The sequence below is a fragment of the Adiantum capillus-veneris genome, chromosome 23 (assembly GCF_014529385.1).
Source record: "Adiantum capillus-veneris isolate H3 chromosome 23, ASM1452938v2, whole genome shotgun sequence".
Classification (NCBI taxonomy): Eukaryota; Viridiplantae; Streptophyta; class Polypodiopsida; order Polypodiales; family Pteridaceae; genus Adiantum; species Adiantum capillus-veneris.
In genome coordinates, this window is record NC_140953.1 from 3,654,529 (window position 1) to 3,726,617 (window position 72,089).

At 43.1% G+C, this 72,089-nt stretch overlaps 1 protein-coding gene across 2 annotated transcripts; it reads right to left on the reverse strand.

The window, feature by feature from the left end:
• Positions 1 to 8,034: 8,034 nt before the first annotated feature.
• Positions 8,035 to 41,903, reverse strand: U2A' (U2 small nuclear ribonucleoprotein A). 2 transcript variants are annotated; one of them, XM_086496327.1, is made up of 8 exons: positions 41,692 to 41,903; positions 23,417 to 23,472; positions 23,212 to 23,341; positions 22,907 to 23,112; positions 8,973 to 9,134; positions 8,836 to 8,886; positions 8,560 to 8,739; positions 8,035 to 8,477 (listed from the first exon to the last, which is right to left on the reverse strand). In XM_086496327.1, the coding sequence occupies exons 1-8, from the start codon at positions 41,771 to 41,773 to the stop codon at positions 8,472 to 8,474; spliced, it is 873 nt and encodes a 290-aa protein (XP_086352453.1). In that variant the 5' UTR covers positions 41,774 to 41,903; the 3' UTR covers positions 8,035 to 8,471. The 2 variants fall into 2 exon arrangements, with proteins under 2 accessions (XP_086352453.1, XP_086352455.1); XM_086496329.1 differs by having other exon boundaries at positions 23,417 to 23,457; positions 41,692 to 41,898.
• Positions 41,904 to 72,089: the final 30,186 nt, after the last annotated feature.

Here is a 72,089-nt window from a genome sequence, read left to right on the forward strand (position 1 = left end):
AACGTGCCAAATCTGCTTCTTCCACAATGGGAAATTGGTTCCATCCAGCTTCTTGATATTGTAAAGAGCTGTGTCCTGTGATCCAGCCATAGCTACACTTCACAGTAGTTTACTTTCCCTGGAAAAATTTGGCAGAGTTTCCCTTGTAAACTGACCTCTAAACCAATATCAACCTGTCAAATGAACCAAGAAAGCTTCACATTCTGCAGAAATTTTGGCAGAGTCTCCTTTGTAAAATGGCTCTGGTGTACTCAAAAAACAGACCAAAAACAACTCAAAAAACCACTGTCTCTCTAACACTATAAGCTGTGGGTAAACTTGTCCTGCACCTGTACTGTCTCTCACTGTCCTGTCACTATCCTGTAAGCATAGACTGCGACAATGCCTCAACGGCAGTAAAGCAAAGATGCAATCCCAACTGTCTAACTCACAGTCAATACATCCTAGCTACCTATCTAAGGTTGCTCGAGGGATCGCTCCAAGACCTGTATCACCGAAAGGATCTCAACATTCAAGAATCCCCCAGCTCAATAAAACCTCACTTGACCCTCAACAAAGGCTGCATTAAATCTGACAATACATAGACTTCCCACAAAGTCATGCATCCACAAATTTCCCACTATATGCTGTAACTGTTGCGGCGGTTGTTTGCTGCGTGACTCACAGCCAGCAAACCCTCAACAGACATACATCATCTCTAACAATACATCCCATGTGGAAGTACCTGCAATGTCAGGATGAAATCTGGAATATCAAGCAGCAAACACAAGCTACCTGATGAACTAGTGGATGTCGCCTACAGTCTGTGTGTAGATGCGCCCGTGTCGTATGTGACACGCCTCCAAGAATTGTGAGCCGTCCTTCGATGTGTAGACAGCCACAAATCAGCACTCTAGGAGTGCCGATATCCTCAGCACCTGCAGTCGTAGGCCGAAACCCCAAATTTGCAGAGTCACATGAGTTTCACATGGTTTAGAAGCTAGATGCAAAAAATGGAAAAAATCATGAATTTTTTTTTGGTAGAGTCAAGCTGCAACCAAAAGTGGAATTTGAAGTTGTACATATCGCATCTTAGCTTATCAAGATCCATTCCAAGGCTATCACACCTAGTGGGATAGTGCAGAGCCCTCTAGGCAAATTAAAAATTGAGCAAAGTGAATGAAATTGACCTAACCCATGGCCAGATGATCAAAATCATCATGCAGGTGAAGGGATAATCTCTAAGCAGTGTAAGAAGTAAACCCACCAAGTCTAATGGCACATTGAGGTCTAATGTGAAAAAAGAGGAAACATTCACATTTATTTCGGCAAAGTATTGTTAGCAAATGCAAAGGTAAAGCAATCTTAGGTACATGATTGAAGAAGCATATGGGACATCCCTATGAAGCCAAAATGAAAAAAATCACATTCACATCAACCATGTAGCCAAACACTAGAAACCTATGACTGAAACCTTGACTGCGACTAAACCTTATATCCAAATCACACCTAATCAGATTTGGAACCAATAGCAGTAGTGAACACATGTAGTTAGCACTACTCATCGGGGCATAAGTCTGAGAAAAAAACGTGATTTTTTCTTTGTCTTGCATGAACATTGAAATTTTTCAATTGTTGAGATTCTGCAGCATTTATACATGAGTTTTGTACAATTGGGACATTAATCAGCTAGTCAGCTACATAAAGAATGATAATACATCACTGTAGTCTCTAATATATCTTTGGGCTACAACAATTGTCCACAGGAGTTATGAAGCCTGAAGCTAAAAGCAGCAAGAAGGGACTGAGTCGCAAGAAGAAGCTTGAGCAAATTCCACCATTCACTTTGCTCAAAGAATCGCTCAAGGAGGTCTCTACTTACAGACACAAAAAATAATGTGGTCACCATCCCCATGATCCATCGTGAGCCCTACAACTTGGTGAGCAAACGACCCATTGAAGAAGCCTTGGAAAAGACAGATTTGCTCAACTATTTCTACTTGTCCCATGTGCAGTCGACATCCAAAGAGCCCACGAGCTCTACACTAGCATCACAGAGGAGGGGACAACTGAAATATCCACCCTTGACAATGACAAAGTCCAAGTTAAGATCACATTTGAATTGATTTCAGAACCCATGAAACTATCAGACAAAGGAGAAATTATGAAAGGAAAAAACAAAATGGGGATAGAAGTGCTTGCAAAAAAGGATATTGTTGCTACCTTTGCAGATATGGCATGTTGGGAAGCAGAGCTACCAACCCACATATTCATCGAATTCTTCCATATCAACCACAAATAGGTACACCACACCTAATCATACCGTAGCAAAACAACCTACACCTGGGCCTACCAAGAAAATGTGCAGTTGACCATCGACCACTCTCAGTACACCTGCTTGAGTTTTTGACAAAGAAAAAGAAACATAACAAGCTCACCTACCTGTGAACTCCAAAAGTTATGACAAGAATCACATATCAGGCTATTAGAGCACCTCCAGACCTCCCAGCATTAGAAAGAGAATGGGGTCTAGGAGGGCCTCTTTATTTGGCAGTTTAAGGAATTCAAACCTCTTGTATTAAGAAAGCAATCGAAGAATAGCCTTTGAATTTAAGCAGACAAAATAGCTAGTTTATTTGAATTCAAATTTTCCCCCCAAAATGAAATTTAATATCTAACTAGCAAAACCATATCATGTAACATATCTACGAAAAGAGCTTGGCGTGTAGATCACAGATCTATAATCTCCGCTTGAATCGGAGACGATATGTAGAAGTTATGGAATGCCAAAAATCATGAAGTTGTCCACCCCTTTTCTTGGGAGGAAAAGTGCATCCTTTGACCACTCTTACACCTCTCTTACACACCCACCATTCTTGCACACATGGCATGCACCTATTTGTCAAAATGTTAATTGCCTCTAATCTTATGGAAAAAAAAGAGCCCTCTTAGACCCCATTCTCAAATAATTAATGGATTCGGCTTCAAGAAGAAGACAGCGAGGAGGAACTAACAAACCTGGGTCAACTCAGACCACTGTCATAACACGCTCAAAAAGGAAAGCACACAAGTCAGATTCTTGTGAAGAAGAGCAAGAAGACAGGAAGGGCAAAAAACCCATGCCAATGCCAAAACAAGGGAAAGAGGAAAGCTCAAAAGCAAGCCCCAGAGAAAAGGCTAGTAGAAGAGTTTAAAAAGAGATGAGTAGATGAGGGTGACTTTGCAAAAAAGTGGGTGCCACGGAAGGTTTGCACCAAAAGCCCGTCAGCAACCCCTGTCACTACAGAGCAGTTAGAAGCAATGTGAGCATAAATGGAGCGAGAAAAGCTAGCCGATGAAGAAGCTCAAAAGGCCGCAAAGGAGGCAAAGAGAATAGAGGAGAGACTAGAGTCGGACAGCTCCACCGAAAGTTCCCACTCTAGCTCTAACAACAAATCTTAGGGAGATTTAGGGTTTGAAACAACACATACTGAAGATTCTCAACCCAAAACCTCACAAGGACGAGGCACACAAGGCAAAACCAAAGACCAGAACAGCTGCCCCAAGCCACAAGATCCGCTTGTAGTCACAAAAGAAATACGATAACCAATGCCAATACCTAGTGCCTCAATACGTCAATGGATCATGATCGACCGGGCCTTGCAACGGGTGGCTGAAGATTTGTACAAGAGCACATACAAGATCTATATATTGTCGCAACACTACAAGCGAGCTAGCCGAAGTCTATGTTGAGCTTCATATGCTGAGTAACAAGGAATTGATAATAGAGGCTCAGATAGCTCGGCAAGAAGCGCAGGCATCGTAACATCAGTTACTCCCACAAAAGCATAAGTTAGTTGAAGCTCACAAAGAAATTGCAGCCGCCAAAGGAGTTGCTGCACTCCACCAGGAAGTGATTAGTGATTTGCATCTAGTGTTTACAGATGTTAACAACCAAGCAGATGCACTAGAAATCCAGCTGGTCGTGGTAGAGATACAGCTAGTGAGTGCCGAGGAAGAGCTCATGGCTCAATGCTGCATTGTAGAAAAGATCAAGGCTAATACTTCATTGACAAGGCAGACAGAGACAAGTACAGCACCCTCGAATGCAAGCAGAGAGAGCAATTAAAGTGCAGGAAAGAATGCTTCAAGACACCACCACCGCAGCCCTAGCCAGAGAGAAAGTATTTCAAGCAAAAAATGATGCCCTTAGAAAGGAGAATGAAGAGCTGAAAGAACAAGATGTCAGACAGGGACCACTAACGACTCAATAGCAAGGGTCATCATCTCAAGCCACTCGCCCTACAGCTAGCAAGGATCAAGAGAAACGGAAGCGTAAGGCAGCACAAGATGTTCCAAAAAGCAACATAACACCTAATAGAAGAGAGGAGAGAATCCAGCCTCAGACAGTGAGCAAGAGAACATATTGGATGACCGAAGAGGCCATAACAGAGATGAAGGAGAGGATAGCGGGGACAGAAGAAGAGTGGTGGAAAAAAGGCATGGATTGGGAGATCTGTCTCCTCCATTGAATCAATCTGCAGCTGCTCCAACCCTCTACAATCAATGAAGACTGGGATACCCGCCCTCTTCCATTCCCATTAATAAAGTATGAGTGCATTCACAAGAAGGTTTCCATAGAGCGAGAGATGTTTGAAGCTCAACCGCAAGAAAAACAACCCAAATGGAGGCTGGCATGGCTTGAGAAACATCCTGAGTACAGAATTCATAAGGTGAGAGCGCCAATGGCCATTGAAAAAGATGTCACGTTCTATCCAGTGCCCAGAGTGCGGACATGGATCCGACATGAAGCCATCCAAAAAGAGCATCGCAACTGGTGAAAATCAATTTTTTAAATGTCAAACTTAAATTTGAATCCCTCAAAACTATTTCCAAATAGACGTATTTAAATTGAAAGAACCAATATGATGTATCCCATATAAGTACTTGTTAGGTTAGGAATTGAAGTGAGGTGGGCTATTGGAAATACTTGCTTCATGGTCCTAGTATTGTCCCTAAGGATGGTTTGCAAGTGTCATAATGCATGGGAATGAACACTCTTGATGTTACCATGGTAATAGGAATTTAAGCAAGGGTTGCTAAAACAATACGTCATGCCTTGCAGAGTCTTTGGTTCTAATCGAATGACAAGTTTGATTAGCTAAGTTAGGCAGTATTATGAACCTCTTACCTACTCTAATTAATTAGCGCCTCCAAGAAGTCTTTCAAAGTGGATTAAACTATGATTATACTCAAAACAATGATTTGAATAGACTAGGCATTGATTTTGAACAAGGTGCATGCAATTACATTAGTCATGGTTTCAAGTACAGGAGAATCCAAAATCACAAGCACTCGGGCAAGAACAATTGCAAGCTCATCGTTTTGTTGCTAACCAACTAAAAGAAAAAATGAATCAAAATGTCAAGGAACTTCTTAGATTCTAGTAGGTCTCTCCAAAAGAGGAGACATAAATCCTCTTGGGGGATTTCTAGAATTGACAAGGAGGAGAAATCATGTAGCTAATAAGAAAAGAAATCATCATCAAGAGACACATGTGTCTACAATAGCACATGACAAAATGTGTCTCCAATTGTTTGTTGTGCAAAGTGAAGCTCACAATTTTAATGAGAATTCCAATGGTGAGAACTTTGCGGACCATACGAAGACGTAAAATGATGAGGAATCTTCAAGAAGATGGCATCATTACCACTTCAACCATATAACCGATCTACAAGATCCCCCTTGTACCATGCATAGAACCTCAGCTATAACTCACATGAGAATGGGATGATGGATCAAGGGCACAAGTTCCACTAGAGTCCTAACATCAATCAAGCAATGTAGATTTTGTCGTCGGGTAGTCGAATTTACTTTCACCCCCGACATCTTGCACGCCATAACCCGACAAAGACACCTACATGTCATGAAGACATACACAAGTGGCATGGTTAGCGCCCATGCTTCTCAATGCCCAGGTTGTGGGTTCAACCCTCGGAGGTGGGAGCGGGGGCAAGGGAAGATTACCTTGCTCGAGATCTACAATGCTCATTCATCCCACCATAGATCCCATAAGCCCATGTCCATGGAAGATATAGTGAAGGTGCATAGGGGAAAATGCCCTGATTCTCTGTAGCCATCTCTCTCATCAATTGGCAACTAAGATGGGCATTCGACCGAAAGACATGGCCCATAGCTGAAGCATCCAAAGGCACAAAAGGCACCAATAATTCTTTCCTCTAGCTTTGGCTTAACGAAGTAAAGTCTCGTTTTCGGTTTAGCCTGAGCTGCCTTAAGAGACTATGGATGTTGCTCCGTATCCAACTGTGACTTTTTGAGCTCTTCACCCTCTAGAATAGCTTGTTGACGTGCCTTGGGCTGATGTAGAAGTTGCCCACCAATGGATTCTTCTCCCAAATCCTTTTCATTGGAGCCTTTGAGCTCTCAAATTTTTCTTTGGAGTTGCCGAAGCTTCAAGTCATGATTTTGCATAGCCATTGTGGCCCATGGTTGGTTATTGTGCCTTGCGTATGTTGTGACCTCAACTCTTCAAGTTGTGGCCTCACCTCTGCCAGCTTGATTCTCTAAATCAATGCCCTTTGATCTCTCCTCTTGACAGTCTGAAGTCTTCACCTCCTAGCTCACCTCCTAAATCACCAACAAAGAGGCAGATTTACCTCAATGGAATGGATTTTGTCTCTCCCCCCTTTGGTGGATTTGCCTGTTTAATTCCCAAAGCCTCATCCATTGTCCACCCTTCATCATAATCTTTTACTTCACCATTTGCTTAGGCCATTATTACTTCCTCTCTTTATTTCTTTCCTTGTGATTAAGGAGATGGTACATCATGGACAGGATCATCATATCGCATCATCCCTCTCTTTCTGTTGTAATGGTAGGGTGATGATATTCAATTCCTAGTGGTTTCACTATCCAACTTCCCAATGGTAAAGTGTTGGGAGCAAGGCTACGCTATCTCGTTCCTTGCAAGATTTGTGTATTAAATGCCCCTAGCAGCACAAAAAAGTAAGAAGCAAGCATCTTCATTGTCAATGTTTACAATTTCTGTAGTTAGACTATAGTAGCACATAAGTATGCAGAGAGAGAGAGAGAGAGAGAGAGAGAGAGAGAGCCCAAGGACTAACAACGTATTTTGGCCCGTGAAGCTAATATAAAGCCAAGTTCCTCGTCCCATAACAGATCAATTGATAATGCGAACTGTGTAGGGAAGTTCAGGCAACCGAATCTCAACAGTTTCACATGTGAGTATGTGTGCACGCACATATGTGCTCGTGCACGCGCGCACGTGTGTGTGTGTGTGTGTGTGTGTGTGTGTGTGTGTGTGTGTGTGTGTGTGTGTGTGTGTGTGTGTGTGTGAGAGAGAGAGAGAAAGAGAGAGAGCTAATACACATGTGCCAGACCACCATGGCAGCAAAAAGAGCACAATTAACTTTTTGGAGTCTTACGAGCTATTCATCAGCCAATTCCTTACAAACATATGTATACAAGCAGAAATTTGAAACAGCTTTACAACAGTATAATTCAGCAGATCTATAACACCTAACAGCCGAGTTAAGTAATCTACTAGTCAAAAGACTCCGCTAAGAGGCCTACATAAACAACTAAAAGTACAGATATAGGCCTTCATAAACAAACTGTTCAGTCGCTTACTTTTGCTTATACAAAATATCCTTTACAAGTCCGTCCTAGGAAAGCATTGCTTAGGTATTTGGGGACTCCCTTTGTCAATATTGAGACAAATCAATCAACTAGTAAAACAACACAAAGCACCGTAGATCATACATGTAAACATGGATTGCAAGCAAGCTCAGATCCAATCTTCATGGAACCATAATGATAAATCAAGCAGACTTTCTGATGCCAAATTGACGAGTACCCAAAACGAAATATAGCAAACCTGCAAACTGAACTTACTTGCTAGAAGTTAGCACCATGAATACCAAACCTTGGCATTGGCCAGCAGTAATGCAGACACGCACAAGAGAATTCATTCTTGAGTTGAAAAGCTTCAAAGGAGAAACCAGATGAAACAGAAAACTTATCGATGAACAAATGAGACCAGAACAAGGTATAATTTGATAATGCTCTGTCTCTCCTGAAAGACCCTGAAGCTGTAGGCTGCAACTAGCAAGTAGTACGAAATTACAAATAGTCCTCCCAACCCAGCTCCACAAATCCATGAAAAGAACAACACTCTCATTATCACTTCCACTAAATGTCTTCATTTCATCAATCACGAGTGCAACACTGGGCCCCAACCCAGTATAGTACAAGGCAACCTGCACAATACAAACCCCCTGCATCCCCTGAATACAGCATTGATTTGCAGTTATAACCCGTACCATCAACCACGTTCTAAAAGGCTCTCACTTCCCTGAAGCCCAAGGCTACCATTACAAAACTCGTGTTTTAAAACCTACACAGAGTCTGTTTTTATGCCAACAAGCACTGATGTACCACTCCGAGAAGGCTGGTGCAATAGAACAAATGCTTCAGCCCTGTACACATAGAGTTGCCAATATCAGTAAGCATCATTCATAGCGAGACAATTCTTGATAGGAAAGCAAATGAAGTATGTACCTGGTCCATAGATGCAGGTCCATTCTGAGTGCTCTGCACCACGTTCGTCAGCTCATCTGTCATTGTAACGTCGTTTTGATCGCTGTTTGCAGACGCCGTACTTGGATTGGAAGGTGCCTTAGCCACATTCACTTCGTCACTCATCTTGAGATCGGCTGGAAGTTGTCCCGACTTCAACGCCTACAAAATAATATGGTGCAAAAAAATGTGTCGATAAATGAAAGGGACATTACTAAGCCCACCCGAAGAATTGACCATGCATGCTGTTTATCATACCTTTTCCAACCTGGCAACCTCTTCCAAGGTTTGTGAGCTTGCAATAGCAGCCTGCAAACAGACGTTTCAATAAATGATATGGAGTCAAATTGAAGAGCTGAGAGAATTGCCACAATCAGAAAACCAATGGTAGATACCTTGATCGCTAAGATCTGCTCTTGCGTTGGACCAACCGGTTGCACTTCCATAGGCTCCGGTTCAGGGGTCACTTCAGGTAATTCACCTGGAACAAAAGTATTTGCCTCCTTTAATGCTTCAGCCTCCGTAGACCCAAAACGTGCAGTTGCTTCTTGCCTCTCCTGTGCTCAACAAAGCCATTTGAGTTTTAACATCTCAAGCAAAAATAAAGACATTTATACAAGTCATTCATGGGTATCCAAGTGATTCAGGTAGCCAGTCTTGAATATCAATCTCCAAAGAGCATAGGTCCCACCCCAAACTTTGCATGGTAACATTTTGCCTGCGCACGACCCCATGTGCAGCTGTAATCAATTTCTCTCTTACACATGAGCCGCAATCTTCTCATTCTTTCAAAGCTTTCCCATCTCTCCAAACAAACAAGCCATTCCACATGTTAAACTGGAAATATGCATACACAACATTATATGCCCTTCAAAAGGACCAAAAGGTCTAAGCTTTCAAACTATAAGAGGGTAAAACACTTGCACAAAAGAACACAGACATATACAAAAGAGAGGAGAAATTATTACGTGAATGGACAATTCAAAGACTGTTCACTAGCAAGATAAAATCATAAACCTTTAACCTACACTGAATAAAATCTCTCGTGTGAATTCTATTCCATATTTTGAATCAAGCATCCCCAACTATAAGCACTAAATACCAAAATGGTACCATACGTAATGTACGGTACGTATCTGTACATACTGTACGTCGTTCCATATGGATAAATTTTTTATGTACGTAAAAATACGTACCTTTGTAAAAAACCAGTAAATGAGAGAACGTTTTTAAAATTTCTATTATTCATTAGAGATTAAGAAAATGTATATCATGCAAACTACTTGGGAACACATTACTACACATTATCAACTGGAGATTCACTAGCCGAGTACCAAGTAACGATCGTGTAAAACATACATTAAACATTTTAATCTGTTGACAAACGAACAATAAAAAACCTTCAAGCATTCATTAATGAAAGTACCTACTAGCAATTGAACAATGAAAGTGTACATACTACATAATAAAGAGTCAGAAGTGTGAACATAACATTGCTTCAAGTAGCCCACAACTGCTAATAAGGAGAGTTCAAAATCGTGCCAAATGTCAAGTCAAAATGCCTCCCAATAGAGCATACCTAAATAAAAACACCATGCTGAAATACGTGAAAATGCTTGGACCTTGGTCACTGCCATGAGGCCGCAAAATTAATTATATTTATAAAATAAAAATTTAAAAAAAAAACAGTACGATCAGTCCGAGTACAGTACGGATTAGTACAGACGTGCCGTACAGTACGGATCAGCACGTACGGACTGATCCAACCTTGCTAAATAATGTGATAGATCAGGCACAATCTGTCCATCTTCAATATATTCCTGAGCCCCTATATAGGGAGGGGGGGCGCCCCCCAATTCTGGCATTGCAGTGTACCCTTCTACTTTCTTGGTTTGCAGTGTTGTGCCCCCAAGACTTGTACTCTCTCCCCCTCCCGCGTGTTCCCTTGTCATCAGACCAGCCTAGGCCTGACAGCATGGTATCAAAGCCTAGGCCTGACGACGCCTAGTGGCTCCGGAGCGAGGGAGAGGCTGATTGCCGCTGCGTTTTCCAGCTGGCAGGAGGGTGACTTGTGGCTTCCTTTACGTCACAGAAAAGCTTCCTTGAACCAGCGTTGTTGCTTTGACAGGGGACTGATCAATGTCTACTAACTAGTAGAAACCTTGTGTACCTGAGTGTTGCTTATTTTCAGTGTGCAGTTGGACAAGATCTGGGCTGTGCTTTGATGATCAGAATGTGATTCAAGTGTGACGGTTCACACCCAGTACCTTCACAGATTTTTAGCCAGCCCATTGGAGATTTTTGTGCGCACTGAAAGGCTGATTTTGGACCAATCTCAGCCGGTGTACCTGCCTTTGCTAAGGAAATTGGAGATTCTTTTCGACGGGAGGTTGCTTGCAGCCTTGAAGCCCAGTTTGTACTTGTCCACAGAGGATTGCTTTGCGAACTTGGAGTGCCTTGATGATGGCACGGAGGAAGAAGAATGTTGTTGAGAGTTCTCATAATGGGGGGACACAAGAAGTCTGCATAAGCACAATGGATATGCTTTGGAGCATTTGCGAGACTCATAGTGAGGAGTTACTTGAGAGGAAAGTTCCAACTTTGCCGATATTTCCACAAGATGAATGTAATGTGCAGCAGAAGTGATTTATGGTGATACCTCAAAATGTATTGCAAGTGAAGGTTTTGTGAGTGATAGAGAGAGAAGAAGACTAACACCGGAAGGGGTCCCAAAACCCTCCTCCAAGGGCCCCTATCACGTGCACATGGCTCTATGTGCCATGTAGACATGCTTCATCGACTTCCGGAGCCAATTCTGTACATATCGAGTGTCTGAGGATTAGTATCGGTAATTTTGTGAGCCTGCTTGCAGGACCTGCATGTCTGGACGAGTCCATTAGATTAGGTTTTCCACTTTTGGAGCACTCTTGCATAAATGGTTTGTACACGCGTTTTGACAGATGTTATTACACTCCATTGGACATCTACTGACATGACGTGCATGTAGGCCTAGGGTAGAGGAACATGTCGGTCCAATTCTTTTGTCAAATGGTTCACAAAACAATGAGTTACCACTTGAAAACTCCCATGTGCGCAAATTTGCACATTTTCCCGACCTGGCACTGAAATCCAACATAAAAGAACCATCAGCCCTAGCGTTTTTTCATCAGATCAGCCAGCGTCCGATCAACCCCAACGTTTTTGCACTACAGTCATTGGCGTTGATGGTGAGCACCATACGAGCCGGATCAGCCTAGCAGCCAGGGTTTTCAGTTTTCAGCCCCTTCCCTTGCCGATAAATGTCTTGGATCTAGGACGCTAATCTCCCTATAGGAGCCCGGACCTTCGACAGCCCATTGAGCCTATTCTCGGTCGTTCCCTCACCACATTGAGTGGCCCCATCTGAAACGAACACACGAAGTAGATCTGTCGGCTACATGGACCACCTACAGACACGTCAGACGAACGACCCGACCATAGCCACCATCCGACAGCTCCCCGTGTTGGGGCCAACGTCCGAGGACGTAGGCACCTGAGCGTCCCATACCACCCAGCCTCACCTCCTCGAGGTGATCTTGCGCACTCCTAGCCTCACAGGCTAACCACTGGCACTCTACCAATGGGGGTCGATAACTGCAAATGAGGCCTTGGCCTCCCTTTTATAATAATGGCCGGCCACACTAGCCGGGTTCACACTACGTTCGCCCGGACACTGGACGCCCATCCCGACGGCGTCTAGGCTAGATCCCCTCTCCTGCGAGCGGGACATAACATACTTCCCCCCTTAACAACCATTGATGTCACATACACATCTACCCCTATGTGCATGTGGACAAGCTAACTCCCAATTCTAGGGTTTAGAACAGCCTAGGAAGTGCTCTGGCACCCTTGTGAGCCTGTTCACGAGCCGTGCATGTCCAGGCACTCAGAGTAGTTGCATACCCTCTGATTGCACAACCCACATCATTGGCATCAGTACCCAGTACCCATCATGAGCATTAGCCACCAAATGAAGTCAGTTTCCCCATAGCATGTGAACCACCTCTAATAACATTTAAGTGACTTTATCACTTAAAAATAAATAAGCAAATCGTGGGCTGAAGGGGAGCATTGCTCGACCCAAGCTTTAGCAAGTATTAAAGAACACCAGGAGGTGCTACGATGAGAGAGAAGACAAGGGCGAGCACAGGCAACCAATGCACAAGCAACCCTTAGCGTTTTCTCAGAGTTTCAGCCAGCGTTTCCAACACCCAAGGCCTGGCGTTTTCAGCCATTGTTTTCAGCACCCAAGGCCTGGCGTTTTCAGCCCTTAACGTCAGCAGCAAGACCTGGCCGTACCCTCAGCCGCAGCAGAACCAACCAGCGTTTTTCATCCAGCGTTTCAGCCTCATTTTTGCATTGCAGAGCGGCAGCAGATTCAGCCAGCAGTTCGCCCTTTCAGTTTTCAGCCATAGCATCGTCGCCGACATTGTCGTCGACTTAGCCTTCATTTAGCATCATAGCATTCAAAAGCATTGTACTAGACTTTTGTGCAATCCAAGAAGGTACCACTCTAGCCAGGAGCCCTCAAAGAGGGGGTTTGGAAACCCATCTGGTGTGTATCTTCTCTCTCTCTCTCTCTCTCTCTCTCTCTCTCTCTCTCTCTCTCTCTCTCATTCACTTGCACTCTCAGTGTTCGTTCACTTTGTTTGGTGATTGCACGTCCACTCTCTCTCTAGCACGAAAGGCTCTCCCTTCCGCTAAGTAAAAAGGAACCTTGAGCACTTACTGTTCACTCATTCTGAGCCGTACACAATCACTCACTTCCGTTGCACATTACATGGTATCAGAGCTCAGCTCTTTGGAAGTGTTTGGTATCATCACTCGAGGAAACAACCACAAAGAACCACAAGAATTTTTTTGCTTGTTTTGATCGCACTTAACCCACGACCACTTGGGCATGTCGATCCCTAATTTGTGTTTTTGAAGAGTGGCAGGTAACCCAAGAAAGAAGGGCTTGTCTAACCTCCCCTCGTTCCTCTTTTGTCACAATTGTGACTATGTTAACAGCAATACATCTACTCCTCGTTGCAGATACGCGAAGTGCCATACCAAGGAGGACCGCTGCGCTTGGATGGTCACACCCCTTCGCCCAAGAGACGTGCCTCTTCGCCAAAAGCCACACTCCTTCAACGACTGGTCACACCCCTTCGCTCTACAGTTGCGACTCTTCGTCCAATGGTTGCAACTCTTCTCCGAAAGGATGTGTCGTTACGTCTAAAGTCATGTCTCTTCCCCAAGAGACATGTCTTTTCATTTGTCTTTTCGTCTCCTATATAAGGAGCCCTTGTATCACATATTCAATCAATCAACACAGAGTCTTCTAAGTCTTGTTTCTGAGTACAGTTCAAGTTTCTTAAGTCTTAATAAACTTAATTAAGGATTAATACCTAGAATCCTTACAGTGGTATCAGAGCGAATTTTTTTCCCGAGACCCGAAGGTTGTGAGCCTCTCACCCTCGCCACTACCCTCTCCCCCTCCCTTTTCCCGGAGTTGCATGGAAGCAGAAGAAAGGTTGTACATGCACACATATGCGAGCATGAGGTAACTTGATTTTCTTACTTCAGTTCAATAAGATAAGAGACGGAAGAACTATGTGTGTGTGTGCGGCGTACCCGAACAGCCCGCACCCCTCGTCGGGTTACACTGTCACAAAGTGATGACGTGGCGGACAGCAGAAACCCTAATTTCTGCCAGAAACCCTAAAATTCCTGCAAACCCTAATTTTTGCCAAAAACCCTAAATTCCGGAAATCGCGGAGGCGGATTATTAAAAAAAAAAAATTTTTTTTTTTTTTGGAAAATGATGAGCGACGCGAATTTTGCTTTTGCTTTTTTTTTATTAAAAAAAAAGAGAAAAGACTCTCTAAGAGAGAGAGAGAACTGATGCTTTTGATTTTAAAAGCTTTTGGGGCTCTGCTTTTGGGCATCCCTTGTAACCTTTAAATTAGTGGTGAGGGCCTCACTTCTCAGAGCATCTGGACGCAGAGTCTGAGAGTGAAACCCTAACTGCTCTCTTGTACTTTGATGATTGATTAATACAAAAAGAAATACCGAAAGGGGCGCCAGTCTTTGGGGCCAATATCTCTAGGCACGGAACTCCGCCGGGCCAGTGCAAATCTATTGTGATCTATGAATTGTTTTGAAGTGGTTATTTGGTGCTGTCGCGGTTGATTCTTGACTTGGAGTGTCCAAGTTTGTTACAGTGGTATCAGAGCACGGCCGATTTCTCTTCTACGGGAAATCCGATCCCCGAATTTTTTTCCGCGGCACCTATGGCTTCAGGCAATGATCAGTCGACTCCCTCTGCATCTGGAGATGCAGGCTGGGATCACAACGAAGATTCAGGCAGAGAGTATGGCCCGCCTCGGCCTACTCAGGCGGAGCAAACAGAGATGGAGTGTCGTCAATTGATCGGCGATGCAACAAAGATGATGCTCAATTTTGCCAAGGACCCGAAGATGGCAAAATATATGAACCAGACCTCTTTGAAAGAGGTACAGATGGAGTGGCAGAGAACCACAACACCACTCCCGAAACCCGCTCTCAAGAAACCTTCTGCCTCCAAGAAATATACGGAGAAGGAACTGGAGAACGTGGTTGATGCACGGATTGCTCAGCTTTTCGACATGCAAAAGAAAGGCAAAAAGCACGGCAAAAAGCAGAACAAAGGTACTGACTTCCCGGGATATTTGGGTCGTTAGTCGACATTCGACAAAGCAAAGAAACGGAAGAAGCGTGTTCGATTTGAAGGAGTACCCAGTTCTTCTTCTTCTTCTTCTGACAGTTCTTCTAGCTCCTCGGATTAGAGCGAAGAAGACAGAAAAAAAGCAAAACACAAAGCTTCGGAACGGGCAAGAAAAAGGCAAAGAAGGCTACATCTCGCCCAGAGACTGACAGTTCTACTGAGGACTCGTCTACAGACAGCTCAGATTCCGATGACGGAAAGTTTTATGCGAACAAGAAGAATTTTTACAAAGCCAACCAGTATGACTTTCTCGAAGATAACAGCAAGAAAGTCCGAGAGTTTAAGGAAGGTGGCCACTCGATCAAGTTTGATACTTTTCAGGATACTCAGATGCTTCGAAGGCTTTGTCTCTTATACAGCAGTTTGACATCGCTTTCGCGGGAGGACGCTATTCAGAGCACTCCAAGATTCGGAGAGCTGCCTCTTACTTTAAGGGGAATGCTCGTACTTGGTAGTCCACGCTTCTATTAAGCAAGACTGTGCCAGTTACATGGCTGAAATTCAAGAGGCTTTTTATTTCTTCTTGGTTGACTCAAGAGTTTGAGCGAGATATACGAGCTGCTTGGAACCATCTCCGGATGACCAAGAGCGATACAGTGAATTCTTATTGTGAAAGATTCTGGAGCTCTTTTCTACCCGCCTCTTCATTCAAGAAGATCTCGTTCAGAGAACAAATTGAGCGGTTTACCTTGGGTCTACCTACAGAGATCCGAGATCACTGCTTGGAACAGAAGTCAGCTTCTATTCAGGAGTTGATGAGTCATGCGAAGCGGGGCTTTGCCATTCACTCTGGCAGTCTGACCTACCCCACAGATGAGGCCATGACACAACGAGCCAAACAGACTTCTGGGAATGAAAGTAGAATGAAAAAGAGCAACCCAGAGAAAAAAAAAAAGGATGCACGACCCAAGCTTACTCCTGAGAGAGAGCTCGCTTCATCAGAGAGGGGAAGTGCTTTGGATGCGGGAAACATGGACATATTTCCGCAAAGTGCCCTGATAAGGCACAGAAAGAACAGAATGATAAAGACGACAACAGGTCTGAGAGTTCGAGAGCAGCTGAGGAATGTGGCAGAAAAGGCAAATAGAAAAGCAGAACTGGTACCACATGGCGTGGGACTTGCACCGAATCAAATGAATGAAAGTACAAACTTTGCCGTTTTTTTTTGGGGCAAAGTGAAGGATCAAGAAGCTCTTTTGAAGGAGCCAAGGCCAACTTCTTTTCACTTGGAATTGGCGGCTCGATTTGGAACTGCGCCCGACAGGCGGAGGTAGTTCGACTGGCACCCGGATGGGATGTTGCCATTACACCGAGCATTGGCAAACTTCGTTTGCAATGACAGGGGTGTTCAGGGCACGTGAGTGACGTTCTACTCGGGATCCCTTGGTACCACAAGAACTACGCCGTGGTTGACTACCGGGCCGAGAAAGCGACTTTGATAAATGAAGGGCTTAGAGATTGTACTTGATGAACTTCAGTTTTCTTACTCATTCTTTTGGGAGAACTAAACCATGGATAAAAGTTGAATATGTTTTGACCTGAAGAAAAGAACGCCAAGATTTTTTTCTCCACGCTCATGCCGATTGCTTTTGAGAGGGCCTGAAGATCATACCATTGATCTGATATCTGGAAGCACACCACCGAATCGGCCACCTTATTGTGTGAGCCGAGTACAGAATGAAAAGATTATGAACTCAGTGAAAGACCTCTTGGAAAAGGGTCTTGTCCAGCTTAGTACTTCACCGTATTGCTCTCCAGTGTTGTTGATTTTGAAGAAAGACAGATCTTGGAGAATGTGCATCGATTATAGCACTCTCAACGAAATCACCATCAAGAACAGATTTCCGATTCCTAGGATCGATGATATACTCGACAGGTTACAGGGATCCTCGTGCTTTAGCAGGATTGACTTGAAGAGTGGATATCATCAGATCAGGATAGCGCCAGGAGATGTCTACAAGACAGCTTTTCGGACGACTTTTGGGTTATTTGAGTTTTTGGTGATGCCTTTTGGCTTAACCAATGCTCCTGCGACATTTAACCGGATGATGGACAGGATTTTTCGAGAGTACAGGCTATTTGTTGGCACTTTCTTTGACGACATCATTGTTTTCTAGAAGAATGAGGCAGAACACAGAGATCATCTGCTTCAAGTCTTTTAGGCATTACGAGATCACACGCTAGTGATTAATGCAAAGAAAAGTGAATTTTTTCCTACCATGGATACACTTTTTGGGACACATTGTGTCAGCAACACAACAGGAGTGCAAATGGACCCGGCCAAGATAGAGACTATCCGTGATTGGCCCGATTTGAGGAATGTCCATGAAGTTAGAAGCTTCTTGGGACTATGTTCATACTACAGGCGGTTCATACGAAAGTTTGCAGAGGTTGCTTCCCCTTTGCATATCTTGACACAGAAAGGAGTACCTTTTTCGTGGGGACCCACAGAGGTGACTGCCTTTCAGACATTGAAAGAGAAATTGACTACGGGACCTATTTTGACTTTGCCGGACTTGCAGAAGTCATTCGAAGTATATTGTGATGCTTGTGGTCGTAGTCTGGGTGCGGTCTTGACGCAAGAAGGCCATGTCATAGCTTACGAGAGCCGTTTGTTCTCTAGGCCGGAGATGACAGCACAGATCTATGAGAAAGAGCTTTTGGCGGTTATCCATGCTCTTACTCAGTGGCGGCATTACCTACTCGGAGCGGATTTTATTGTCTTTACAAACCATCAGAGTTTGCGCTACTTCTTGTCACGGAAGCAGTTTTCGGAAAAGCAGATGCGGTGGGCGAACATCTTGTCATAGTTCCACTTCCAGATTATCCATGTGCATGGACAGAAGAATGTGGTGGCAGATGCTTTGTCTCGGAAACCGTTGGTTCTGGCTATTTCCGCGATCCATCATAGGAGCTTCGAGGATATGGTCGACTAGTATGCCACAGATACAGGTTTTGCAGATATTTTCACACGGATACGGGATGGGGAGACAGTAGCTGGATACTCCCTTCGGGAAGGCTACTTGATGGAAAAGACTATGTTGTGCGTTACACAGCCGTTGAGGGAAAAGGTTATGATTGATTGCCATTGTCCACCTTTTACGGGTCACCGCAGCATTGCTACCACCATGAAAGGGGTAGAGAGAGATTTCTTTTGGCGGAGACTGAAGAAGGATGTGGAAGAGTTTGTGCGCAGTTGCTTGGTATGCTAGAAGGTCAAGTTTGACAGGCATAAGGCACAGGGATTGTTACAGCCTTTACCCATACCCACCCACCCGCCCCTGGGAAAATATTGAAATGGATTTCTTTTTTTTTATCTCCCGAGAATACAGAATGATCACGATGATTTTCCGATTACATGGCACGCCTGAGACGATTGTCTCCGACAGAGACCCCAGATTTATGAGTTTGTTTTGGAAGGCAATTTGGGAGAACATTGGGACGCGGTTGCAGTTCTCGTCATCGTTCCACTTGCAGACTGACGGGCAATTTGAGATTGCCAATTCAGTGATTTTAGATTTATTGAAGTCTTGTATCTCGCATCAGAAGACTCAATGGGAAAAGAACTTACCTTTGGTGGAATTTGCCTACAATAACACGATACACTCTTCGACGGGGAAGACGCCATGAGAGATTGTTGAAACTGCTGCGAAGGTTCCATCCTTCCTGAGCACGAAAGATTAGAAATTTGAAGCGGATGAATATTCGCGAGATTTGGATACGGCTTTTGCCAAGGTTCACGAGACTTTACTGAAGTCTCAAGAACGACAGAAAAAGGCAGCGGATCGCCATCGTCGCGACTGGAAACTGAAGGAGGATGATTGGGTGCTCTTACTTTTGAGAAGGCACGCCTAAGAAAAAAAAAAGGGAAAGGAGAGGCTTTTTCCAAAGCTTAGTATGTGATACTACGGACCTTTCCAGATTACTGACAAGATAAATGATGTCTCCTTCCGATTGGACCTGCCAGATACTTGGAGGATTCATAATGCATTGCATGTGAGTCTCTTGAACCCTGTTAAGGGTGATGTGCCTGATGATGGGGAGCCTGATGAGCAACCCGAAGTGGAAGAAAACGAGGAGATCCTTGTTCCTGAACAGATTTTGGCACATAATGATACGAAGAAAGGTAAAGTCCGAAGGCGGTTCTTGGTTAAGTTCAAGAACTTTCCTGCATTTGATGCGAAGTGGATGGAGGAGGAGGACCTAGCAGATACTCCTCGGATTGTGAAACTTTACCTCGATGTTTTGGTTTAGCATAGTCTACTCCAAACGGAACCCAGAAACTCAGCTTGGCCGAAGATCTGGTGCAGTGGGATGCACAAGAGGGGAGTCGCTCCACTCCTTTGTCAACAGATGCCTCGATTTTGATACTAAAGTCACTGATGTCTCTTTGAGCTTCAGGGATACTGAGAGCTGACAGTATTCTGCTGGATGACTTTATGAAATGGAATTCCTGATTATGATACTGATTTGTTCTTCACTTCTTGTGAGTGCAGGAACTGATAGCCGAAATGACTGCAGCATTTTGGTCTGATTGATCTCGAATAGACATGGTTGCAATAGGGGTTAGTCAATCGGACATCGATGAGGTCCCGATTGGACCTAGATGTGATTGCTAGCTACATTGCCGATAAATCATGGTCTAAGATCCGAATGAATGTTGAATGTCATGTGATGTCCTGTGATGTCTGGTGATGTCCTGTGATGTCGTGTGATGTGACTGTCGATTTTGTACATGTGCTAGATGTGTGTTCCTAGTACGTAGGTACTAACAGTCAGTGTCTGCTAAGACGGTTTATGGCTTTTGTCGGTTTTGCAGGCGTAATCGCGGTCGATTACAATGCTTTCAAGAGGGGGGTATGTCACAAAGTGATGACGTGGCGGACAGCAGAAACCCTAATTTCTGCCAGAAACCCTAAAATTCCTGCAAACCCTAATTTTTGCCAAAAACCCTAAATTCCGGAAATCGCGGAGGCGGATTATTTTTTTTTTTAAAAAAAATTTTTTTTTTTTTTTGGAAAATGATGAGCGACGCGAATTTTGCTTTTGCTTTTTTTTTATAAAAAAAAAAGAGAAAAGACTCTCTAAGAGAGAGAGAGAACTGATGCTTTTGATTTTAAAAGCTTTTGGGGCTCTGCTTTTGGGCATCCCTTGTAACCTTTAAATTAGTGGTGAGGGCCTCACTTCTCAGAGCATCTGGACGCAGAGTCTGAGAGTGAAACCCTAACCGCTCTCTTGTACTTTGATGATTGATTAATACAAAAAGAAATACCGAAAGGGGCGCCAGTCTTTGGGGCCAATATCTCTAGGCACGGAACTCCGCCGGGCCAGTGCAAATCTATTGTGATCTATGAATTGTTTTGAAGTGGTTATTTGGTGCTGTCGCGGTTGATTCTTGACTTGGAGTGTCCAAGTTTGTTACATACACCCGTTCGCGCTTGCCTCTTTTCACTCATTCAGGCGGACCGTGCACTTAGCGGGCGGCCGGCCAATCGAAGTGAGGTGGGAAAAAGCAACCTTGGTGTGAGCGCAAGGCCGCCAAGGGGTGCGCCCACGGAAAAGAGCACAACTCGGGTGAAGAGAAGATCCTTCTCTAACACAGATTGCAAGCGAAAGAAGACCTTCAAGAACCTCAAGACCCTCAAGACTCAAGAACCTCAAGACCCCCAAGACCCGCAAGAACCCAAGTTCCTCGTGAACTTAAGAACCAAAGATCACAGTGTATAATCATCACCCTAAGCGGAATGGATACTTCGCATGGAGGTGATGGGCATGAGAGTAGTGAAGAAGAATTTCCTCATCATGGAGGTTTTCCTGACCCTCCCCCTTCGCCATCTACGCCAAGGATTGCACCAAATCCTATGGAGGCTTTGATCAAGACGATGATGGACAAGATGGCACGACAACAAGAAGCGAATCGCGTTGTGATGGCACAACAACAAGAAGCGAATCGCGTTGCAATGGCACGCATGACCCACGCATCAGAGTGGGCCGGCGAAGAGTCCTTTCCAGGATACCGGATGCTATTGGCGATCTCCCTCGATGCCATACAGTTCGGTACCAGTACCTCACTTTGAAAAGGAGGGGATGTCACATGACACATCCAACCCTACGTGTCCATGGACAAGCTACAACATGACCAAGGTTCAGTTCAGTCAAGTCAGTCTAGGATAGGAAGTGATCTGGTACTTTTGTGTGTCTGTTCGCAGACCGTGCATGTCCAGGCACTTAGATTAGATATATATCCTCCGATTGCACACAGCATGATCATCAGCATTACCATCAAAATCCATCAGGGGAATTTTCCAGTGCATTAAACCTATTTTCCCTATTTTTGACAATTTTCACTTATTTATTAAGTGACCTTTGTTGGGAACTAGGTAGGGCAATTTTGCTAATGAAATATATAAGCAACTTAGCACTAGCACTATCTGGCAGAGGAGGAGAAAGGGCATCAGGCAATTTATTGCAGCAGGCTTCTCTCTCCCACTCTCATCAAGAACAAGGACCCCCTCAACCTCGTGTTTTCAGCAAAGGACTCCAGTGATTTCAGCCTCTACCTTGGCGTTTCTCAGCAGCCACCTTTCCTCACCAGCAACCCCATTCATTAGCCTTGCAAGACTCAAGAATTTCAGTGTTTTCAAGATCTGCTGTCCCAGCGTTTTCTACACAAGCATTGCAAACAGCAGCATAGCGTTTTTCAGCAGTACTTCAGCACCATCAGGGCAGCGTTATTGCAGCAGTAATTCAGCGCTTAAGAGAGCAGCAGGTAGCGTTTTGAAGCAGCAGAAATTCAGTAAAGATTAGCGTTTTGCATCAACAGCAATCCAACGATCCCAAGCAAGAAAGAAAGCGTTTTTTAACATACAAAGTCACAGTAGCAGATAGCGTCGTCGTCGTCGTCGTCGTCGCCGTCGTCCTTGTAGCATACAGTTTTCGACATAGCACCACTTAAGACTCATTGCATCCGCATCTTGTACCAGATTGTGCAATCAATAGTAGACCACTCTCGCCATCGAGAGTGGGGCCCTTCAAATACAAGATGATGTGACAATTTAGAAAGCTGTCTGAAGATAGTCAAGTTTCTGAAAACATACATAGGTTCAACTAGCGTAGTCAAACCATGAAGGTGTAGCTTAACCGGTACCTCAAGTTGACAGCCTCCTACATCACATGCTTATTGGCATGCAAACCAAGACTAGATCAACAATGGTTACCTCCACTAAACCACAACTAGATTTGTATTTGGCAAAAGCTGAGCTTCTTGTTGTCATAGTGAAGCACAGCAGGCTAAGGCTCAACTAGAAACTATCCTAAATACTAGGCCCTTGCTGTTTCTGGCACCTTAAATCGAGCTGCTATTACCAAGTGCTTATTTGCCTCACAAAAATAAAAGGAAAATGTTCCTGACCCCTTAAATCGAGCTGTCATTACCAAGTCCTTCCCGATTTTTACGAAAGAAAAAGACGGTTCATCACATGAAGATTAATTACAATTATGATACAAGCAGCAACAATGTCTCAATGTCAAGACTTGACTTACCCGCTGTTTCACTTTTCTGAAATCCAGCAGATGCAGCTTTGGGAGCTTGTGAATAACATAGAGTCGATAGTGTGTTTTTTTTGTCACTATATTGTCTAGTAAGGATAAAGATTGTAGGTTTGCAAGTACTGCAAGAGGATCAAGATCCCCCAAGTTTACCAAGCGATTATTTGTAAGAACCAAGGTGTGAAGCTTGGGCAAAAAACCTGTAAAGGACGTACGAGGCTAAGTTCATAAGCGGCCCAAACAAAATCACGTGCTGCCCACAACAAATTGACTTACTAAAAATTGATTGAAAGCAATACCTCCAATATTTGGATTGATTCGTGCTATCCTGTTATTGCTGACAAGTAAGGTAGTGAGTCTTTTTAAATACGGAAATCCCTCCAACTTTACTAGCTCATTGTCAGAAAGGTCAATACTGTCAAATTGATCCTGTACAATCAGCAAGATCCACCCTAAAAATCCAATTATTTCATATATAAGCAAGAAATATACAAGAAAACAAACCTCAGTGGCACCAAGGTTTTCGATAACAGCAATCTTATTTCCTGAAACAGCCCAAACTATAAGTCAAATTTCAGGCTGCTTGCTTGTCTACAAAAAATCCATGAGACAATCACAATACCCCATATTTCAAAAATAAAAGCAGCTCTATGTATAAAGAGGTTATCATCTCAACCAAAGCAATGGAGCTGGCACTAAAAGAAATTTGCAGTAAGCACTCCCTTAACACTTGCAAAGGCTTTTCAGCTTACCCAGCTTCTCTATTTTGCATGGATCCTTAGACCTATGGTTCGATACAACGAACTGAAAAAAGGACTAATAGACAGAAATAAAATAAATATGCTCTTTTTTAGGGCTTGGCTAAAGCCAATGGCAAAGCTCCAAAAAAAGGTACCAAAAAGGTTATAACAATAGTTAAACCAAGTTCTTTTTCTTTTAATCCAAACTGCAACCCAGCTTATGACTATAAAAGTCATACCAATCTAGCCATCAATTTATACACCCTTAAGACTCTAAAGCAGTTGATAGCATCTGCTATTAACAACTTAACCCAAAAGTGTCTGTTATTTACAAAGTTAGCCAAAAGTATCTATTAAAAATTATCCACGCTTAAACTTTGCCAAAGCTTGCATACAAACTACTACCACATCAGCAATTGGTACAACCCATGATTTGCAACGTACATTACGGTGCAATTTCCGAGTGCCAAGTCATTTTCTTTGACACCTCTCTCTTTCGCTTGTACGTCTACCCCTCTACACTTGTTCGGTGGCCATGCCACACCAATAGATTGTCACATCGCCTAGCCTTGGGAGAGGTCACCTAGGTAGAGAGGACTCGCAAGGTCGTACCATACGTAATGTACGGTACGTATCTATACGTACTATACGTCGTTCCGTATGGATAAATTTTTTATGTACGTAAAATTACGTACCTTTGTAAAAAACTAGTAAATGAGAGAACATTTTTTTAAAAATTCTATTATTCATTAGAAATTAAGAAAATGTATATCATGCAAACTACTTGGAGACACATTACTACATTTTATCAACTGGAGATTCACTAGCCAAATACCAAGTAACGATCGTGTAAAACATACATTAAACATTTTGAATCTATTGACAAAAGAACATGTCACGTGACACATCCAACCTATGTGTTCGTGGACAAGCTACAGCATAGCAAGGGTTTCCGTCAAGTCCAATCAGTCTAGATTAGAAGTGATCTGGCACTTTTGTGAGTCTATTCGTAGACCGAGTCACTTAGTATAGATGCATATCCTCTGGTTGCACACAGCATGATCATAAGCATTCCCATCAGAATCCATTAGAATCAGTTAGGGGATTTTTCCAATGCATTTAGCCTATTTTTGACATTTTTCACTTATTAATTTAAGTGACTTTCCAACAAAAGTAGGTAGGGCAATTTGGGTAAGAAAATATATAAGCAAACCAAAGTTAGCACTAAATGGCAGATGAGCCAGGAGTACAGCAGGCCTTTGGCAACAGGTCCTCCCCTCTCTCAGCAAGAACCATCAAGCACCCACTAGCATTGGCGTTTTTCCCTCACCCTCAGACTAGCATTTTCTATTGCACCCTCGCCACCATTGCCTTGGCGTTTTCAGCACTTACCTCGCGGGTTCACACCCTAAAAGCCAGCGTTTTCCAGATCACCATCAAGCTGCGAAAGCTATCATTTTCCACATCGCTAGAGGGCTGAATATCCAGCGTTTTCAGCATCATAACAGGCTGCGTTTTCAGCCTTCGTTCGCATCAAATCAGGCAGCGTTTTTCAGCGCTATACACAGCAGGAACAGCAGCGTTTTTGGAAGGCAAAAATCTGTGTTTTCAGCAATACAAAACAGCCTCGAAATCGGCGTTTTCCATCGCAGCAGATTTCAGCAGTTAGCGTTTTTTGGACAGCAGTTAGAACCTTTCTATTTTCAGCCCTATTGTCGTCATTGCCATCCCGGTTTTCGTCGTCGACATAGCTTAGATCTGCATCAATTTTATGCACCATCATTGTACCCGTTTGTGCAGTCAATCGTAGACCACTCTCGCCAATGAGAGTAGGGCCTTCGAAGGAGGGTTTTACAACGTCTCTGGTGTCGTATCTCTCTTCTCTCTGTCTCTCAGTCTCATACACTTGCACGCACAGTGTCCACTCACTTTGTTCGTGATCATAGCACTCTCCATTAAGAATGGAAGGCTCTCCCTTCCATAAGAACTAAAAGAAACCTTGAGCAAATATGAATCACTCACCTTGAGAAAGTACAACATTCATTCCGTTGCACATAACATTGGTATCAGAGCTTTGGCAGTGTTCTGTATCACTCAAGGAAAGAATTACAAGTTTTTTTTTGCTTGTTGCAGTCGGACGAACCCAAGTTCGCTTGGGCGTGTCGATTCCTAATCATGTTTTTGAAGAGTGACAGGAATCCCAAGAAAGAAGGGCTTGTCCAGCCTCCCCTTGTGTCTCTTTTCACTTATTGAGAGCGGACCGTGCACTTGACGGCCGGCCAATCGACATGAGGTGAGAAAAAGCAACCTTGGTGTGAGCGCCAGGCCGCCAAGGGGTGCGCCCGCCGCAGAAAGGAGTAGAACTCGGGTGAAGAGAAGATCCTTCTCAAACACGGTTTGTAAGCGAAAGAAAACCTCAAGAACCTCAAGACCCTCAAGAACCTCAAGACCCTCAAGAACCCAAGTTCCTCGTGGACTTAAGAACCAAACATCATAGTGTCACGTGACACATCCAACCCTATGTGTCCGTGGACAAGCTACAACACGACAAGGGTTCAGTCTAGATTTAGAAGTGATCTGGCACTTTTGTGAATCTATTCGTAGACCGTGCATGCCCAGTCACTTAGTGTAGATGCATATCCTCTGGTTGCACACAGCATGATCATAAGCATTCCCATCAGAATCCTTCAGGGGAATTTTTCAGTGTATTTGACCTATTTTACCTATTTTTGGCATTTTTCACTCATTAATTTAAGTGACTTTCCAACAAAAGTAGGTAGGGCAATTTGGGTAAGAAAATATAATCAAACCAAAGTTAGCACTAAATGGCAGAAGAGGCAGCAAGAGCTCCACGCGCAACAGGCACCTTCTCAGAAAACCCCCCCCCTCCCAGGAGACCTAGCGTTTTTGGAGCAGAGCCATCACCTAGCGTTTCATCACCAGATCAGCCAACGATTTGCTTTTGCAGATTCCGGCGACAGCAAAACCTCGGAGCAGCCTAGCGTTTTGCATTTTGCAAAGCAACTGGCGAAAGCAGCAGAATTTCAGCCCTAGCGTTTTTGGTTTGCAGATCAGCCCCGGCGTTTTGCAGCTTTACCGCGACGGAACAGCAAGGAGCATTAGCGTTTTCAGTTTTCAGCAGTTAGCACCCGCAGATAAAGTCCCGAACCTCGCAGATCTCACCTTCCCGCAGCAGTTCCTCGCCGCACGGTCAGTTTCCGCAAGGTTTACATTTTCAGCCCGGAAAACACAGATTTCAGCATCTGCGTTTTCAGCGCATCGTCGTCATCGACATAGAGTCAGAATTCAGCGGATAGAAGATTTGCAGATTTCAGCCCATAGCGTTTTTGGACAGCAGTAGAAAGATTGCAGATTTCAGCCCATAGGTCGACTTCGTCATCCCCGTCTTCATCGCCGACATAGCCTAGACTTGCATCAGTCTCATGCATACGGTTTGTACCAGTTTGTGCAATCATAAGTAGACCACTCTCGCCGACGAGAGTGGGGCCTTCGGAGAAGGGTTTTACAACAGTTTCTGGTGTCGTATCTCTCTTCTCTCTCTATCTCTCAGTCTCACACACTTGCACGCACAGTGTCCATTCACTTTGTTTGTGATCATAGCATTCTCTCATGAAGAACGGAAGGCTCTACCTTCCATTAGACCAAAAAGGAACCTTGAGCACAGTTCGGAGCACTCATCTTGAGCAAAGCGCAAACAATCATTCCGCTGCACCTAACATTGGTATCAGAGCTTTGGCACTGTTCTGTATCACACAAGGAAAGAACCACAAGAATCACAAGAATTTTTTTTGCTTGTTGAGGTCGCACGAACCCAAGTTCGCTTGGGCGTGTCGATTCCTAATCGTGTTTTTGAAGAGTGACAGGAATCCCAAGAAAGAAGGACTTGTCCAGCCTCCCCTTGTGTCTCTTTTCACTCATTGAGAGCGGACCGTGCACTTAGCGGCCGGCCAATCGACGTGAGGTGGGAAAAAGCAACCTTGGTGTGAGCGCAAGGCTGCCAAAGCGTGCGCCCACGGAAAGGAGTAGAACTCGGGTGAAGAGAAGATCCTTCTCAAACACGGTTTGCAAGCGAAAGAAAACCTCAAGAACCTCAAGAACCCAAGAACCCAAGACCTCAAGACCCCCAAGAACCCAAGACCCACAAGAACCCACAAGAACCCACGACTTCAGAATGGTCATCACTCGAAGCGGAATGGATACTTCGCTTAGAGGTGATGAGCATGAGAGAGGCGAAGAAGAATTTTCCCCACCAGGAGGTTTTTCCGACCCTCCCCCTTCCCCATCTACGCCAAGGATTGCACTAACTCCTATGGAGGAGTTGGAGCAGATGCTTATGGACAAGAAGTTGTCACGCGAAGCAAGAAGAGCAAAAAGAAAAGCATAAATGGAGTGCGAACACCAAGAAAGAATGGCAGCCATAGCGCGTGAGCCAATGTAACAGGGAACGGGGGGAACACGGCCCAAACGTTCCACGACGGAGATGGGAACAAAACGCCGTTCCGGAACGGTGTTCTGGCGGTGTTCTGGAATGGGGGGAACGAGGCGGAACGGCAAAATGCGGGGCGGAACGGGCAAAAGTAGGCATTTGGGGGGGAAAAAGTGGCAGATTTGGGACTGTTCGAAGAACATATTTGGTGCAGTTTGAGGGCAGATTTGGGGGCAGTTTTGGGGTTGTTTAGGAGTTTATTTGAGACTAAGCTGAATGGAGGTAATTCAAGCCTTACTCTAGGTGGACCGTTCCGTCCCCTTCCCGTTCCGCCCCCCTCTTCTTCTCCCCGTTCCCGTCCCGTTCCCGTTCCCCGTTCCCGTTCCGAGTAACTATGGCGTGAGCGCGAGCAAGCACGCTTTGAAGCCAAAGAACGACAAGCTAAATTGGATCGTGAGCGCGCAGAAAGACAAGCAGAGACCAAAGCAATCCTCAAGAACAAAGCGACCGGCAAAACAAAGAGTTTTGGCGACTCTATTCTCAAGTTCAGGCACAAATGCAAGAGATTTGGGGAAAGGAGACTCTCTCAGTCTCTTCTTCTCCAAAGCAAGACACACGATTTGCATGATTATGAGAAGCATGATGAATTGAATGATAATGATAAGCATGATGATTTGAATGACAATGATTTGCATGATGATTTGAATGATGATGATAAGCATGATGATTTGCATGATCAAGATGTGATTTCTCACAAGCATGATGATTTGCGTGATCACGATGTGATTTCTCACAAGCATGATGAGTTGCATGAAGATGATGTGATTGTTCACAAGGATGACGTATTAGTGGATGCTTTTTCTAGCGAAGCTAACCTCGTTGTAGATTCGATCAATCACGAAGGATCGATCTTGGCTCTCGAGTCAAGGTCCAAAGAACCGCCAGAGGACGATTCGATCATTCAAGAAAAACCGATCTTGGCTCTCGAGCCTAGGTCCAAAGAACCCTCACAGGAAGTATTATGTGTTCGCATGATTGATACTCACGCATTGTTCGAGTGTTTCATTCGTGATCGTTTCCTGTATTTTAGTCAGCGTCTTTATGTGATCCCTTTTCCTAGGCATGACATATTGTACGTTGAGCACGTTTCACTCATGGATGAGCACGAATGTCTGCAGATTGTTCATGAAAAGCTGAAAAGTAGGTATGTAAGGAAGTCACATTCCATGTCTCTTCCTTGGCATGACACATTTGTAGAAAGAGCACATAAAAGTATGAGTACCAAGCATGGGCATTTCCGTTGTGAATTGCCACAGTTGATTGCTTTAGATCAAAAGAGAGAGATTCGATCTTATTGTTTGCGTGTGTGTGGTGAACGGTTTGGCACTCCGTCTATTTGTTCATCTACATTGCATGCACAGTCTTTGAAGAAGACAAGATTTTTTCCACTCACTTACATGGACTAGGTATATTCATGATTTTGTGTTGGAAGTGGTTTCAAGAATTTTCAACCATGGAGATTCTTGAAGAAGAAAGAAGCACGACTCTAGACGAAGTTGAAGCATTGAAGGAGCCACAGAAGACTTTGAGCCCAAAGAAGCAAGCGTTGCAGACCTTTATGAAGTTCAAGTACCGCACGACCCACACATCAGAGTGGGCCGGCGAAGAGTCCCTTCCAGGATTCCGGATGCTATTGGCGATCTCCCTCGACGCCATATAGTTCGGTACCAGTACCTCACTTTGAAAAGGAGGAGATGTCACGTGACACATCCAACCCTATGTGTCCGTGGACAAGCTACAGCACGACAAGGGTTCAGTCAGTCCAGTCAGTCTAGATTTAGAAGTGATCTGGCACTTTTGTGAGTCTATTTGTAGACCGTGCATGCCCAGTCACTTAGTGTAGATGCATATCCTCTCGTTGCACACAACATGATCATAAGCATTCCCATCAGAATCCTTCAGGGGAATTTTTCAGTGCATTTGACCTATTTTTGGCATTTTTTACTTATTAATTTAAGTGACTTTCCAACAAAAGTAGGTAGGGCAATTTGGGTACGAAAATATATAAGCAAACCAAAGTTAGCACTAAATGGCAGAAGAGGCAGCAAGAGCTCCACGCTCAGCAGGCACCTTCTCAGCAGAACCCCCCCACGAGACCTAGCGTTTTTGGAGCAGAGCCATCACCTAGCGTTTCATCACCAGATCAGCCAGCGATTTGCTTTTGCAGATTCCGACGACAGCAGCAGAACCTTAGAGCAGCCTAGCGTTTTGCATTTTGCAGAGCAACTGGCGACAGCTATCACAAAGTGATGACGTGGCGGACAGCAGAAACCCTAATTTTTGCCAAAAACCCTAATTTTCGAAAATCGCGGAGGCTTTTTTTTTTTTTTTAATGATGAGCGACGCGAATCTTGCTTTTCTCCATGACTTGCTTTTTTTTTTAAAAGACTCTCTAAGAGAGAGAGAGAACTGATGCTTTTTATTGTAAAAGTTTTTGGGGCTCTGCTTTTGGGCATCCCTTGTACCTTTAAATACGTGGTGAGGGCTTCACTTCTCAGAGCATCTAGACGCAGAGTCTGAGAGTGAATCCCGATCCACTCTCTTGTACTTTGAACTGATTAATATAAAAAGAAATACCGAAAGGGGCGCCAGTCTTTGGGGCCAATATCTCTAGGCACGGAACTCCGCCGGGCCAGTGCAAATCTATTGTGATCTGTGAATTGTTTTGAAGTGGTTATTTGGTGCGGACGCGGTTGATTCTTGACTTGGAGTGTCCAAGTCTGTTACAACAGCAGCAGAATTTCAGCCCTAGCGTTTTTGGTTTGCAGATCAGCCCCGGCGTTTTACAGCTTTACCACGACGGAACAGCAAGGAGCATTAGCGTTTTCAGTTTTCAGCAGTTAGCACCCGCAAATAAAGTCCCGAACCTCGCAGATCTCACCTTCCCGCAGCAGTTCCTCGCCGCACGGTCAGTTTCCGCAAGGTTTACATTTTCAGCCCGGAAAACGCAGATTTCAGCATCTGCGTCGTCGTCGTCATCGACATCGAATCAGAATTCAGCAGATAGAAGATTTGCAGATTTCAGCCCATAGCGTTTTTGGAAAGCAGTAGAAAGATTGCAGATTTCAGCCCGTAGGTCCACTTCATCATCCCCGTCTTCATCGCCGACATAGCCTAGACTTGCATCAGGCTCGTGCATACGGTTTGTACCAGTTTGTGCAATCATAAGTAGACCACTCTCGCCGACGAGAGTGGGGCCTTCGGAGAAGGGTTTTACAACAGTTTCTGGTGTCGTATCTCTCTTCTCTCTCTATCTCTCAGTCTCACACACTTGCACGCACAGTGTCCATTCACTTTGTTTGTGATCATAGCATTCTCTCATGAAGAACGGAAGGCTCTACCTTCCATTAGACCAAAAAGGAACCTTGAGCACAGTTCGGAGCACTCATCTTGAGCAAAGCGCAAACAATCATTCCGCTGCACCTAACATATAGTGCATGGTCATCACCAAAAGCGGAATGGATACTTCGCATACAAGTGATGAGCATGAGAGAGGCGACGAAGAATTTTCCCCACCAAGAGATTTTTCCGACCCTCCCCCTTCGCCATCTACGCCACAAAGTGTATCAAACCCTATGGAGGCAATGGTCAAGCAGATGATGGACATGATGGCCAAACAAGAAGAGACTCCCATTGCCTTGGAACGCGAACGCGACGAACGAAAAGAAAGAAAAGACCTAAGAAAAGAAGAAGCGGCAGCAAGACGCGCGGTCTGAGAGGCCGAGCGTGAGGCTCAAAGAGAACTACGCACTCAAGAGTTGGTTCAACAAGTACTTGCCTCGAAGTTCGAACCAGCCAAAGATCGTGGAGGTTCCTCAAGTGGCGCGAGCCACAACGCGGATTCCAACAACCCAGTCACAGAGAAGTTGACTTTCAGCAAGTATGATGGTAAGATGGATGCTACGGTTATTCATTCTTGGTTGCACCAATTTAATGCTTATTTTGCTACAACTAAGAAGACACGGAATAGCAAGGTATTGACGGCAACTATGTACCTTGTCGGTGATGCCATCAATTGGTACCACGCGTGGCAAGAAGCACAGCTAGCCGTGCACCTAGAGGAAGCCGACGAACTCACGTCCCTATCCTTCAGTTGGGCTGATTTCCAAAACAAGCTCAAGGCGCGGTTTATGCCACCTCAGTACCTCGCACAATTGAAGGACGATTGGCGCGCTCTCAAGCAAAATGGTATGCCGGTTATGTCTTTCTCTAATTGTGTTTTGCAGCTAGGTACCCAATTACGCAAGTCCGATGATGAACGCAAAGAGGCATTCCTTTATGGATTGGACGAGTATATCGAGTACGATGTCGAGGTGCTCGATCCAATCGATCTCAATAAGGCGGTAGCGATTGCTCTCGCACAGGAGATGAAGCACAACAAGGGAAAGCCTAAAGAGAACAAGACTTCTACAAGTACATCGCAGACTTCTCAGAATGGTAAGAACGGTAACTCTTCTAACCAATCTTCCAACAATCTCTCAGAAAAGAATTCTTTCAATGAACCTGGGGGTAAGGCTAACACAATTGCTAAACCTAAGCTCACTCCATATGAAAAGGTAGCACAAGGAATTTTAGGAGGATACATCACGTCGGAAGAACAAAGCACTTATTCTGAGGAAGGTCGTTGTTTTCATTGTCACATTAAGGGTCACATGAAAAGAACATGTCCTAAGCTTGACTCTAATGAATCTAAAGGATCCACAGAACCCACTTCGTCTGTCAATGGAATTAATGATAACACGAGTGTGCCCCAAGTTTCTCATGACCCTCCCATTGATGATTCTCTCATTAAATGTTATGGTCATATGACGGGGCAACGTTTTGTCATATTGTTTTGACCCAGGTAGTATGCATGATGTGATCAGTCCCTCTCATGTTGAGAGAGCCCGCCTAGAAGTTGGTCAAAGATCTCCTATCGAGGTCTCTGGCTTTGTTCCCGCTATGGACGCTCTCATCACGGAGGAGTGCCTTGATGTGTTGTTTGTAATTCAACAAGCTGCCTTCACTAGAAGATTTGTAGTCTCTCCTCTCTCAGGATGTGATATGATTTTGGGCATTCGATGGTTTCGTGATGCTAACCCTCTCATTGATTGGGAGGCTAACACTTTCACTCTCAATGCCAAAAGTGATTCTCCCATTGTCATTCATGGAGAGGACATTGTTCATTCTCCATCTCTCATTGCTAATATGCAAGACAAGATTGAACAGATTCATGAAAAAGAGACTCTCTCGGTCTCTTTTTCTCCAAAGCATGACACACAAGATTTGCATGATCATTTGAATGATAATGATAAGCAGGATGATTTGGATGACAATGACAAGCATGATGATTTGCATGATCAAGATGTGATTTCTCACAAGCATGATGATCAAGATGTGATTGTTCACAAGCATGATGAGTTGCATGAAGATGATGTGATCGTTCACAAGGATGATGTGTTAGTGGATGCTTTTTCTAGCGAAGCTAACCTCGTTGTAGATTCGATCAATCACGAAGAACCGATCTTGGCTTTCCAATCGAGGTCCAAAGAACCCCCACAGGACGATTCGATCATTCAGAAAGAATCGATCTTGGCTCTCGGGCCTCGGTCCAAAGAACCCTCACAGGAAGTATTATGTGTTCGCATGATTAGTCAGCACGCATTGATCAAGTGTTTTATTCGTGATCGTTTCCTCTATTTTAGTCAGCGTCTTTATGTGATCCCTTTACAAAGGCATGCCATATTGTTCGTTGAGCACGATTCACTCATGAATAAGCACGGATGTATGCGGATTTCTCATGAAAAGCTGAAAAGTATGCATTCAAGGAAGTCACATTCCATGTCTCTTCCTTGGCATGACACAGTTGTAGAAAGAGCACATGAAAGTATGAGCACCAAGCATGTGCATTTCCGTTGTGAATTGCCACAGTTGATTGCTCTAGATCATAAGAGAAAGATTCGATCTCATTGTTTGCATATGAACGGTTTGTCACTCTGTCTCTATGTTCAATCTACATTGCATACACAATCTTTAGAGAAGACAAGATTTTTTCCATTCACTTTACATGAATAGATATGTTCATGGTTTTGTGTTGGAAATGGTTTCAGGAATTTTCAACCATGGAGATTTTTGAAGAAGAAAGAAGCATGACTCTTGACGAAGTTGAAGCATTGAAGGAGCCACACGAGACTTTGTCGCTTTTGGCACAGCCCAAAGAAGCAAGCTTTGCAGACCTTTATGAAGTTCAAGTACCGCACGACCCACACATCCGAGTGGGCCGGCGAAGAGTCCCTTCTAGGATTCTGGATGCTATTGGCGATCTCCCTTGACGCCATACAGTTCGGTACCAGTACCTCACTTTGAAAAGGAGGGGATGTCACGTGACACATCCAACCTATGTGTCCGTGTCGACGCCATACAGTTCGGTACCAGTACCTCACTTTGAAAAGGAGGGGATGTCACGTGACACATCCAACCTATGTGTCCGTGGACAAGCTACAGCATAGCAAGGGTTTCCGTCAAGTCCAGTCAGTCTAGATTAGAAGTGATCTAGCACTTTTGTGAGTCTATTCGTAGACCGAGTCACTTAGTATAGATGCATATCCTCTGGTTGTGCACAGCATGATCATAAGCATTCCCATCAGAATCCATTAGAATCAGTTAGGGGATTTTTCCAATGCATTTAGCCTATTTTACCTATTTTTGACATTTTTCACTTATTAATTTAAGTGACTGTCCAACAAAAGTAGGTAGGGCAATTTGGGTAAGAAAATATATAAGCAAACCAAAGTTAGCACTAAATGGCAGATGAGCCAGGAGTACAGCAGGCCTTTGGCAACAGGTCCTCCCCTCTCTCAGCAAGAACCATCAAGCACCCACTAGCATTGGCGTTTTTCCCTCACCCTCAGCCTAGCATTTTCTGTTGCACCCTCGCCACCATTGCCTTGGCGTTTTCAGCACTTACCTCGCAGGTTCACACCCTAGAAGCCAGTGTTTTCCAGATCGCCATCAAGCTGTAAAAGCTAGCGTTTTTCACATCGCTAGAGGGCTGAATATCCAGCGTTTTCAGCATCATAACAGGCTGCGTTTTCAGCCTTCATTCGCATCAAATCAGGCAGCGTTTTTCAGTGCTATACACAACAGGAACAGCAGCGTTTTTGGAAGGCAAAAATCTGCATTTTCAGCAATACAAAACAGCCTCGAAATCAGCATTTTCCATCGCAGCAGATTTCAGCAGTTAGCATTTTTTGGACAGCAGTTAGAACCTTTCTATATTCAGCCCTATTGTCGTCATCGCCATCCCGGTTGTTGTCGTCGACATAGCCTAGATCTGCATCAGTTTTATGCACCATCATTGTACCCGTTTGTGCAATCAATCGTAGACCACTCTCGCCAACAAGAGTGGGGCCTTCGGAGGAGGGTTTACAACGTCTCTAGTGTCGTATCTCTCCTCTCTATCTCTCAGTCTCATACACTTGCACACACAGTGTCCACTCACTTTGTTCGTGATCATAGCACTCTCCATTAAGAACGGAAGGCTCTCCCTTCCATAAGAACTAAAAGGAACCTTGAGCAAATATGGATCACTCATCTTGAGAAAGTACCACATTCATTCCGCTGCACATAACAGAACAATGAAAAACCTTATATATACCTAGATGAATCCAGGATAAGCCCGGATTCGCCCTTGAAGGAAAGTGCATCTAGAAGAAGAAGAAGGTGCAGAAGAAATTCCAAACTTATGGGGTTTTGCTGAGGGGCCTAAATAAGTGAAGGGACACACACTATACTTGCGTAAGGATTGATGACGTGGGACAGCAGTACGGATCCCCGCGATTTGTGTTGAATATGACACGTGGCTAGCTATACGGATTTTTCTACAAATTGTGCTGACTAATGCCACGTGGCAACATATGGGTTTTTTCGTAATTTTCACTCGTAAACTTTGGCAATTTTGCGCAAGCTTTTGAGGTATAGATACTTTTGGAAATTGAGTACTTTTTTAACTTAGGCTTTTGGGGCTTTGCTTTTAGCATCCCTTGTACTCTTTATCAGTGCCCCTAAGGCCATTCTTTCAAGCATCTAGATGCAAAGCTAGAAGATCTGGACCCAGCAGGGATTGTACTCTTGCAAATCAATAATAAAGAAATACCGAAAGGGGCGCAAGTCTTTGGGGCCAACGTGTCTTGGCTCGGAACTCGGTTGTCTTCTCTCTCTGTTTTGTTTTCAAGTTGTTTTGCAGTACTAATAGTGTTGCCAAGTGTGTAGATTGCAGTTATTTTTTGTGTTTCCGTCCGACCTCTCGTCGGAAGTGATTACATCTACAACAACCCAGAAACAAACCTCAAGGGGGTCACCTAGCAACTCAAGAGGAGAGCAAAGGACAAGAAGTGTTGGTCGCCTACACCAAAAACTCCAAGAGAGGTAGAGGTATTACTATGGACTTGCAAAATGCACAAAATAAGCAGAGAACACAATGGAAGAGAGACACAGAGAAAGAAAGAAGAGCCAAAACTCCAACTATACCAATGCTCTCTGATACCCTCTACGATATGTATACATCTATATAGGGGACCCTAGACTAGGTTGGCTATCCAACTCCCCCATAAACACCCAGGAATCAATAACTAGGAACGTCTAGAATACGAAAGTCATAAGCCCCAAGGTGGAAAGGTACATAAGGTACGGTACATATTCGGAACGTCATGTACGTAGTACCGAATGGATTTTTTGTTAGGTAAGTAAAATTTGTATGTATTTTTTCTATGCCAAAAACATACAATACGATAAGTACTCTCCCTGTGCAAGGCTCTACAAGTGACTTCTTGCATCTGTTGCAAAGAAACCTCTCCAAAATAAGGCGCCAAATAACCAAGAACAAGGGCGAAAACAAGCGTTGGATAAGCCTAGCTGTTTTTTTTTTAATAGAAAATTTTTTAAGAAAGCGTACAGTACAAATCCGTACGGTACGAAACTGTATTGTACGTACGTGCAATGCCGTATGGATCCATACGTATGTCCGGATACAACCTTGGGATTAAACCCATATGTGAGGTGTGCTCCACAAAACCCGAAAAAGTATGTTCCTAAGTGGGACATCGAACTAAGCGGTAACACACCAAGCAAACACGACAAGCTAGGCCTACATGACACACATGACCTAACGTGAGACAAACCACCTCACATATAGCAAGCACAACCACATAAAAACCCTCACTCCCTAAGATCCGCCCCTAGGAGATATCTAAGCTTTAGCAACTTAGAGATAAAAACTCTAGCACCCCCTTTCAGCTCCTTGACAAAACACAACTACGGAGCTACTACATATGTGAGGTGTGCTCCACAAAACCCGAAAAAGTATGTTCCTAAGTGGGACATCGAACTAAGCGGTAACACACCAAGCAAACACGACAAGCTAGGCCTACATGACACACATGACCTAACGTGAGACAAACCACCTCACATATAGCAAGCACAACCACATAAAAACCCTCACTCCCTAAGATCCGCCCCTAGGAGATATCTAAGCTTTAGCAACTTAGAGATAAAAACTCTAGCACCCCCTTTCAGCTCCTTGACAAAACACAACTACGGAGCTACTACATAATAATTAAGGGAGAAACCCATTTCTCCCAAGTCATAGACAACACCAAGCATAACACGCCTTGAACTGCTATTCACCGGGTCCATTCATCTGAAACTTGCATCCACGTGTTGTGTCTAGAGTAACCCACAACCACTCAAGTGTTCGAGCATCTCCACCATCCGCAACGGCGGATCACCTAAAGCCAAATGCTATTCCCCGCGAATGGCACCTCTCTTGTCTGACACTCCATTTAAGATTACTCTCATTTCAAACGAAGGGAAAACCAATCCAATGGAACTTGTTCGAGACTAACGTCTATTGGATGTGAGTCCAAATCTGAACAAAGTGGTCTCTTGACTTCTTTGCCAAAAATTATATCGAATCAACACCATACGCTCAACAAATATAACCATTACGCCAAGATTGTGAAGTTGCACTGACACGATATAATGCCTGAGACCTCTCCAAAATAGCTTCACCTCTAAAGGGCCTCAAGTCATACACCAAATCATGAGAAGATATCATGTGCCTAGTAGCACCATTGTCAATGATCCAATCGTGGAAATTGAACAATATAGACTCCCACTTTTGGAGCCATATGATTTCTGCCTATGCAACAAAGGCAAGGGTCTTCTAGTTGTTTTAATGCCTCGGTTTACCATTTGTCATAGTGGATATTTTCTCCGCTAATGACTCTTCTCACCAAAACAATTGCAACACCTCTCCGACTTCAAGGTTTCATGATCTGCATTGTCTTCAAACAAGTGGTTTGATTCATTTTGGTAAACCCATTGGCAAGTGTACCAGTCACCATTGAATGGAAGACATCTGGGGTTGAAAATTGTTCTTGGTCTGCTCCAACACCATAGAAACTAACTCCTCCAGACAGATCACTGGAAAAAAAAACCCTAATACGAGAATGGTTATTGAGATAGAAGCAAGATGGCTCTCACAAACTACTGATGTGGCAAACCCTCAAGTTTTGACCAACTTACTGTAGACAGCCGAGGGGCCAAAAATCTAGAGCAAAAGAAGAAAGCCCTACTTGCAAATCTTGGTCGAGGGGCCTAAAGCCTTCAACTCAGTAGATCCCGACCAAGGGGAGCTTTTAGATGTCATGATTTTCGTGTGAGATACTTTTGGACAAGCCAAGGGCCTTTAAATATGTTGTGTGAGCTTTCTCTAGCATTCTAATGCGTGGAGAAGCAAAGCAGAGTTCCCAAGGCTTGTACCTTGTTAAAGCAATATAAAGAAATACCGAAAATGGCGCCAAGGTTTGGGGCTTCAGCTTTAGCCCATTCGGAGTCAGTTTGACTTCATATGTCAAATTTGACGCTTTGTAGCCTTTGAGCTGTATTCTGTTGTTAGAGAGCTTGCCTTGACTATTTCCATGAAACCGTCTAGGTACATTGTGTATAGACCTCATCTATAAGTTGCCCGTGGAGTCAGAATCCAATTCTGGCATATGGCAAAGACCTACATTATTTACTTGGGACCCCCTCAACCCCTGCCAAATGGTCATCTGGTGATACGAAAGTGTTCTATTATATAGGGGCATGCTACAGTTCAAGTCTTGTCCAATTCGATTGAGCTGACATGCCGCTATGGTCAATTTTGTGTTGTAGGACTTCGTGCACAGCTGGGCCTCTAGGGTTTTTCCTGAGCCTAGATTTGCTACCCGGCCATATAGAAATGTTCATTGATAAGTTTAGAACCTACCCCTCATGTGCCGTTCAAGAGTAGAACTCTGCCACTCCATGTCTCTTGCGTGGATTCTCTCTCTCTTTTTGTTCAGTTGTTTTGAAGTGCTAGAAGTCCGTTCCATTCGTTCTTTTGAGCTGGCACGTGGTGCCCTCCCGTTACAATGGGCACACTCTAGAACATTTTGCTACCCCACACAAAGCATCTCCTAGAGCAATGCTTGTATCTTATTGATATGATCCCTAGAATGAGATGCATCCATGTTAGTCAATTGCATTTTTGCAACGCAACTCTCACAAATTGCTAACGTGTCGAGCGACTAAAGGCCCGACGGGTGAAGGCTCTCCAAGCCTAATCCTAGCCGACATCCAGATCCTAGTGGAGGGGCCTAAACCCTAGAAACAGTAGAAGCAGCAGGAGTTCTCACCAATTTACAGATCCTCGCCGAGTGGGACCAGCAACCTATAATAAAGTGTTACCGACTTGCGAAAACCCCGTCCGATGAGGCCCATGTGATCCAAAGACAATAAAATAAAGCAAGACACACACTCACAAGCTCTATGGCATAAAATCTAATGACGTGGCAGTTGTACGGATACTCCACGTATTGCGCTGACTGCCACGTAGCATTGTACGGATTTTCGCGAACCGGTTGACTACTGATGACGTGGCAAATTGTACAGACAGCCCTTTTGCGCAAGCTTTTGAAGACCGGATGCTTTTAAAAACTTGATGTTTTTCCATGTCTTGTTGTTGGATAGGCTCGGGGCATTTAAATATGTGCCATAGGCTCATTCTCTAGCACGTTTTAACGTGGAAGTGCAGAGGACGGAGTAGCGGCGTTGTACTAAGCCGAAAGGGGCGCAAGGGTTTGGGGGCAGTGCTCTCTTGGGGCGGAACTCCGCCACTCCCCGTCTTGTGTGTCAATGCATCTCTTTCAATTCAAAGTTATTTGAAGTGCTAAAAGTTGTTCAATCTGTTATTTTCTATTGACACGTGATGCCCTTCCCATTACAGCAACATGCTTCATTGCGACCTAATGCTCATACTAATTGCAAATCTTCTTGGCGCATCACCTTCACATGTCTCAAAACTTGTGGAGTACACTTCAAAGTGTGAAGGACAGAATACACGCTCCTTCAGAGAACCCTCTTTAAATATACCCACTACACAATCATCTCGATTTTGGAGAACTAGATTATACAAATTAAATATTGTCATCATCAAAATCAGCCAAATGCAATAATTGGTACCATTAAGATATCACCCAAGGGGAAATGCTGGAAAAGTAGGTATCCCCAAGGGGAAATATTGGAAGAGTAGGTATCTCGAAATCACAAAGAAAACCCTGAATTGCAATGACTACAACCCAGTGGAGAACCCGAATGATACAAGATTAGAAAATAATATGGAGACAACCATATTACAGTCCATAGCATGAGAAGAAGTGCAGATATCAAGCTTTGAAGCTGCTAGAAAGCCAACCCGAACACTTTTCACCTCTCCATTCTCCTACATTTTCTCTCATCAGCTCCCTTTTGTTGCCCTCTAACAAATACATACTGATAATTTGTCTAGGTGGCATAGAAGGTTCTATATAGAGACCAAGGGTTCATGAGAGACCTGATTTTTTCCTTATTGAACTTCTCAGAGTGTCTTGTGATCATGATGAAAACACTTTATGAGAAATACTTACCTTCATAAAATAAGCCGAAAAAGGAAATAGGATCAAGGCATAACACAACAAATTTGAACACGATTAACCAAACTATCCAATGTGTGCATACTGAAAGAACTGGTTTGATCAATTTCTGTACAGCAAGCTTAAAAGAAACCTTTGAATTCACTTTTCCAGACATGCTGCACTACCGTATGTAACTAAGAGCTTGAAACTTCTATCTAAACCCCTAGCTCCACGACCTCTGTTTCTGAGAAGGCTGCTTCATCAGGTTTCCTATATGCTTGAAACAACCCCTTTACTCTTGAAACTGCTGTGTGTGTTCATCTCTCACAGCCATCAACTTTTGTTGCCCTTAAACTATACCCACTGAACCCATAAGACGAGCACCATGTCAATCTTTTTTGCTAAGCTCTTAGAAAATTAAATTTGCCTGCTTTACTGGAGACCTTCAGAAACTTGAAAACAAAAATTCCTAAAGAGCAAGACTCGCTTCTGCATGAGAGTTTCAAACGGAAAGTCTGCCACTCCTAGCAGCTAGACAAAAGAAGCGGAGATTACGTGACTGCAAAGGCCAACATGTACCTCGAAGGTCGATCTCTCTCTCCCGAACAGCGTTAAAATACTGAGGGGAGCGCAGAATGAGGTCGGCGGTCAAACGCACCATGTTCGTTCTCAGGTAGTAATTCAGAGAAGACTCGCTACTGCCATCACCAGCAACACAAACAACCAGGCCCTAACCGGGGTAAAGTATTAACCGGTTTTAAGGATTGGGAATCCGTTCAATTTAGATGCGCAATTTGGCATAGGTGGCCTTTTGAACACGCCATGTTTCTAGAGAACCTACCTAATCGGGAGCAACGTTTTGGGCTCTTCAGAATTTAAAAAAAAAGAACCCAACCCAACATATGGGTGCTTTATTCGAGAGCAACGTTTTCAAGTGGTGAATTATGAAAAACTGGTCATCACTACCCAGCTTGGGGCATTCCTAGAGAACCTACAAAATCCACCTTGTTCCATCCAACTAATCGGGAGCAACATTTTCAAGTGGTGAATTATGAAAAACTGGTCATTACTACCCAGCTTAGGGCATGGTTGTCTTGCTATTGATAGCGAAAACTAGAGCGTGGTTGTCTTGCTAGTGATGGCAACAGCAAGCTTTTTAAGATATGGAAATCAATTCATTTCACAAATTGAACTTCTTTTGTTGTACACACAAGAATCAAGCGCAATAACAAATGCAATAGTGCGTGCTTATGTAATTCTTTTTTTCTTTTACCCACCATCCTTGGAAGCTATACAAACTATACCTATGTCACATTTTCTATTCGTATACAATAATAAACGTAAACCACTAAAAGTACAAGGCATAATCAACCACTAGTTTCATACTTTGGTCGGATCTTTACGAAAATGGGGACTTGGACAACATTGGGTATGTTCTTAACCCTTAGAAAGCTTAAAGGTGAAATTATAGACCTACCAAGTCCGTATGCAATAGAGAGAGAGACAGAGAGAGAGAGAGAGAGAGAGAGAGAGAGCAGAGGAACGACAATTGTGATTTCTCTTTTTCAAATGGAAACCTCCATCTTGTTCCTCATTAAGTGTCAAATTTGACACATGTTCTCAAAAACTATTGTGTGTAGCGATGCACAAATGTAAGATCTACATAGAGTAGGACAGACACGTACAAAAAGTGGGCAAAGAAGATAGTGATACATTGGGTCCAATTTGGCCCCATACACGAGTGAGTACGCCCCTCATGCATGTATGCCAAAATGTTATTGCAGAACACAACTCTCTTTGATGTGCACACAATAGAAATTATAACAAGTGAAAGAATCACGATGGCTTTCTAAAACAATTAGAACGTGATAAAATCATTAGGTTGAGTTTATGTAGACTCGGTGTTCAAGAAAGGATTGCCTAATCTTAGCCTTGAGCAGGTTGAAAATGGAGACTAGTTGGTTACAAACCACGGTAAAGGAAAGACAAACTGATGAAATATGTGAGAAATTAGTTCAAAAATCCTACAAATTCTAAATTTATGCTAGTATTTCCGATTCGCTTCTTTGTGGGGAGGAAACTCAACCGATGGCCGCTTAATAAAAGAGACTTTCCTAAATATTGACTAGAATTAAGTTATAGAATGTAAGAAAAGTCAAGCCATGTGAGGCTGTGAAATGAAATGTGAAATTAAAAAAACTCATTAATATATGTGTGTGTGCGCGTGTGCGCACGCATATCCATAGGATTTACTAGAATTATGCAAGTAAAGTTCCAGTTTAACATATTAAAACATTATAATGCAAGAAAAGTCAAGACATGTCAGGATATGAAATGAAAGTGAAATAAAGAGACCCATTTACTATTTTAAAATTAAAATAACATTTAATGCAAATCTCAATCATCACTGAAAACATTGAAAGTATGCCTAACCCGACTCAACTCTAAGGCTTTAGAAAGCCAATAATTTCCACAAGAAATAATAGAAAAATGTCTTCTTAAAATGCATCAAATTTTTTATCTTAATAGATAATACATACATGTGTAGAGGAATAACAAATCTCCAAGCATGGATTGCAATAGGAATTGCATCTCCAAATATGGAAAAGCGAGACACTTGTGGGTATGCCCTTAAAGACAGAAAGTGCAAGGTACAAAAACTCAAATAAGGCACAAAACACCCTCAAAAAAATTATCCACCCTTATCACAACACTTTTTATCTTCTTAACAAGCATTCACACGGCTCCCCCTCAAAGTTGTAGTTGCTCTTTCATCATCTCTACTTTAAAATGACCCTTTTAACATATTGCTTCCCTCTCAAAATTATATTTATGCACCTTACTTTTAGTTGCACTACTTATCTTTCATGCTCCATTTTTTTTATTTTTTTTAAAGCATTGTGAACCTTACTATTGCGCCTACCACCACTATTGAGTTGTGTACATAGAGCTTGTTGCATGTGCAACTTATTCTTTGAGCTCATTGATTTTTCATGATGGTAGATTTACTTCTTTTTCTTGTAGATGTGTTGTTGTAAGCTTTCTTCAATCAATAAGCAAAAAAATACTCTCATTTTACCCAATCCTCCATTGAAGCACTTTCAAATGTAGCATGCTACTTGTTTGCACATACTTTTGCATTGTTTTTCTTCATCACATCCTCTTTCTTGTTAGAGATAAAGCCTCCTACAAAAATTTAGGTAAAGATGATTCGGCATTTGCATGCATGCAATAACCTTTGTGGTTATTACAATTGTAAGCTCTTTTAATCAATAATCATTCCCCTCTTGGTCGTGTAGCTATCTACCAAGTCTCTCTCCAGTCCATGCTCCAACTTCTCCATCTTTTCATCCTCCCTCTCTATCACCTACATTTCTTGCATAATAAGTACCTCCAGATTATCCTCTAGCACTCCCATACGTCCAAGAAAAGAAAAAATTTGATTTAAGTGCAGAAATTCTCATAGAGAAAACATACCAGGCCACTTTTTTCAATGATTTTGTTTTCTTGCTAGTGCATTCTACTTTGTGCTATTTTCACACCATAGAAAGTATTGACAATGCATGGGCTTGGCAAGGAAGACAAGGCAAAGGCAAAGGCTCCAAAAAAGACATATGCTCCATATTTGGAGGCTTTTTGATGCGAATTTTGCAGCATAAGAAGCAAAGGTACAATCTCAAAGGGACATCTTAGTGGTAGTTAAAGGGAAGGCTATACACAAAAATATATTTTTTTTCAAAGCTATAACAGAAGTAATTTATATGGCAAACAAGCACTTGTGGCATCAAGAAGGTAGGAAACAATTAGTTTTGTAGAATTTGTCAGGTTTGAAGGGACCAACTAAAAGCCTCAAAATAGGTAGAAGATTTAGAAAAGCTAAGTGAAATAAGACTTCAACCAATTCATGGAATGCATGTAAAGAAACACAAAAGAAAGGCTTGCATTCCCCTCTCTTTTTCCATGAAGAATTTGACTAGAGTTTCTTTGTATCTTTTCCATCATTTGCTCTATCTAAGGTAGCTCCAAACATACTTCGAACTATTGTTGGCTTTGTCCAAAGTGGAGAGAAGTCCCACAAGAGAATCTTATAAGATCTCTTTTACTCTCTTTCTGTAAGAGGCTAATTCTTCATTGGCCAATTTGGGAGCTACTTTCAACTTTTCATTATGTTGAGTGTCTCTAGACACCTCCATTGTTGCATTAGTAAGTTGCTTGTCCGTTTCCTTTGGAATGAGTTGGATCTCCTGACAGCTATTGTAGAGTTAGACTCAAAGTAACTGAATAAGTTTAGATGATCAGATGACCAGATGGGAACTTCATACTTCATATGACTATATGACAAATTCAGACTTTAGATGACAGATTCAAACTTCAAACTAACAAATGAATTGTAATGAAATAGACTTTAGATTACGAGAGAACTGGGAATGCATTCAGATTCAAATTACAAATGAGATTACAAGTGGTTCAGATCCACTCTCTAGAATGATTAATTGGAAGTACAAGTGATACAAAGATTATTATTGCATACTCCTACGCTCTTTTAGGCTCTATAAGATACAAGGATCATAAGCAAGGTTCAAGAAGTCTCAAAGATCTAAGTGTCTCAAAATAGGAAAAGTGGGTCCTATAAGTTATAGGTATCCTTATTGGAATCTGACTGATCAACACAGTCGTATAGTATAGCGTAACTGATGGTAACTCTTCTAGGTAACTTGAGCATCTTCTATGTAAACTCTAGAAAGAACCCATGCAAGGTATCTCTCTAAGGGTTGGTTCCCACCTTCTACATCCTCCTCCCCTTTCTTGAATTTTGTCAAACACAAATTTTAGACTTTTAAATTGGCTTCATCTCTTGTGCTTGGGCTTCCTCTTATTTGGAGCCTTCTTCACTTCAAGCCTCTGAACAAGTCAAACTGGTGGTTTTGCAAGTCTAACCACCATTTGGTGTTGGGGAGTGTTGGATACTGCATTTTCCTATATGATAATCCAATAGATTACCTCTTGCTCTAACTGCTTCCTTCTGGTTGTTATCATCTCAACTTTATAGGGTGTTAGTGTATGCAATGTCTTTGTATAATAGTCCTAAAGGCTTTTCTTTCCCTTCGTCAGTTTGGATCTCGCAAACTTATGGAAGATTGACGCAATTTGTATCCACCCAGCTGGATCTAGCTGATTATTCTTTATGCAAAGCCTCCATGAGTATTGGGCTCTGAGCTAGCTTTGTTGGCCAGTCTCCATTTGGATGGCTTTCCCCTTATTCCTACATGTGAACACCATTTGATGTTGAGTATGATCAATAAGTTGGTTAGTGGTTTAGTCTGGTTGGTTGTTAGGTGTTTGGTTTGGCCAATTCTCTAGCGTCTAGTCAATGGGATGCATCAAGGGTTTGGTCAACCTGACCATTGCCTTGGCTGGGATATGGAGCATCTGGATTCTCATCATCATCATCATCCTTCTTTGAAGAATCAGGATCGACCTCCGTAGTATCGTCCTCCTTGTCTTCAAATTAATCCTTATCTTCGTCTTCATCATCCTCTTCATCTTGACTAGCCTTAAGGTGCTCTAGAAGTGCCTAGTTAGCTAAAGCGATGGTGTATATGATGGCCTTGTCCTCCAGGTCACTTTTTATATTTACAATCAATGTCTTTAGCTCCTCCAGATTTATAGAGATGTTGTCTCTGAGTTGGAAATGTCAACTAGTGATTGTTATATGTGATTGTTCAGAATAGATTGCTTGGCTACACTATGTGCCGCCTTCAAACTATCAATGATAGCTTGTTTCCAATCCATAATGGACTTGTACTCTACTATGGTCTTTGTCAGCTCCTTAGCCAGATTCCACTTTGTGCATTTGAGTTGGATTTAATGAGTTTTAAATCCTTTGTTCCTTCATCATAGTATGTCTCAACTTAAGTACTTTGTATTTCCATTTGTTCACATTCTTATTTGTTCCGTAAATTGTTGCCTTAGCTAGTCAATTTCAGAACTATCCTTGGTAGCCTAAGCTTATGTCATCTAGGCCACACCATTCACAATGGGATTCCACCTTGTTTGGATTGTGGCTTTGCAGTCATCTATAATTGTGTCTAGATCGGTCCTCTTAGTTTAGTTAGGGACATTTGTCGATGTGATGTTGATGAGTAGATCACCCACCAATCATTGCTTCTATAAGGCTTAGAGCCTGCCTGAAAGGTGTTGAACTATTGCTGTAGTTACTGTGGTGGCATGTGGCTCACTGTGGTAGTAGTTGTCGTGTCCTTCATTTGGCTAGAGTCATCTGGTTCTCTATGTATCCTTCGTTTGGCTAGAGTCATCTAGTTCTCTATGTAGATCAATGGCCGTCGCACAAGTAGTTCCTAGCAATGGTAATATGGCCTTGTTGTATGATGTCCCACCTGCCAGTTTAGTGGTCTTTTCTGCCTTCCCTTTGTGAGTGTGCGCAAGAGTGTGTGTGTGTGTGTGTGCGAGTGTGAGTGCGAGGTGCAGGAGTATGCAAGTGTTTGGTGGAGCTCTTGATGGGAAGATTATCCTCATCGCTCCTTATTCTTCATAACAACCAAAGAATGAGTTAGTGGGTGAGTGATGGGTGGCTGACCACTTTCTTGACTAAGGTGATTCATTCAAAAATCGATCGATTTTATTAGCTATGTGGGCCCTAGGCTTCTTCCGATAAGGTACTTTGAAAATATATGAAAGTACTACATCAATTAAATGAATTTTCCTTTTATTTATAGTTATTGTAGCTGTGTCAAGATTGAAGGTATCCACCACCTACTCTATCACAGACACGTCGATGGGAAATGTTTGGTGCCTCTAGCAAGAGTGCCATTCAAAGCAACTCGTTCTCATCATCCTTGAATATGTGTTTGCATATGTCTTGGTAGGAGATAGATGTTTGCGGCTCCTCTTCTACTATACTCTTTTCTTTGGTTGCCAACTCTAGCTGCTTTGCTTCTAAGACTACCTTCATCGCTTTGGAAGCCTTTGCTTTTCCCCTTAGTTGAGGTCTGAAGAGGTGGCTTCGGTCGAGGTTAGATTGGTTGTTTAGATTGTTTGGTGTCTTACTCATATACCTGATTGACTTCAGATCATCTACTTCGTCAAAGTTGTGTTTGGTTTATACCATAGCATATGTAGTTTGAAAATCCTCAATGTCATGATGTAGATCAAATCCGACTAGAAATTGGACTAATGTGCTATCTTTAGAATCATATATGTTTGATAACGAATAGGTTGTGATGGTGGTTATGAAAGTGTTGAATAGTATAACTTTATCGTAGACCCATTATACACACCAAGTAGTAGCAATCCAAATAAATTGTTCCATTGGAGAATATCCAAATGATTTCATAGGGTCCAGACTATGTTTTTTTTCTTGCACAAATCGCACAACTCTCGTGCAAGGTGATAGTACGTTTGTGAGCGCCAATGGGTCACTTGGCCTGTAAGGTCTCCGACCCGAGCTAAAAGAACCATTGTACCATGAAACAATCATAATGAAAAAAGTTACTATTTTTAGCAGTTTTTGATGCCATGATGTTTAGAATGTCATAAAGCTTCCAAAAGTGAATTAAAATAATTTTTGTGGAAATCTTTGAAAAATAGTAAGTTTTTGGTCACCCGACCCGTCAGTTTTGATCATCTCGAAAAACTGCACCCGTACCCCAAATTTGAAAAAAATGCATTTTCGAACGTCGGGGGCTGCTAAATATGGTAGGTACCCAGGTTAATACACCTTAGTTAGAGCTTAGTATAGCAAGTTTCGGCATTAAATTCTGATTCGTATTGCCCGTCTTAGGTTAAAATTAAATTTTCCTAAAGTTGTGCGGGGAGGCACCGAGATTCGGGGACTGTGTGGGAACTGGCTCCAGGCCACTGCAGACTAAGTTTGGCAGTAAGAGGGCGCCCTCACACACTCATAGGGATCGTGGGCTACTTTCCATGCAAGACAGAGAGAGAGACTAAGTGAGCTCTTCTGCAGGTTGGGACACTTGGTAAGTATGCAACTAGAACTGCCATGCATGAAGTGAGTACTCCTCCAGATGCATATAGTAGGCGAATTCAAAATTTTCAGCTTGTGAGCCTATATAAGAGCATTCTCACACACACACACAAGCACACATATATGTTCACACACACACTCCTACACACACACACACCTTGAGGAGGTGCTGCCGGCGGCAGACATAGTCTTTGGAAGAGGAGCTAGGAGGGAAGGTGCTGCCTGTTTCTCGTCACAAGGAGGTCCTTGCATCAGAATTTCGAGAGGAATTCAGCTGTAACCTCGGTAATTTTTGATTTAATTCATGCTTGTTGTAATTCCCTCTCTAATATCCTCTTAATTCCGCATCTAGTATTCATAATCATAGTCAAAATACTCATTAGATACTCTCTAATTCTCCGTATCCATGATATATTGCATAAATATTAATCTAATTAGTAATCATGCAAGCAATTAGTCACTCTTAATTATAGTTTAATGCATGTATAAGGAATCATCCACTAGTCATCGTTGTGATTAAAAATCAAGTCAGCTTTGAGGTGGGAAGGGTCCATTGTATTCTATTACTCCATAATGTGTAAATAATAAATTAGAATCAATTGCTCATGGATCAAGATTTAATTAGGGAAAATTAATCCATCATTAATCATTAAGAAGGGAAAAATCCTCTCATCTATGCATACAGTAAATCTGCAATTCTCTACTTGCATTAAGAAGTGATTAAGCACGTCTATTTCATCTCTAGTAGAACTGATTAAGTAAAAATCTGAATTTCATAATTATCTAGGCCAAGTAATTAACCTTAGGATCTATTCCCATAGAGCAAGTATGGTGCTATCGGGATTCTCTATGTCTTGAAGTAAGTCTAACCTCTCGTACAAGGGGATTTGCTTATTGAAACTAATTCGTCATCATGGTTGTATGATACTCTCTAATGTTAGCTCTCTTTTTCCAAGTTGTCAATTAAGTAGTGAGTATAAAATGGCCCCGGTAAAGAGAACTCGTTTCGGTGGTTCCCACGACCGCCAGGCGGGGACAAGCAACACTAATGGAAAGGGAAAAGCTCCCATGGTCGACCAAGTACTGGCCATCTCACGGAGCAATGTCGCGAAAATTGTGGAGGTAGGTCATTTTAATCAAGTTTGTTAAAGCAACATTGCATTCGATAAGGTAGGATGAAAAACACATTTCCCAACATGTTGGAAATCAACGAAAACCACGGAATTTAAATTAATTGTAATTTATATTCAAGTAGGAAAGAATGCTTTCGGAATATACTGTCTGAAGTAGGAAAGATTGGTTGCTAGGGAAAATTTAGCTCAGCTAGTTCATTTTCAATTCCAATGTTGATCTAGTCCGAACCCCCTCTTGATCACAGGGGGCAGCTCGCGAAGTTATTCGCAGGAGCTAGAGTTCCTGGTTAAGGGCTCTTGACTCCACGACTACTGGTTAAGCGGTGGAAGTCCACGACTGCTGGTTAAGCGGTGGATAACCTAGTTCTATGGGCAACTAGGTGACAACGGGTGGAGTAAACACTCGCTGGGGGATTTCGTGCCTTCAGAGCATTGGAACTTTAAATGAATGAGTTTTTGAGCGAATTTTTACTAGAATTACTGTCTTGGTGCCGCTTTGCAATACTGGTTGAAGGGCTGTATTAAAGAACTTGTGAATCGAAAAAATAAACAAAGAACTTTTATGTTGAACAACCATTGTGGTAGTAATTAGGTAACAAAGGAAGTGTGAGTATGGGTGGAAAATGGGGGCTTGGCTCAGGTTGCCAATGCCTATGAGAAGGGTGATCCTGATTGGTCGGGAACTCTCCGTCCCCATAGTGTTATAAATCGACGCTAATAATACTCATTGCCCTAAGAGCGGCGAAGCCTCAAGTGTACGTGCCTCTGATACATGGGGAAAAAGGCACTCTGGACTTCTCTCCTCTTGGAAGGTGGGTCTTAGGATCGCTATATAAGTTAATCACGGTTCCCCTACGGGGTGGAACTAGATCTCAATGCTAGTAGGCTCGAACTCGACTCACTTTGTGATGAGACATCGTCCGCTAGATGAACCATAAACCACTTTGTATGCTTTCGCTGTAGATCTAGTGGCCACCAGGTTTACCATCAAATCCGTCGTTTGAGACGACGGGGTGGGGACCTCACACCTGGTATCAGAGCTAAGCTTAGGTTAGATTGGGAAATAAAGTCGTATTGTTTGAATATTTAAAAGGAACTAAGGGTATATAGGTAGCTGATCCGAATTCCTTGCATTGGTGTTGCAGGAAGACCCCGTGCTAGAATATCGAAAGTTCCAAGTGTTTAAGCTTATTTACGAACAAGTTCGACGATCCCCAGTTTACCAATTCAGGCGAGATGTCATGGAGATGCTGCTGAAGGTTCATACACCGCACTCCACTAGCATCGATAGAGGATGGGGGCTCGATTGGACACATGAAGGAGGGGTTTACTACATCAACGCTCGGAAGCTAGGATGCCTGGCTGCCGATTTGAACAAAATAAGTTGGCGAGAAGAATTGAGGGTGGTGCAGATATTCTACTTGTTGCCTGCACGTACGGACATGACTGTCTCTGACGGCACCAATCAAACCCTCAACGAGTGGCTTTTGGAGAAGGTCACTAATGTAATCCCAGCAAACAGAGTTAGAACTTTTGGAGTACCAAAAGAATTATCCCAACTCGACACCATAGTTTACTATCCACTCAAAGATGAGTATAGGAACTACTTCACGAATGAAGTAGAGTATCATGTGAACCTGACAACGCAACTTGCTAGGCGTATCTTATAAGCATTCCAAAAGCCATGTAATATATTGATCATGAGTTATCCTAAACCTTGAGGGATTTTGATTGTAATAAATTTTCATCAATAAATTGTTTTTGTCTCTGAGTCTGTGTCTCTTGATAAAGTGCGATCTTGAATTTTATTTAAGTTTCGTGTCTATTTGAACTCCAAGTAATCGTATCAAGAATCTCATGTAAGCCATGTAGGCACCGCCTGCTGCTCTCTACTCGACGGCGCAGGAAAAGAAGCTCCTTCTTAAGCAAGCCCAACCTCCACTCTTTAAGGGCGAGGGGGCAAATGTGGAAAGAGATGCGAAAGTATGGATGGAGGCTATGGACGACTATTTCGAAGCTGCGGGAACCCAACCCGTGATCAAACCATGCTTGCGATGTTCTGCTTGTCTGGCGATGCCAAGATATGGTGGAAGCAACATTGCAGGGACTTGGATATCAAGGGATCTTCCCAGTCATGGGAAGACATCAAGGCTGCTGTGATGGAGCCATACTTACCACCCGCTCACAAAGCCTTGAAGATGAATGAGTTTTTCTCACTTCGACAGCTGACTTCTTCCGTCAAAGAATACTACTCGAAGTTCGTCACACTTCGGAGATATGCTCCTATGATGACATTGGAGCAGCAAGTAGCACGGTTCTGCCAACGACTCATCGACCCCTTGAACAACCGACTAGAAGCTCTCAGGCCAGCAACTCTGCAAGATGCCTTGCTAAGGGCCAAAACGTTAGCTAAAGAGATTCAGAGGACTACGCAAGATAGTCAATACTATTTGTCAAAGACGGCTAGGCCAGACAACTGGAGTAACAGACCAATCAACCCTGCATACGACCATCGTCCGGTAGTAGCTACTACGGCAACTACCGAGTTTCCCAATATAAGATGCTTTGAGTGCCAGGAGTATGGACATTACAAAAGCCAATGTCCAAAAAGGATTTCCCAAACATCCGGTGCTAATAATGTACCTCTGAACGTCAACGGGAGAGGTCAACCAAATGGAAAAGGAGGCTGAGGAAGAGGAAACATAGGACAAGGAAGCGGAGCTTTTGCTAATGCCGCAGTGAGACAACCAACTGTGGGTGACGAAGCTGATGAGAGAGCAGCTCTGTATGCTGCAACTGCTAATCCTAGTGAGCAATAATTCAAGCACCCGGATCTGATCAAAGTTCAACAGAATAAGACGCATAAAGCTAAAGACTATTCTAATATCAAAGGATATCTTTACTTTAGACAAAGGATATATGTACCTAAGTAGTTAGCATAGAGTTTATCCAGATGTATTCTTGAGATGAGAACATCTCAAATTTTTCACATTGGGGAGAATGTAAGGTCTCCGACCCCGAGCTAAAAGAACACCATTGTACCATGAAACAATCATAATGGAAAAAGTTATCATTTTTAGCAGTTTTCCAAAATCTGTCAATGCCATGATGTTTAGAATGTCATAAAGCTTCCAAAAGTGAATTAAATAATTTTTGTGGAAAATTTCCAAAAATAGTAAGTTTTTGGTCACCCGAACCGTCAATTTTGACCGTCTCATAAAACTGCACCCGTACCCCAAATTTGAAAAAAATGCATTTTCGGACACTGAGGGCTGCTAAATATGGCAGGTACCCAGGTTAATATACCTTAGTTAGAGCTTAGTATAGCAAGTTCCGGCATTAAATTCTTATTCATATTGCCCGTCTTAGGTTAAAATTAAATTTTCCTAAAGTTGTGCGGGGAGGCACCGGGACTTGGGGGCCTGTGTGGGAACTGGCTCCAGGCCAGTGCAGACTGAGTTTGGCAGTAAGAGGGCGCCCTCACACACTCACAGGGCTCGTGGTCTACTTTCCATGGAAGAGAGAGAGAGAGAGAGAGAGAGAGAGAGAGAGAGAGAGAGAGAGAGAGAGAGAGAGAGAGAGAGAGAGAGAGAGAGAGAGAGAGAGAGAGAGAGAGAGTGACTAAGTGAGCTCTTGAGCAGGTTGGGACACTTGGTAAGTATGCAACTAGAGCTGCCATGCATGAAGTGACTATTCCTCAGATGCATATAGCAGGCAAATTCGAATTTTTCAGCTTGTGAGCCTATATAAGAGCATGCTCACACACACACACAAGCACACATATATGCTCACACACACACACACACTAAGTACACACACACACTCTTACACACACACACACCTTGAGGAGGTGCTACCGGCAGACATAGTCTTTGGAAGAGGAGCTAGGAGGGAACGTGCTGCCTGTTTCTTGTCTCAAGGAGAGCCTTGCATCAGAATGTTGAGAGGAATTCAGCCATAACCTCGGTAATTTTCGATTTAATTCATGCTTGTTGTAATTCCCTCTCTAATATCCTCTTAATTCCGCATCTAGTATGCATAATCATAGTCAAAATACTCATTAGATACTCTCTAATTCTTCGTATCTATGATCTATTGCATAAATCTTAATCTAATTTATAAACATGCAAACAATTAGTCACTCTTAATCATAGTTTAATGCATGTTTAAGGAATCATCCACTAGTCACCGTTGTGATTAAAAATCAAGTCAGCTTTGAGGTGGGAAGGGTCCATTGCATTCTATTACTCCATAATGTGTAAATAATTAAATTAGAATCAATTGCTCATGGATCATGATTTAATCAGGGAAAATTAATCCATCATTAATCATTAGGAAGGGAGAAATCCTCTCATCTATGCATACAGTAAATCTGCAATTCTCTACTTACATTAAGAAGTGATTAAGCACGTCTATTTCATCTCTAGTAGAATTGATTAAGTAAAAGTATGAATTTCATAATTATCTAAGCCAAGTAATTAACCTTAGGGTCTATTTCCATAGAGCAAGTATGGTGCTATCGGGATTCTCTATGTTTTGAAGTAAGTCTAACCTCTCGTACAAGGGGATTTGCTTATTGAAACTAATCTGTCATCATGGTTGTATGTTACTCTCGAATGTTAGCTCTCTTTTTCCAAGTTGTCAATTAAGTAGTGAGTATAAAATGGCCCCGGTAAAGAGAACTCGTTTCGATGGTTCCCACGACCGCGAGGCGAGGACAAGCAACACTAATGGAAAGGGAAAATCTCCCTTGGTCGACCAAGTACCGGCCATCTCACAGAGCAATGACGAGGAAATTGTGGAGGTAGGTAAAGTTTTAATTCAAGTTTGTTAAAGCAACATTGCATTCAATAAGGTAGGATGAAAAACACATTTCTCAACATGTTGGAAATCAACGAAAACCACGGCATTTAAATTAATTGTATTTTATATTCAAGTAGGAAAGAATGCTTTCGGAATATACTGTCTGAAGTAGGAAAGATTGGTTGCTAGGGAAAATTTAGCTCAGCTAGTTCATTTTCAATTCCAATGTTGATCTAGTCCGAACCCCCTCTTGATCACAGGGGACAACTCGCGAAGTTATTTCGCAGGAGCTAGAGTTCCTGGTTAAGGGCTCTTGAATCCACGACTGTTGGTTAAGCGGTGGATATCCACGACTGCTGGTTAAGCGATGGAAGTCCACGACTGCTGGTTAAGCAGTGGACAACCTAGTTGTATGGGCAACTAGGCGACAACGGGTGGAGTAAACACTCGCTGGGGGATTTGGTGCCTTCAGAGCATTGGAACTTTAAATGAATGAGTTTTTGAGTGAATTTTTACTAGAATTACTGTCTTGGTGCCGCTTTGCAATACTGGTTGAAGGGCTGTATTAAAGAACTTGTGAATCGAAAAAATAAACAAAGAACTTATATGTTGAACAACCATTGTGGTAGTAATTAGGTAATAAAGGAAGTGTGAGTATGGGGTGGAAAGTGGGGGCTTGACTTGGGTTGCCAATGCCTATGAGAAGGGTGGTCCCGATTGGTCGGGAACTCTTCGTCCCCATAGTGTTATAAATCGACACTCATTGCCCCAAGAGCGGCGAAGCCTCAAGTGTATGTGCCTCTGATACATGGGGAAAAAGGCACTCGGGACTTCTCTTCTCTTGGAAGCTGGATCTTAGGATCGCTAGATAAGTTAATCACGCTTCCCCTATGGGGTGGAGCTAGATCTCGATGCTAGTAGGCTCGAACTCGACTCACTTTGTGATGAGACATCGTCCGCTAGATGAACCATAAACCACTTTGTATGCTTCCGCTGTAGATCTAGTGGCCACCAGGTTTACCATCAGATCCGTCGTTTGAGACGACAAGGTGAGGACCTCACACCTGGTATCAGAGCTAAGCTTAGGTTAGATTGGGAAATAAAGTCGTATTGTTTGAATATTTAAAAGGAACTAAGGGTATATAGGTAGCTGATCCGAATTCCTTGCATTGGTGTTGCAGGAAGACCCCGTGCTAGAATATCGGAAGTTCCAAGTGTTTGAGCTTAGTTACGAACAAGCTCGACGATCCCCAGTTTACCAATTCAGGCGAGATGTCATGGAGATGCTGCTGAAGGTTCATACACCGCACTCCACTAGCATCGATAGAGGATGGGGGCTCGATTGGACACATGAAGGAGGGGTTTACTACATCAACGCTCGGAAGCTAGGATGCCTGGCTGCCGATTTGAACAAAATAAGTTGGCGAGAAGAATTGAGGGTGGTGCAGATATTCTACTTGTTGCCTGCACGTACGGACATGACTGTCTCTGACGGCACCAATCAAACCCTCAACGAGTGGCTTTTGGAGAAGGTCACTAATGTAATCCCAGCAAACAGAGTTAGAACTTTTGGAGTACCAAAAGAATTATCCCAACTCGACACCATAGTTTACTATCCACTCAAAGATGAGTATAGGAACTACTTCACGAATGAAGTAGAGTATCATGTGAACCTGACAACGCAACTTGCTAGGCGTTGTGAGCGGGATGAAAACACACACAGCGCCTCTATAACGACCCGACACACACTCTTGGGAAGATACACACACACACTATGGGGCACCACTCGGCTTACACAACACACCTGGCCGAGACAGGGAACACACCTCTGGAGTGAGAGGAGAGAGACTATCCACTTGCCCACTCCACACAAACACACACACACACACACACCCAAAAACTCAGCTCAAAAGAGGAGAATTTCTGATGTTTAGATACAAATGAGCTTGGGCCAACACCAATGGGGCAAACAGCTCACACAATATGGGTAAAATAAGCCAGATACAATCACAAACTGGAGCAGAAACTGCGCTCATAGGAGAAACTTACACAAAAAAACAGCAGGAAAAGAGTGAGGAATTTGGCAAAATGGACAGCGCCATCGCGTCCGGAACGGCCCAAAACCCCAGTCTACAATGTCAAAGTGCTCAAATCCGACCTCGGATGAGCAGTTTACGGCCAAAACAGGCTCCAAAATGAGCAAAAACACACCTGCGGCTGTTCCTCCTCTCTTCTCCACGTTTTTTCTGGTCTTCTCTCTCTTTTTTCAGTTCCCACACTTAGCTTTATTAGTTGGGCACCCTTGGCCTTTTAGATGACCTCAAACGGACCCCGAACAGGCCAAAAACTGACCTCGCAGTGCATAGTTGTCACCTTTTTGCATCATTCACACACCTGGCACTCAGCTTTTTTCCAATAATGCATCTCTCCACCACGTGAAGTGGCCCCAAAAAAAAGGTCCTCATGATGACCTTTCTGCATAATTCTCACAAGCAAACACCCACGTTGTGTCCGTCCTCATCTGCGTGCAAATATTGACCTCGTTCGCCCTCCTGACGCCACTAGATGCCATCTGACGCACCTGCTGACCTCACGTCGTCGGCCCGCGGATAGCTTCCTCGAGAAGTTTTACGCGCTACCAACTCCTCCTTATTGTAGAAAAACACAATGGTACTGGTAACGATGAAAATCGATGCACTATGTACATGCTGTCCTACCTGTACACATGTGGGCCCCACGTAACCACCTGGCTCTGGAAAATGGGCAATACTTTATTTGATGTACCATGCATGGGTATGTACATATGCGCAATCCCTTGCTCCAAAAAACTCCTGACATAATTTGCCCATCCCCTAGCCTGCTAGATCATTCATGATCAGCAGCAGCAAAGAGAGATATGAGACTCGCCGCATCACAAGTCTCCTCATCCTTCACCAACATTTCTTGCTCCACCGACAACTCATCTTGTTCCACCATCATCAATCTAGCATGATACAATTTAAGACGCAATCCATTTACCCTTGACTTATGTAGAACACCATCTAGGTTAGCCAGCTGATATGTGCCATTTGGAAAACACTCTACTACCTTGAAAGGGCCTTCCCACTTAATTTGAAACTTCTTTTGGAAGGTGTTGTCCAGCTTACTGTTGTAGCGCAAAACCAAGTCATGTTGCTTGATACCCTTACTTTTGACCTTTTCATTTAGCTTTGTCAAAGCCTTATCCTGCATCTGCCCATAATGTTCCAATGCGCTCATCCTATCCAACTGGACCTCTTGTAGCTGCAAGAGCCTTTCTTTGAATGCATCACTAGGCGGCCCAAGCAACTTCTCTAACATCTTGACCGCAGGCAACTCTACCTCCACAGGCAATAGTGCTTCCTTTCCATACACCAAATGAAATGGAGTAAACCCTGTACCTGTCTTCACCGAAGTACGGTAAGCCCATAATGCACTAGGCAATTCCAAATCCCAATTCTTTCCTTGGTGCTCTGTCACTTTAGAAAGAATTTGTACCAACTCACCATTGAACCTTTCATTTAAGCCATTACACTGCGGGTAATAAGGAGTGGTATGCTGGTGCCTAATCTTCATCTTTGTGCATAAGAAGTCTAGCAGTTTAGCTCTAAAGCCAGGCCCCTTATCTGAAAGTAACTCCAATGGCACCCCAAACTTGCAACATATTTCATCATACACAAATTTTGCCACATCCTTTGCAGTGATCTGTTTTACTGCTATAGCCTCTGCCCATCTAGAAAGATAGTCCACTGCCGTCAAGATATAGCTTTTGCCCCTGCTTGTGATAGGTAACGGGCCTATTGCATCAATCCCCCACTTTTCAAACACATCAAACGCCATAATGGTTTTTCGTAGCTCTGGCTTCAACACTCTCTTCCCAAATGCTTGACACCTATTGCAAGACCTACACCAATGGTGAACATCCTTGTGCAAACTAGGCCATACATACCCCTCTTGCAAAATCTTATGCAAGGTGATCTTTAGAGCAAAATGGCCACCACATGCGCCTTCGTGATTCTCTTCCAACACTCTGTAAAGCTCCTCCCGCCAAGGTACACGTCTCAACACGAGATCAGCCCCTTTCATGTATAAGACATCACCAATCAATTTGTACCTGTATGCTCTACGCACAAAGCCATACTTCTTAGACTTCTGAATCTCCTTTGGAATGATTCCTGTTAGCAAAAACTCCTCTTCTTGAGCCAAACTTTCCCGGCCATGATAAAGAGGTAAAGTGGTCCTCAACACAAATAGCTCCCCAATCATGCCTTGAGCTGCTTCATGTGCCTCTCCATTTAGAGCACGTTCAATGTGTCTGATACTCCATGCTTCAAACTTTTTTAACAGGCCTTTAATTCTGAAGCACATTTCCTTCAATGAGGTGTTCTTGCTCTTCCACACACCCAACACTTGCTTCACCACTAACAAGGCATCACCTTTTATGCTCAACCTTCGAACCCCATGCTTCAAACAAATGTGTAATCCGGCTTCCAATGTAGCATATTCAGCCTCATTGTTACTATGAGCATCCAATTTGAACCCTCTCTTGCATACTAGCTTCCCCTCTGGATCATAAAGTGCTATACCCCCTGAAGCTGCATCATGGCTCTTTCTGTATGAACCATCAAAGAACAACACATGTGCATTGCTGATCTGTGGCACTTCTTCAACTACCTTTCTCACCACCTCTTCCTTAACAATAAGGGGATTCTCCTTGTAGGTCAACAAATCAGCTAGGGTAGCCCTTGTACTATCTTCCACTAGAAAAGAGAACTCAAACTCTTGCAGCTCAATTACCCATTTCTTCACCACATTTGACATGTTAATACCATTAATTAACTGTGGCAAAAAGGCATAACTTGTCAAGAAAACAAAAGGCCGTGGTAGCAAGTAATGACGAAATCGTCGACAAGCAAATATTACACTAGCCATCACTAGCTCTACTTCCGATAACTTTCTCTCCGCTACCAACTTCACTCGGCTTGCACAATACACTGGCCTCATATAATGGCTGCCCTTCCCCTTTTGCAATAGCATGGCTCCAATGGCATCATCCCCTACTGATGGATTTACATAAAAAACTTTCTCCCAATCAGGAGCCTGCATGGCTGACAACCCCCCTAACACCTCTTTCACCTCTTGAAACACTTCTTCACACTTGTCATCCCATTGCAATGGATCATGCTTTGCCACTTGTTGTAATGGATAAAGAAGCTGCGAAGACAATGGAATAAACCGTGCCATGTACTTCACTTTGTGTATAAAGGTTGCCAATTGCTTTGTACTCATAGGTGATGGAAGAAGAATAATAGACTTCACCTTATCTGGATCAGCCTCAATGCCATTTTCTGACACCATATGGCCCAATAACTTCACCCTTGGCTGTGCTAGATGACATTTCTTTGGATTTAGTTGTCCTCCACATTCATCATATCTAGCGAATACCATCTGCAGCTTCTCATGGTGTTCAGCCCTACTGCTATAGACACAGAAGTCATCCATAAAAGCTTTAACACAACTACCAATGAATGGTTCCAACACCCAATTTGCTCTCTCTTGATAGAAGGAAGGTCCATTTGACAACCCAAATGGCAATACTGTGTAGCAATAGCAGCCCCATGGCGTAATAAAAGTTGTCTTTGTGCGGTCTTTAAGAGCAATCTTCAATTGAAAATAGCCTGAAAAACCATCACACACACTGTACCTCTCATAACCTGCCACTGAATCCAAGATCTGATCGATGAATGGAAGAGGATATGGGTTCTTCTTTGTGGCTGCGTTTAAGGGCTTAAAATCTACACAAATCCTCCACTTCCCATCCTTCTTTGGACTGACTACTACTGGACTCACCCATTCTGTGGTCTCCACTGGAACTATGAACCCTGCCTTCAATAACTTGTCCACCTCTACCCGCAAGGCTTCCATTTGCTCTTGACCCATCCTTCTTAGCCTTTGCCGCACTGGCTTAGCACCTTCTTTCAGCTCTATATGCATCTCTTCACCCTTGAACCCTCTGATCTCTTCATATGAAGTAATGAACAAATCAGGAAAACTAGCCAGCATATGCAAATATATATCCTTCTCCATAGCTGAGAGGTCTCCACTAATCATTTGCGTCATTAATTCCTGCTTCTTTGACAACTCAACTTTGGTTTGCATCAGCCCTTCAATCACTTCATAAGGCCCTTCACTTTCATCTTCAACTTCCTTCGCAAATGCGACTAAACCAATCTCCTGGATTTCTTTGTCCATCAAAAGAAATGCAACATCAACATCCTCATCACTGCTGGTAGTGCTATCACTATCCTCATCTGTCACCGTGGAAGAGTATGCATCACTAGACTCATCCTCATCTTCATAAAGCTCCTCTAATCGTTTCCTTGTGTCCATATTATAAAGCTTCTTGGTACCTGTCTTTCCATAGAGGCTAATCGTACCATGTCGCCAATCTTGAACAGCTCCCACTGCACGTAACCATGGTCTGCCCAGTATAATAGGATATGCTCCCAACCCTGCTGGCATCACATGAAAATCAACCACTGCCTTTGCATCATATGCCTCCACTTCTAAGCTCTTTACAACACCCAAGCATTTTACTTTTTGATGGTTTGCCAATCTGATCCGAAAACCTGACACCCCAGCCACTGTGAGACCCATCTTCTCAACGCATGAGTGTGTTATGACGCATATTTGGGCTCCGCCATCCACATAACCTTGTCCCAAATTTTTCCTTTTATGCCACACATCTACTATTGGACAAATGTCTGGTAGCTCATCCATTGCCAACACCTTTACTGAACCTCTCTCTGGCTCTTTCTCCATTGGGTTAACCATCCTCTTCCACTGTCGCTTTAGCTTAGGCACCATCTCTATAAGCTGCCCAAAAGTAACATCTGCCTTCCTGCTCGTCAGATCCTCCTTTAAGTCATAGCTTAATTGCCCATCCCCTAGTGGAAAATCTGAAACATGAAACTTTCGACGAGCTCTCCTTTTCCTCTTGGCCTTGACATCCTCGCCTTCATGGCTCTTTCCTTTCTTCTTACTAGGACCTGAGGCACTTCTTCCTTCCTTATCCTCTGTGGTCCTCTTCCCAATAGGCATCACTAATGTATCCTCTAGCTTTGATGCCTTCTCCAAGGTGACTACACTTAGCACTTTTGTCTTTCCTTTTTCCTCCTGGGTTAGACCACTGGTTCCTTCGTCTCCCTTAATTTCGATGCCATAATCATTTGATCTAGTTAGCACCTGTCTTGGCAATGGATACATGTCTCCCCCCATCCTTGGTGGCTTATCACATTGCGGGCTGATGTGACCCAACTCTCCACAATTATAACATGTGGGCGTCTGCCTCCAAAACCTACCATTGCTTTGTCCAGCACCATTCCTAGGTCTTTCTTCACCTCCTGGCTGATTTGCAAACCGCCCTCGACCTCGATTATTTCCCACTTGACCTAGCATGTTTAGGCTGAGATTCTTCATCAGATCAACCACTTGCCTCATGTCTTGCCTTAGGCCATCATCTTGCACTGCTGTAGTGACCACTGCTGGCATAACCTGAGTAGGAACAGGAACCACTGGTTCATGATGAACCCCTGACATACGACCTTGTAAAGAGTCCATAGGCTGAAATTCAGCTCTCATGGGCAAAGACTCCACCCCTAACTGGCTCATTTTTCTCAGCTTCCACTCTTTGTTCCTTGCTACCTCTAGTGCATCTTCATATGTCCTAGGCTTCTTTAGCTCTACTCTCCAACGTATATTCTCCCAAAGACCAGCCAAGAACCTGTCCTTCTTCATCATGTCAGGCGGGGGTACCTGTGGTGCTAAAGCCTTGCACATTCGCTCCCATGCCAATGAAAACTTACGTATGTATGCATCTACTGGCTCACCTTCCTTTTGCACCAAAGCCTGTACTTCTTGCCACACTTTGTCAGGGTCTTCTATCTTCACAAACTCCACTTCCAATCCATGCCTTAGATTGTCCCAACTCAATCTTATAGGTGGATCAGCCATACGCAACTCCTCTTCAAATGCTTTGGACCAAGCTCGTGCATCACTCTTCAAACAAATTTGGAGAAGGCGTAACATTTGCGTAGGGTCATGAATCTGGTTGCTAATGCAGGCAACCTCCATCTTTTCCAAAAATTCTTCCACATCTTCATCACTTCTTCCATGAAACTCGGGATAAGAGAAAGCCATGGCTACCCAAATTATGATGCTTTGAGAACCCCTTCGAACACACGTGCAAGAACCCAAAACTTTTCACTTCCCAATCCCCAGAAACTTCAATGGAGCTCAACTTTAGATAAGGACAAACACATGCACATCAAATGAGTTTTCATAGTTGATCATCGGAATGACAACAGGCAAAGGACATTCCAGGATCTCTCTCAATCTTCTTGGCCCAAACATAAAGACTATGCGCTGCTGGAAAAAGATCTTCCTGGACACATGAACATTAATCTGAATTCTTTGCGTTAAATGAAAAGGAGTGAACTGAGGGCCATTTTGATCATCCATTAAAGCCAACCATGAAGCTCCCAAGAAGGCACACCTGACTCAACCTCTGATTTTGCCAAAATTTCAGCAGCATAACAGCATAAATGGCTCAAAATACCAAAAAACCAGCCATCATAACTTGGGAAAATTTCGACAGAGTTTCCCCAGAAGTAGAGCAGTAGGAACCCAAAATATAGACTGTCTATGTATGCATAAACTGTCAACAATAGAACCCGAGCATCAAGTAGGACTCACTAGTACATAGCCTATGGCGAGGTCACGAAAAGGGTGCTCCAGCTACCTGTATCACCGAAAGGATCTCCACATTTGAGAATCCCCCAGCTCAATAAAAACCTCACGCTATCGACCCTCACACGAAAGCTAATGCAAATCGCGTATAGTCAAGTCTCAGAAATGACTATCTTCCAGACCAAGTCTCAGAAATGGCTGGGACTGCCAAATAAAACCATATATGGCTCCACAAAGGCGTACAATGGCAGTTTCCACAAGTAACGTACAATCCAACAGACAATGCGCTCAAATAGGCGCCAAGTGATGCATTCCCACAACAACTGCAAGTGACATCACTGCTAGTATATCACTGTACTCCAGCTACCTGTACCTGTGTGAATCACCTGTACTTGTACCTGTACCTGTACCTGTAACCGTAACCTGTAACCTGTAACCTGTAACCCCGAATCTCGAAGCTCGAAGCTCGAAGCAGAAGGTACTCGAAGAAGATCCTCCGTGGGGGCGCCAAACATAATGTGAGCGGGATGAAAACACACACAGCGCCTCTATAACGACCCGACACACACTCTTGGGAAGATACACACACACACTATGGGGCACCACTCGGCTTACACAACACACCTGGCCGAGACAGGGAACACACCTCTGGAGTGAGAGGAGAGAGACTATCCACTTGCCCACTCCACACAAACACACACACACACACACACCCAAAAACTCAGCTCAAAAGAGGAGAATTTCTGATGTTTAGATACAAATGAGCTTGGGCCAACACCAATGGGGCAAACAGCTCACACAATATGGGTAAAATAAGCCAGATACAATCACAAACTGGAGCAGAAACTGCGCTCATAGGAGAAACTTACACAAAAAAACAGCAGGAAAAGAGTGAGGAATTTGGCAAAATGGACAGCGCCATCGCGTCCGGAACGGCCCAAAACCCCAGTCTACAATGTCAAAGTGCTCAAATCCGACCTCGGATGAGCAGTTTACGGCCAAAACAGGCTCCAAAATGAGCAAAAACACACCTGCGGCTGTTCCTCCTCTCTTCTCCACGTTTTTTCTGGTCTTCTCTCTCTTTTTTCAGTTCCCACACTTAGCTTTATTAGTTGGGCACCCTTGGCCTTTTAGATGACCTCAAACGGACCCCGAACAGGCCAAAAACTGACCTCGCAGTGCATAGTTGTCACCTTTTTGCATCATTCACACACCTGGCACTCAGCTTTTTTCCAATAATGCATCTCTCCACCACGTGAAGTGGCCCCAAAAAAAGGTCCTCATGATGACCTTTCTGCATAATTCTCACAAGCAAACACCCACGTTGTGTCCGTCCTCATCTGCGTGCAAATATTGACCTCGTTCGCCCTCCTGACGCCACTAGATGCCATCTGACGCACCTGCTGACCTCACGTCGTCGGCCCGCGGATAGCTTCCTCGAGAAGTTTTACGCGCTACCAACTCCTCCTTATTGTAGAAAAACACAATGGTACTGGTAACGATGAAAATCGATGCACTATGTACATGCTGTCCTACCTGTACACATGTGGGCCCCACGTAACCACCTGGCTCTGGAAAATGGGCAATACTTTATTTGATGTACCATGCATGGGTATGTACATATGCGCAATCCCTTGCTCCAAAAAACTCCTGACAGCGTATCTTATAAGCATTCCAAAAGCCATGTAATAAATTGATAATGAGTTATCCTAAACCTTGAGGGATTTCGATTGTAATAAATTTTCATCAATAAAGTGTTTTTGCCTCTGAGTCTCTGTCTCTTGATAACGTGGGATCTTGAATTTTATTTAAGTCTCGTGTCTATTTGAAATCCACGTAATTGTATCAAGAATCTCGTGTAACCCATGTAGGCACCACCTGCTGCTCTCTACTCGACGGCGCAGGAAAAGAAGCTCCTTCTTAAGCAAGCCCAACCTCCACTCTTTAAGGGCGAGGGGGCAAATGTGGAAAGAGATGCGAAAGTATGGATGGAGGCTATGGACGACTATTTCGAAGCTGCGGGAACCCAACCCGTGATCAAACCATGCTTGCAATGTTCCGCTTGTCTGGCGATGCCAAGATATGGTGGAAGCAACATTGCAGGGACTTGGATATCAAGGGATCTTCCCAGTCATGGGAAGACATCAAGGCTGCTGTGATGGAGCGATACTTACCACCCGCTCACAAAGCCTTGAAGATGAATGAGTTTTTCTCACTTCGACAGCTGACTTCTTCCGTTGAAGAATACTACTCGAAGTTCGTCACACTTCGGAGATATGCTCCTAGGATGACATTGGAACAGCAAGTAGCATGGTTCTGCCAACGACTCATCGACCCCTTGAACAACCGACTAGAAGCTCTTAGGCCAGCAACTCTGCAAGATGCCGTGCTAAGGGCCAAAACGTTAGCTAAAGAGATTCAGAGGACTACCCAAGATAGTCAATACTATTTGTCATAGAGGGCCAGGCCAGACAACTGGAGTAACAGACCAATCAACCCTGCATACGACCATCGTCTGGTAGTAGCTACTACGGCACCTACCGAGTTTCCCAATATAAGATGCTTTGAGTGCCAGGAGTATAGACATTACAAAAGCCGATGTCCAAAAAGGATTATCCAAACATCCGGTGCTAATAATGTACAACGTCGGAGGCCGAGGAAGAGAAAACATAGGACAAGGAAGCGGAGCTTTCGCTAATGCCGCAGTGAGACAACCAACTGTGGGTGACGAAGTTGATGAGAGAGAATCTCTGTATGCTGCAACTGCTAATCCTAGTGAGCAATAATTCAAGCACCGGGATCTCATCAAAGTTCAGCAGAATAAGACGCATAAAGCTAAAGACTATTCTATTATCAAAGGATGTCTTTACTTTAGACAAAGGATATATGTACCTAAGTAGTTAGCATAGAGTTTATCCAGATGTATTCTTGAGATGAGAACATCTCAAATTTTTCACGTTGGGGAGGATGTAAGATCTCCGACCCCGAGCTAAAAGAACACCATTGTACCATGGAACAATCATAATGAAAAAAGTTACTATTTTTAGCAGTTTTCCAAAATCTGTCGATGCCATGATGTTTAGAATGTCATAAAGCTTCCAAAAGTGAATTAAAATATTTATGTGGAAATTTTCCAAAAATAGTAAAATTTTGGTCACCCGACCCGTCAGTTTTGACCGTCTCATAAAACTGCACCCGTACCCCAAATTTGAAAAAAATGCATTTTCGGACACTTAGGGCTGCTAAATATGGCAGGTACCCAGGTTAATACACCTTAGTTAGAGCTTAGTATAGCAAGTTCCGGCATTAAATTCTTATTCATATTGCCCGTCTTAGGTTAAAATTAAATTTTCCTAAAGTTGTGTGGGGAGGCACCGGGACTCGGGGGCTGTGTGGGAATTGGCTCCAGGCCACTGCAGACTCAGTTTGGAAGTAAGAGGGTGCCCTCACACACTTACAGGGCTCGTGGGCTACTGTCCATGCGAGAGAGAGAGAGAGAGAGAGAGAGAGAGAGAGAGAGAGAGAGAGAGAGAGAGAGAGAGAGAGAGAGAGAGAGAGAGAGAGAGAGAGAGAGAGACTAAGTGAGCTCTTGAGCAGGTTGGGACACTTGGTAAGTATGCAACTAGAGCTGCCATGGATGAAGTGAGTATTCCTCAGATGCATATAGCAGGCAAATTCGAATTTCTCAGCTTGTGAGCCTATATAAGAGCATGCTCACACACACACAAGCACACATATATGCTGACACAGACACTAAGTACACACACACACACACACTCCTACACACACACACACCCCTTGAGGAGGTGCTGCTGGGGCAGACATAGTCTTTGGAATAGGAGCTAGGAGGGAAGGTGCTGCCCGTTTCTTGTCTCAAGGAGGTCCTTGCATCAGAATTTCGAGAGGAATTCAGCCGTAACCTCGGTAATTTTTGATTTAATCTTGTTGTAATTCCCTCTCTAATATCCTCTTAATTCCGCATCTAGTATGCATAATCATAATCAAAATACTCATTAGATACTCTCTAATTCTTCGTATCCATGATCTATTGCATAAAATCTGAATCTAATTAGTAATCATGCAAACAATTAGTCACTCTTAATCATAATTTAATGCATGTTTAAGGAATCATCCACTCGTCACCGTTGTGATTAAAAATCAAGTCAGCTTTGAGGTGGGAACCGTCCATTGCATTCTATTACTCCATAATGTGTAAATAATTAAATTAGAATCAATTGCTCATGGATCAGGATTTAATTAGGGGAAATTAATCCATCATTAATCATTAGGAAGGGAGAAATCCTCTCATCTATGCATACAGTAAATCTGCAATTCTCTACTTGCATTAAGAAGTGATTAAGCACGTCTATTTCATCTCTAGTAGAATTGATTAAGTAAAAATATGAATTTCATAATTATCTAAGCCAAGTAATTAACCTTAGGGCCTATTTCCATAGAGCAAGTATGGTGCTATCGGGATTCTCTATGTTTTGAAGTAAGTCTAACCTCTCGTACAAGGGGATTTGCTTATTGAAACTAATCCGTCATCATGGTTATATGTTACTCTCGAATGTTAGCTCTCTTTTTCCAAGTTGTCAATTAAGTAGTGAGTATAAAATGGCCCCGGTAAAGAGAACTCCTTTCGATGGTTCCCACGACCGCGAGGCGAGGACAAGCAACACTAATGGAAAGGGAAAATCTCCCTTGGTTGACCAAGTACCGGCCATCTCACAGAGCAATGACGAGGAAATTGTGGAGGTAGGTAAAGTTTTAATTCAAGTTTGTTAAAGCAACATTGCATTCAATAAGGTAGGATGAAAAACACATTTCTCAACATGTTGGAAATCAACGAAAACCACGGCATTTAAATTAATTGTATTTTATATTCAAGTAGGAAAGAATGCTTTCGGAATATACTATCTGAAGTAGGAAAGATTGGTTGCTAGGGAAAATTTAGCTCAGCTAGTTCATTTTCAATTCCAATGTTGATCTAGTCCGAACCCCCTCTTGATCACAGGGGACAACTCGCGAAGTTATTTCGCAGGAGCTAGAGTTCCTGGTTAAGGGCTCTTGAATCCACGACTGTTGGTTAAGCGGTGGATATCCACGACTGCTGGTTAAGCGATGGAAGTCCACGACTGCTGGTTAAGCAGTGGACAACCTAGTTGTATGGGCAACTAGGCGACAACGGGTGGAGTAAACACTCGCTGGGAGATTTGGTGCCTTCAGAGCATTGGAACTTTAAATGAATGAGTTTTTGAGTGAATTTTTACTAGAATTACTGTCTTGGTGCCGCTTTGCAATACTGGTTGAAGGGCTGTATTAAAGAACTTGTGAATCAAAAAAATACACAAAGAACTTATATGTTGAACAACCATTGTGGTAGTAATTAGGTAATAAAGGAAGTGTGAGTATGGGGTGGAAAGTGGGGGCTTGACTTGGGTTGCCAATGCCTATGAGAAGGGTGGTCCCGATTGGTCGGGAACTCTTCGTCCCCATAGTGTTATAAATCGACACTCATTGCCCCAAGAGCGGCGAAGCCTCAAGTGTATGTGCCTCTGATACATGGGGAAAAAGGCACTCGGGACTTCTCTTCTCTTGGAAGGTGGGTCTTAGGATCTCTAGATAAGTTAATCACGCTTCCCCTGCGGGGTGGAACTAGATCTCGATGCTAGTAGGCTTGAACTCGACTCACTTTGTGATGAGAGATCGTCCGCTAGATGAACCATAAACCACTTTGTATGCTTCCGCTATAGAGCTAGTGGCCACCAGGTTTACCATCAGATCCGTCGTTTGAGACGACGGGGTGGGGACCTCACATGGCCACATTTGAACCGATGACCCTGGTCACCAAGGATGAATGCTCAAAGAACCAAGCTAGCTCCTTTGGACAAAATGGGTCCAGACTATGTTATTTCAAGTTAGGTGTCATTGGTTCTGGAACTCTCGAACTTTGATCTTACTGTCATGCCAATACTTTTTGCATTGTTGACCTCCCATTCTAGCATTTCTCTGTGTCTTATCTCATCGAGCTTCAGTAGGTCATTCAGTCTCTTTTTCACATGCAAATTATAATTCTGCCATGTTGAGTTGCAAGTCTGATACTTGTAATAACAAATTCTAGTGGTACAACAACCTTTGCTCCATATACTAAAAGGCATTAGCCCAGTGTCACCTTATATGTTGTTCAATATGCCTATAGAGCTAACTAAAGCTTTTCATCCCAATGGTGGGGTTTCTACTAAACTATCTTTGTCAAAATAGTATTGATGGTCTTGTTACTACTTTCACTCTATCCATTGCATCTAGGATAATACGGTGCTGATTTTTTTGCTTGATAGAGAAAATCTCAGTTAGTATTTAATTAATATCATTCATGAAATGAGTTTCGTGATGTAAAACTATCTCTAGAGTACAACCATACCGACATATGATATGTTCATATATAAACTAGGATATGGAGCTGGATGTAGTGTTGGGGATTGCCTTAGCTTCTACCCATTTCCTAACATAGCATGTGGCATAATTATGTACTTGTTCAGTTTGGGTGTGACTTCTTAAACAGCCCCATGAAATTCCAAATCCCATTCATAAATATTTCTAAGGGTTGGATTGTGGTCAGCAGAAGTGTATCTAAGCAAGTGGCCTGCCCATTCTTTGGCAAATATCACATGTCTTGTAGCAAATTCAAACATCTTACATCATACTCAGCTTATAGAATTTTCTTATAGGTGATATCAATTGAAAAATGTTCTTCTGAACTTCCACTGTGAGATTCAAAGATAACTTGCATTCTTCCTTGCATAGGCACACATCTTGTTAAAACCCACTAATTTCTAGTTTGTATAGAGATCTATCTATAATAGTGAATTTCAAATTACTAAGAATTAGTGCCTTCTTACTCAATTGTGACCAGTGCTTTGGTGATTTTCCATACTACATGACTATAAGAAATCATGCACTTCGAGACATTTGGGATTGGGTTCTTTAGTGGTCGTTTGAAACAACTCAACATCTACGCGTACATCTCTTAGTGACGTGGATGAGATGCCTTTGATGCTTTTGGAGAGAAAACCTGCACCACAATGTGTCTTGATAGGCCTATGAAAAATCTTAAAGTTGAACTTTAGGAAAAACATCATCCACCTAATTAACCTTCCACATAATGTCCCAATTTGGCTAGCAAAGTACTAGTTTAGTGCTAATAGTTTGTTTGAGAGACTAAAATGCTTCCTCACATTCAAGGACCAGATAAACTTGACTCCTTTCTGGATAAGTTCATATAACAGAAAGGCCTTAACTGCAAACATATGAAAGAACATCTTATAAAAAATGATATAGCCCATAAATGAGCTAAATTTGATACATCTGTGAGTGATCTACCCCCATCTCAATTCCATTTGTGGACATCACTTGACCAATTAGGTCTCCCTAATCTTGGAAAAATAAAAAGCCTTTCAAAACATCTTACGTGCAGAAGTGAGGGGTGAGTGTAGGAAATGAAAAGACCCATGAAAGTGGAAAGTCAAAAGACTTTTTGTGTCCATATAAAGAGATGGTCGAGTGTATATTAATACATTTGTGTTTTTCTTTTGCGTATTTTCCCTTTAGCATTTTCTTCTCGTTACAATATCCTTGCACTATACATTATATAGATAGTGAATATAGAAACCATTAGGAGAGCTATATAGACATATAAGTAGTTGTCCCTTCTAGACCATTAACATTGGTTTGAAGAGATTCATACATATTCTCTTTTACCTGCATCTTTGGAACACCCTCTCCAAAGATAGTTGCTGCATTTCTTCATATGAATAAATGGTGAAATCGTCCATGAATATTGCTAAAAACTTATGCAAGAACTCATTGAATATCTCCATCATAAAACGTTGAAATGTAGCCAAATGGCATAACCAGATACATGAATGCTCCCCATTCACTGAAAAGTGGTTTTAGCCCTTTCCTTTGGTGCAATCTTCAGCTAGTTGTATCCGTTGTATCCATCTACAAAGTTGTATATCTCGTGTTTAGCTATCTCATTAAGCATCATATCCATGAAAGGCAATGGAAATGGATATTTGATGGTTTGAGCATTCAAATTTTTTTAATCCACGCATAATCTAAGTTTTGTTACCATATATGTGGTAGTGATCTGTTTTAGGTCCGTCCCTTACTAGGAGGTTTTTTTCCCAATTATTATATACACGTCCATCACTCTAGGGCTAACTTATCTTTCTATTTACGTACTAAGTAATACATTGTCTATTGTG

Excerpts from the sequence above, each read along its gene's own strand:
- U2A' (XM_086496327.1), bottom strand. The coding sequence starts at position 41,773 with ATGGTGCGTTTGACCGCCGACCTCATTCTGCGCTCCCCTCAGTATTTT. Across the intron at positions 23,113-23,211 it reads AATCAATCCAAATATTGGAG|GTTTTTTGCCCAAGCTTCAC; the intron begins GTATTGCTTTCA and ends CGTCCTTTACAG. Across the intron at positions 8,740-8,835 it reads AGGTTGCCAGGTTGGAAAAG|GCGTTGAAGTCGGGACAACT; the intron begins GTATGATAAACA and ends ATTATTTTGTAG.